The sequence below is a fragment of the Notolabrus celidotus genome, chromosome 20 (genome assembly GCF_009762535.1).
Source record: "Notolabrus celidotus isolate fNotCel1 chromosome 20, fNotCel1.pri, whole genome shotgun sequence".
Lineage (NCBI taxonomy): Eukaryota > Metazoa > Chordata > Actinopteri > Labriformes > Labridae > Notolabrus > Notolabrus celidotus.
In genome coordinates this window covers 21,783,920-21,856,008 of record NC_048291.1, presented here as the reverse complement: position 1 = coordinate 21,856,008, position 72,089 = coordinate 21,783,920, and the positions used below count along the sequence as shown (strand labels likewise).

General features: G+C 40.6%; 3 protein-coding genes and 1 non-coding gene across 8 annotated transcripts in view; 2 read left to right on the top strand and 2 right to left on the bottom strand.

Moving 5' to 3' along the window:
* Positions 1–939, top strand: part of galr2b (galanin receptor 2b) — a 28,623-nt gene extending 27,684 nt beyond the window's left edge. For 2 of the 3 annotated variants that reach the window (XM_034711814.1, XM_034711813.1), the window contains exon 3: positions 1–824. This exon is cut by the window's left edge and continues 1,315 nt beyond it. The gene's annotated coding sequence lies outside the window, so the exon portion shown is untranslated. The other variant, XM_034711815.1, reaches the window with a different exon arrangement.
* Positions 940–11,758: 10,819 nt separating this feature from the next.
* axin1 (axin 1) lies at positions 11,759–53,699 on the bottom strand. Of its 2 annotated transcripts, XM_034712301.1 has the most exons (15): positions 53,535–53,699; positions 51,127–51,165; positions 48,527–48,666; positions 48,119–48,177; positions 44,315–44,500; positions 36,192–37,160; positions 27,481–27,621; positions 26,661–26,757; positions 25,638–25,775; positions 21,326–21,855; positions 21,059–21,223; positions 20,722–20,970; positions 20,453–20,560; positions 17,804–17,953; positions 16,763–17,684 (listed from the first exon to the last, which is right to left on the bottom strand). In XM_034712301.1, the coding sequence occupies exons 6-15, from the start codon at positions 37,067–37,069 to the stop codon at positions 17,558–17,560; spliced, it is 2,583 nt and encodes an 860-aa protein (XP_034568192.1). In that variant the 5' UTR covers positions 37,070–37,160; positions 44,315–44,500; positions 48,119–48,177; positions 48,527–48,666; positions 51,127–51,165; positions 53,535–53,699; the 3' UTR covers positions 16,763–17,557. The 2 variants fall into 2 exon arrangements, with proteins under 2 accessions (XP_034568191.1, XP_034568192.1); XM_034712300.1 differs by lacking the exons at positions 44,315–44,500; positions 48,119–48,177; positions 48,527–48,666; positions 51,127–51,165; positions 53,535–53,699 and adding an exon at positions 40,269–40,443 and having other exon boundaries at positions 11,759–17,684.
* Positions 53,700–53,835: 136 nt separating this feature from the next.
* Positions 53,836–53,907, top strand: trnat-cgu. Its single transcript has one exon. It is a non-coding gene; the product is annotated as a tRNA-Thr (tRNA).
* Positions 53,908–58,738: 4,831 nt separating this feature from the next.
* LOC117832770 (phospholipase A2-like) lies at positions 58,739–61,901 on the bottom strand. 2 transcript variants are annotated; one of them, XM_034712030.1, is made up of 4 exons: positions 61,368–61,901; positions 60,652–60,820; positions 59,919–60,025; positions 58,739–59,007 (listed from the first exon to the last, which is right to left on the bottom strand). In XM_034712030.1, the coding sequence occupies exons 1-4, from the start codon at positions 61,402–61,404 to the stop codon at positions 58,856–58,858; spliced, it is 465 nt and encodes a 154-aa protein (XP_034567921.1). In that variant the 5' UTR covers positions 61,405–61,901; the 3' UTR covers positions 58,739–58,855. The 2 variants fall into 2 exon arrangements, with proteins under 2 accessions (XP_034567921.1, XP_034567922.1); XM_034712031.1 differs by having other exon boundaries at positions 60,652–60,817.
* Between the last annotated feature and the right edge of the window lie 10,188 nt (positions 61,902–72,089).

Genomic DNA, 72,089 nt, shown 5'->3' with positions numbered 1-72,089 from the left:
CGCTATTAACCACTACTCTGCAGCATTACACCACCATTATGTCGCCCTCATATAAAGTCAATTATAATCTCATTAGACCGTTTTTACTTTTTGAAAGTGGGAGTCCATCATTAAAGTTGTTATTTTTCTATTTTGAGCAGCTTGTTATTTGGCTTCGTTTCTTTTGTATCGTGCATGCAGATGCTGTTCAGTCTTGTCAAGATCTTAGTTTAATTCAAACTGTAACATGAGCTGTTTGTGTTATGACGCAAAAATTTCGAAAACATGATGACCTGTTATGTTTCAATTTCAGCTGCATTAAGAATCTCAAACCTTGCACCAAGTACTGAAAAAAGGTCAAGAATCAGGGGTCAAAGGGCAAATAGTTAGTATTTGATAGATATTTCAAACAAGTTTTTGGACCCAGGTACATAAAAAAAAGTGCTTAACTTGTATTTTGCAAAGATTGTATTCATGGCATGTTTCTCTTAAGTGTGAAATCTTCTATATTTAAATGAATATGTTTACCTCTGCAGTTGAAGTAGTGTATTTTAAAACGTGTGTATTTTGTGTAATTTTTCCAATGCAAGCAGATCTTTAGTATCTCTTTCTCTCTGTTTCACCGTAAGCTTGTGTCCTACCTCAAAGCTATAAAAAAACATGTTTCTTGTCTCTTAACTGTTGTTCTGTTCAGGTTGTGTAAGATACAATTTTCCCTTTCAGACAGTGTTTCAAGTTGGAACATCCTGCTCTGAGCAATTTATGTCCTGTGTATTTGTGATTTTTTGCCCTTTTCGTCTCGAGCATAAAGTGTCTGTTCGTTCCCTTTCATAATGCTGGGTTTTCAACAGCCTGTATAATTTGAGTACACATATATATTTAAATAGATATTTACAGAGAGGGATTGAAATCATGATGTAACACATTATTTATTGAGAAAATAAACTATTTTCTGCTGTGATCCTGAAGCAAAGCTTTATTTATCTCAAAAGGGAATAAATTAAAGAAATAAAGATATTAAGATACTGCGACAGAAAAAAAGTGTCTCTGGAGACAATCTCACACTGATCAGGAAGCCCTTTCATTAATGCTCTGTTTAAGATGAGGGGAAATAACTACTGGCTTCTAATAAAGATGTAATGTGTCTTCGTGCTATAGCTCTGCTCCCTGCAGTGTTTCGTTAATTGTTTGCTCTGCAGGAGAGTCACAGCAGCAGGAGACGCATAGATTGAGATGGCATCTTCTTACACTTGATAAAGTCATATCATTTGTTCTCTCAGGCAAACATGAAAGTTATTACACCAGGGACTATTTCTATCTGGTTATACTATAGTATTTACCTTACAGGTATAAGAATGATGAATATTATAGCATGAAACATCTATCTATCTATCTATCTATCTATCTATCTATCTATCTATCTATCTATCTATCTATCTATCTATCTATCTATCTATCTATCTATCTATCTATCTATCTATCTATCTATCTATCTATCTATCTATCCATCCATCCATCCATCCATCCATCCATCCATCCATCCATCCATCCATCCATCCATCCATCCATCCATCCATCGGCCGAACCATTAGGGACTGTAATTAAACTGTATTCAAATACATATACTTTAATATGGACTTGGTTCCCCTTTTGCAGCTTCCACTCTTCTTGAAATGCTTTCCACAGACAAAGTGGAATTTGTTCCCATTCATTCTGTAGAGCATTCATGAGGTCAGGCACTGATGTTGGATGAGAAGGCCTGACTCACAATCTCTGTTCCAGTTCATCCTAAAGGTCCTTGAGGCCAGGGCTCTGTGCGTGCCAGTTAAGTTCTTCCCCACTGAACTCATCAAACGATGTCTTCATAGTCTTCATAGGAACTCTCTGGGAAGACGAGAGGAGGCGGAATCTGTTTCTACATAAACGAAGGTTGGTGTACAGATACCACAGTGTTGAAAAAGTCATGCAGTCCAAATCTGGAGACTCATTTCATAAACTGTAAACCCTTCTATTCGCCGCAGGAGTTCTCCTCCTTTATTCTGTTCGGCGTCTACATCCCACCTCAGGCCTGCGTAACGGAGGCGTTACAGCACCTGGCTGACCAGATTACAGACGCGGAGAAAAAACATCCCGACTCTCTGCTCATCATTCTCGGGATTTTAACAGAGCAAATTTAACCCACGAACTACCTAAATACAGACAGCATATTAAGTGTCCCACCAGGGAGTCTAACACTCTGGACCACTGCTACACAGTAATAAAGGACTCATATCGCTCTGTCCCCCGTGCAGCTTTAGGACTATCTGATCACTGTCTGATTCATCTCATCCCGACCTACAGGCAGAAGTTAAAAACGGCTAAGCCTGTAGTTAGGACTGTGAAGAAGTGGACGGAGGAGTCAAAGCAGGAGTTACAAGCCTGCTTTGATTGCACTGATTGGAGTGTTTTTGAAGCTGCATCAGGAAACCTCAATGAACGCACTGACACTGTGACTTCATACATCAGCTTCTGTGAGGACATGTGTGTGCAGACCAGGACCTTCCGCACATACAACAACAACAAGCCCTGGTTCACACCTCAACTGAGGAAGCTGCGTCAGGCCAAAGAAGAGGCCTACAGGAGTGGGGACCGGGACCTGTTCAAGCAGGCCAGAAACAAACTGACGAGGGAAATCAAGGTAGCTAAGAGGAGCTACACTGAGAAGTTAAAACACAGCTTCTCTGCCAACGACCCCTCAGAAGTTTGGAGAGGCCTGCGTGAAGTTACAAGCTACAGGAGACCCTCCCCCCACCCTGAAGGTAACAAAAGATTAGCTGACGACCTGAACAGCTTCTACTGCAGGTTTTCACACCCCACACCCGAACACTCTGATTTACCTGGCCCCCCCACAAGCCCCTCCCCACCCCCCTCTGACCCCCCACCTGCGCTGACGATCTGTGAAGATGAGGTAATCCAGCTCTTCCAGAGACAAAAGACCAAGAAGGCTCCAGGACTAGACGGCGTGTCCCCCTCCTGCCTGAGAGTCTGTGCTGAGCAGCTGGCCCCCATCTTCACAAAGATCTTCAACACATCGCTGGAGCTGTGTGAAGTGCCCTCATGCTTCAAAAGCTCCACCATCATCCCAGTCCCAAAGAAACCCACCATCACAGGACTCAATGACTACAGGCCCGTCGCCCTGACGTCTGTGGTCATGAAGTCCTTCGAGAGACTAGTGTTGAGCCACCTGAAAGACATCACAGGCCCCCTGCTGGACCCCCTGCAGTTTGCCTATCGGGCAAACAGGTCGGTGGAGGATGCAGTCAATATGGGTCTGAACTACATCCTGCATCACCTGGACTCCCCCAGGACCTACGCTAGGATCCTGTTTGTGGACTTCAGCTCTGCGTTCAACACCATCATACCAGACATCCTGCACCAGAAACTCACCCAGCTCACAGTGCCGGCCTCCATCTGTCAGTGGATCACCAACTTCCTGACGGACAGGAGACAGCAGGTGAGGCTGGGGAGCATCAAATCCAGCACCTGGACCATCAGCACTGGCGCCCCACAGGGATGTGTTCTCTCCCCACTGCTCTTCTCCCTCTACACCAATGACTGCACCTCAGGAGACCCCTCGGTGAAACTCCTGAAGTTTGCAGACGACACCACCGTCATCGGTCTCATCCAGGACGGAGACGAGTCTGCTTACAGACAGGAGGTGGAACAGCTGGCTCTCTGGTGTAGTCAGAACCATCTGGAGCTGAACCCGCTCAAGACGGTAGAGATGACAGTGGACTTCAGGAGAAGCCCCCCCCCACTCCCCCCCCTCACCATCCTGAACAGCACTGTGTCTACTGTGGACTCTTTCAGGTTCCTGGGATCCACTATTTCCCGGGACCTGAGGTGGACCTCCCACATAGACACAATCAGAAAAAAGGCCCAGCAGAGGATGTACTTCCTGCGTCAGCTCAGGAAGTTCAACCTGCCCCAGGAGCTGCTGATCATGTTCTACACCTCCATCATCCAGTCTGTTCTGTGTACCTCCATCACTGTCTGGTTTGGCTCTGCAACCAAACTAGACAAACACAGACTGCAACGGACTATAAGGACTGCAGAAAAAATCATCGGTGTCGACCTGCCCCCCATCCAGGACTTGTACCGGTCCCGGGCCAGGAAACGGGCAGGGAGCATTACCGCTGACCCCTCACACCCTGGACACAAATTCTTCAAACTCCTCCCCTCCGGCAGGCGCTACAGATCACTGTGCGCCAAAACAAGCCGCCATAAGAACAGTTTCTTCCCCCAGGCTGTCACTCTGATGAACACTAAACCATAACAGTGTCATACCTGTTGGATCAATACTCTCTGTAAATATACATGTAGATATACAATGCAACAATGCTCCAAGCAGAATTCCATATTTCTATTTTTTGTATTATTTAACTTCTATTTTTATAATGTAAAACTACCTCTGCAACTCACCACTGCACTTTATCATATTTTTTTAGCCTGTACATATTAGTCATGCCTATTTGTTGTATCTTTGTATTTATAGCTAAGGTTATTGTTATTATATTTTCATTTTATTTTTTATTGTAGTTCTTATTCTTATTCCTATTCTTATGCCTTGTACAAAGAGAGCACAGTTTACTAAAGTCAAATTCCTTGTGTGTTCAAGCATACTTGGCGAATAAAGCTGATTCTGATTCTGATTCTGATTCTGATTCTTGCTTAGTGCACTGTTGCACTGTCATGTTGGAATAGAGAAGAGCTTTACCCAAACTGTTGCCACAAAGTCGGACGCATAGCCTTGTCCAAAAAGTCTTGGTTTGCTGAAGAATTAAGATTGTCCTTCACTGGAGATAAGGGGACTGATTGAAACACCTGATTTCAATAATTAAAAGGAGTGGCCTAACTTAACACAGGAACTGCATTTCTTCATGTTTCCTATCAGCAATAGGCTTAAAGCATCACAACTTTCCCTGACTGATAACCAAGAGATAACTCAAACCACATCTGAAGCTTCACTTACATTATAGAGTACCTCAAACTTTAAACTGAGCATTTCTTTGTTTTTGATGTGATGTGATTTTCCAGCAGTGGTTTTTATCTGTTTTGAAGAGCACATAATGATGTTGTCCTGCAGATAGAGACGTCAGAACACAAGATATTTCTGCGTGTTTATCAAGAAGCAACAGAATAAATCCCTTGTTTTGTTGCTAACTAACTGGGGAAATGTCTCCAGGACAGAATAATGTTATCTCCTTCAAAGCTATCACACATGCCAGAACACAGGAAACTGCACATATAAAATGTTATTGGTAATGGGTTTTTGGGGACATTCTGCTCTGAAAAAACAAGATAATGATCTATATCTATTCCAAACCCAGAACATATCCGGGGCTATCACTTTTTCCACACGTCTGTAAGTATTTTTCATCTGCAGGAGTCAAAGATGATATTAAAATTCACAAGAGAGCAGATCCTCAGAGAGAACAGCTTCTCTGTGAGGTGGGAACAGAACCAGAGACATCTGAGTCCACACTGCACTTTATTGAATATTTATCAAGAGCTCGTTATAATAAGAAAAAAGAAACTATGAGCTGACGTTATGGAACAAAGGTCAAACTTTTGAACAAAATCGTCCTTTGATATTACGTTTCTGTGGGTACAGCAGAGCAAAACAAAGATGGGTGGAAATGTTGTTCTAACTATTATAATGTAATTTCCAGGATTGGTAGAGCCATTTGTAAGATGAGTCAGGCTCTTATGTCATTAGCAGCGAACATCAGAGGCGGAAGGCTGGCGGTAACTGTAAGAACATCTCTTATAGAAAGTGTATAGTCCATAGAGGAGATCAGGGAGAAGGATACTGTACTGCAGAAATCTACAGATGTCGTCAACATCACAAGCTGTGTATGAGTGAGTATAAAAGATATCTTGTCCCTGGAGTTGGGACTATGCCACAAGAACTATCAAGTGATGTTTCGTTATGAATGTATTAAAGTAAAGACATTTGATTAAGAATTGCTGAGGTTCCAAAATGATAAAGACCATCCAATCCCCACATCCTGTTGTTTCATACTGTCACATTCAGCGTTCTTATGAGCACTGTTCATAATACTAAAACTTTTAAATCACACAAAAGACCCGTTGTGATCCAACAAAAAACTGTGTTGAGATTTTAATTATTCATTTAATCTCTTTTCATTTCCTTTTCCACTTTCATTCATTCTTACATTGCTCTCTTATCTGTTATCAAGAAGCACTTATAAGAGTCTCTGATACAGATATTTTATTAACACACTTGTGAATGTCTTCCTGTGATCGTTGACTGAAAAAAAGAGTCACACACTTTGATGCTAAGTTTAGCTTGATGACTCATCGTGCACACAAACCCCTTAAGAGTAGGAGAATTATGCGGGGCTAGATAAGGCTGCACACAGAAAAGATAAGATCAAACTTGTCCCTGTATGAACTAGGATATTGGAAGAAGAGTAAACACAATCTGGAGTGGTGTAACACATTCAAATGAACAGTCAGGGAAGTGCTGACACTTTTTTTGGTCTCATGATCAGAAGAACATTTGATCTGAATCACCTCTATTAATCATTCAGACAAAAAAGTAGACAGTTTTAAAAAGCACTCCTAATTGAAAACACAAAGGCATTAAAATTATTAACCACAACTAATTAATGCAATTAAATCCAGATTGAGCTTGATAAAGTTGATGTATTTTTCCCTATAATCGTCCTGTAGAGGCTAGTTGAGTGTGTCTGTGTATGCCTCACATGAAAAAGTTCTGCAAAGTTTGTTATGTTATGACAGATAGAAGTGGGTTTCAGTTTTGTACAGTGTTCTGTTGTCAGACAGGTGCTTCTCTTATTCACAGCACACCTGTGCGTGTATGCGAGAGAAAGAAGCAAGCTTAAGAGCTATCTGCATTGTCTTCAGCCAGTCTGTCTTATACACCAGGGGATCCCAAACTTTTTAGCCTGTGACCCCCAAAATATAGGTGCCAAAGACTCGCGACCCCCACTGTCCCTCAAAGAGATTTACAGTTTTTCTCAGTCGCTTTGGTACATTTCTCGAATCATCCTCAACATTTGCAAAACAGTAAGTGCATTTCTCTAAACAATTCGTACAAATTTCAAAACACCATGGATTACCTGCAAAAGCCAGTATCTTGCTCAAAATTCTTAGTTCATCTTCTTCTCTCTGGCTGTTGACCCAGTCCAATTACTTGTCCTTCCATTGTCAGGCATTGTAACATTGTGTTGTGGTCCGGCTATATACTGTATATACTTGCCAGTTGATGGTTCATGAGATGCACCTTTGAGCTATGTAAGAAAACTGGTTTATCATTGGTTGATCTAATGCTTCACACATTTCCTTTCGTTAGAGAAAGACAATATTTACCTGGGAGCAATTTACCAATTCAGGACAGATTTGAAAAAAGTCTAATGGAAATGTAAAGAAATATGACTGACATATTCTGACAACATGTTCAACCATTTTGCATGTGAAGACTTATGTGATGAACTAATGTCTAAATGTTGTGGATGGTGAGACTATTCAACAGAGACCCATTATAATACATTTTGATGAATATGACATAAGCAATTGATAATGTAGGAAACAGCAGAGAATTGTACATTTGCATGGATGTACCAAAGCAATTGCAACTTGTTCAAAGAAATGAGAAACTGCTTTTTTGATGTGCACAAGTGACGCAATGATGTGAAGATTGAACAAGTAGTTTTGAGAATTTCAAATCTGATCTGAGAAATACACCAAAGTGACTGAGAAAAACTGTAATGTGGCTTCATTTCGCTGGTCTGCTACCTATATGAGCATGTGGCTGTGTTCCCTGTGCCATTATGAATTAACCTGCTGCTACTCATGCTTTTGATAATTAACTGTTCACTAACCCTAAACTCAGGAGTCATCTGGCAACAAAGAAAGGCAGAAAACTCATTACATTTTTTATTTTCAAGGTTTTATTTAAAATGTAGCTACTATTTCTGTCTATTTTTTTTTACTATAATGGGTAAAATGTACTATTTTTAGATAACTTTAACAAAAAAAATAAACATTCTGGAAGACATCTCACGACCCCCCATTTGTGTCTCACGTCCCTCCAGGGGGCCCAGATCCACACTTTGGGAACCATTGTTATTCACAACCTTGCATGGGCTTGTTCTGAAAAAAAAAAAGAGTGTATACAAGTATGTAAATATGTGTAGAATATACAAATGCCAGACTTGGGAGTGGGAATTGAATATTATGTGTTCGGCAATCCAGTGCCTACATTCAGGTCTTCATAAATGTAATGCAGCTGTGTAGCCTTTGGCCTTAGGTAGGGCAGTACATTTCATAGGAAGGTACATGAACCATAATAACAGCCATTATCAAGGAAATTAGATGCAAAGCCACTGAGGGAACAAAACTTTTACTTGAACATGTACAGTACACTGAGATAATGTCATATGTATCTGCAAAGTGGGGTTATTGTGTGTGCAGAAATGATGCCTGTTAGCCTAGAAGACATTTTATGTATTATGTAATGCTATTTTTTGTTCTATTCATGGTGAGGGGTGTTTTTCTCTATTGGAATGAAAGACAGTAATGTCTACAGTAACTCTGCTCTGATTGGTGAGGTATAGAATGGACAGCGTCACTTCATTTCAACCTGTGGTGAGATTTGAAGTGAAAAGACTGGCTCCACAGGTGATGACATGTTGCAATGTTGCAGCCCGTGCATGTGCAAAAGCGACGTGGCTGGTTAGCATTGGGGGACTGATGTCACACCCGCGATACCGAACAAACACCCATAAAACACTGATCCACAGCATAACAGATTCTTCTGTTGATTTGGAGCAGACATTGGAGGCTTTGTTCAATTACTTTTGTGATAGCTTATAGTGTTTTTTACATTTTTTCCCAACATTACCGTACTTTGAAGAAGCAGATCTGTTGATCATGATGTCACAGCCCCTCTTTTTAGAATCAAATAACTAATTAAAACTAAACTTCTCAGAAAAAAATTACATAAAAATATATCAGCTTATTACCCGGCTTTCTTACTGATCTTCTGGTTGTGTAAGATGCCTGATTCTGATTGGTCTAAACCAAGCGGCAACCTCCAGTCTAAAAATACGAGTCCAATGCGGAAGTGCTAAAAACTGCAGTTCATCAAGGATCCGCTTGAGGCTGGCTCCGGAAGTACCGGAAACCACATACACACTAATTGAAAACAGACGATCTTTACAGCAGAAATAAACATGTTTACAGCCTGGTACAAAAGACAAGTGTAGTCTGAATAGCTCATTTCTCAATCGGCACACACTGTATGGGGGAGTGAATTTTATTCTAACGCGGCAATTTCGAAGATATTGAGATTACGAGTCTTCCAATGAGAGGCACAGCTGACTTGATTGACAGGCGGGAACACTGTAGCTGTTGGCTAGGAGGCTCAAAGCCCGCCTCTTTATGTCAAAATCGCTTGACAGCAGCACTAATGGCTGCCGCCGATGATTGGCTTCTAAACAGCGCTTCAGAAACAGATGGGTGACGTCACGGATAGTACGTCCATATTTTATACAGTCTATGGTCAAACCACTTGACAACCCCTTGACAACAGTTGTTAACTTCCACTAATATAAGCAACACCTGAGGCAAACTGATCACACGTCATGCCAAATCAATCGGTAGAAAAGTGTTCTAGCACATTTTGCTTCTGCTTGTTGACACTAGAGACCGTATGGTAGGGTAAAACCGTTAGCTTCCGTTAGCATCAAAACAATGTCGGTAAAACATTAGTTTCAGGTAAGCATGCTAATGCAGCTCAGTAAACAACACAGATATTTATATCTTGGATCCTGTCCAGCATTCCTGGCAACGGAGCAGGTAAGAGCAAGTTTGAGTTACTGATCGCTACAAACAAACTTAAATCCTGAGCAGTGGAGATGACAGTAGCGGAGTTAAAAGTCATGACATTTGCCTCTTTTATTTTATAAGGTGTGTTTACTGCAGAGCTCAGAAAAGAAGGAGAGCTGAATGAGGACCATTTCATGTTAAATTGGCCGCAAAAGGCAGATAGGGTGGACAATACTCGGACTAAAAGCTGAGGGGTCTTGTCTCACCCTGTCAGGATTCTATTTCCCATGACTACAGCTGTTTTCGAAACCGCCTACTATACAAGCAGTACGTACTGATTTGGCCAAAATTCAGTATGTAGTAAGCAGTAAGTGAACAAGAGCAAAATCTGCAGTATGCCAAAACTCCCCGGATGTCTACTGATTCGGGAACATTTCACAGTATGCATCGGCCCAGTCTGCCTCATGTACCCATTTTTTCCCATAATGCACAGCGCTCATTACTCTTTTTCTTTCCTCTTCTTTTTTGACGGGGGGAACTCCGTTTGTATGTGCTGTGAAAATTATTAAATTACATATAAACAACTTCTTTACCTATTAAATAATTAGTGGATGCTAAAGAAGCAGTTTCTCTATCAGCTTGGCCGATTTTTACTTCCGCTTTCCGAAACCGGAAATCCAGTGACGTCTGGCCCAGCGTACTGCAGACCAGATCAAACAGAACAGTCATACTAAATTCAAACACAGTAGGTAGTATGTAGCAGGCCGTTTCGAAAACAGCCTACCTGTTAACCATAACTGACAGGAACCATGTTTGAGAAAAAAAAACTTTGACGTGTATTCTTATTTTATAGCTTGGCCTCTGTTCCCTCTGTTAACATTAAGGAGGATCTTTTGGCTTCATAGTTCGTGAAAGCTAATATCTTCAATTTTTCATATACAGTCTTTGATCCTCTCCTAGAGCAGACATTCTCTCCATCATGCAGATCACAGCAACTTGAGAGATGATGACTGTTCTTGTATGTGGTTTGTTCTGCACTGAGATGGCCACTTGATCATGTCAGATGAAGACCTCTGTTTGACTGAAGTACAGCTCTATTAAATCAAATTGCTGGAAGCCTCTCTCATCACCTGTTTCCTTATTAAATTGAGGTCACCAACCTCAACTATAACAATAGTCTAAATTCATCATATGAACTATAATAAACTAAATGCATGTCTATAAATTGTGTTCCTTCATTTGATTTCCCCAAGTGCCTCAAGGTAGTCTTAACAGCTTCTTTACAGGTTGTTTTGTTTGCTGACATGAGCTGGCAAAGGAGAGCCATCAGCTAACTAACACACAGCAGCAGCAGCAGAGGAGCTTTACCTGCTTCAAACATCCTCTTCATTTAATCCGCTCTCCCTGGTTTGAAGTGGTGTCTAGTTTGCAGCTGAAGTCAAGGTAAAAGCAGCACAGATCCTGGTGAGCTTATCCCTGCAGGAAATTGATTTTTGTTATTTTATTCATGATCAACGTGCTAACAGGCAGAGAAAAGAGGGTAGTGTGTGTAGTGCTGTATTTCTCTGCTCAAGTATGAGGTCGATGGAGGTTAATGAGTTGGGTTTTAAAATAGGAATTTGTTTCTAAAGGAGAATCTGACCTTCTCTTTGTAATTCTTTATACATTTATTTATAATACATTCCCTGTGTTTGTCCTATTAGAAGAGTCTCTGTGAGAGGGACGAAGCAAACACTGGTAAACTTAGAGCGCCCTCTGCAGCCTGTGACATAATGCTGTAGTCCTCTTCTTGCCACCGTTTATGTGAAACACTGTGATTTCACCTCATCACAGGAAGCTTTTAAATCATTAAGTCTGCCACATCACACAGCTCTTATGTGGGCTGTGGATTTATTTTAATGATCATGAAGTCAATCAACAGTCAGAATTCATGTGCTGGTTTATTGCATGTATTTATTGTCCGGGTACCTTAAAACGGTAACCATGCTAGTTCGTGAGCAGAAACAGGTCCAGGGTACTGAATGTGCTGCTGGCTGATGACAATTTAACTTGTACATATTTACATAGAAAAGGTGTAATAGTGACAAATATTAAAACAAGAAAGACTTTTCAAAACAATGATGATGATACAAAAATAAAAACTAAACAAAAACATACACAAAGTGAATCCCTGGTGATTCTGTCCCCTTATTTGTCAGGAAGTCACACTGCAGACTTGATTAGCTTAGTAATAAAGGCACTCTGATATTTAGTATACATTTCATTGACCTTAAATAAGGGAACTTTCGGGGCCTTCACAGTAAGAACTGATTTGATACTCTATTTCAGCAGAAATAAACAAGATAACACAAAGTACTTAAATCAAAAAATATAATTTAACAGTAACAGGACCACAGGAGACTAATGCACTAAATATATTAAACTGGTTTAAGTTAGGAATCTACAAAAAAAGGCAGCATTAAAAACAGCATTCCAAAAACAGGAGATATTCCTTACTCTTGGTTTCTCGTATGCGATACAGCACTCTGGTTTCAAGGTTGGCTCATCATACTTCCTATTATCCTGCAACAAAACAGGCTTTTACTGTGGCACATTCCTCGCTGTGGACTCCTTCACAATGAGATGATACAGAGAGAAAAAACACACACAGTGCCCTTGAATACTAATGTCATGTGGCTTCTTCAGCTGAATGTGTTCCATGCTTCATTTCAGTTTCAGTCCAGTGCAAAAGAGTCATTCACATTTCGCGACAGAGCTGATTGAAATATAAACGGGCTGAGACGTTTTTCATAGCTGTTGCAACAAGAAGACAAAAACTATTTCCAAAGCTTCAATATTTGAAAATAAATATTTATATATAACAATGACGACAAATAATAAGTGCTGCCACGAAATGAGAGGAATACTAATGTGCCCGGGGATCTCAAGAGTGTGCCTACATCTACCTTTTTTTGTCTTTGGTGTATCGTGATCTATTTAAAGTAGATCATTTGCACTAAACAATTATCTTCTGCCAGGCACAGGATGTTGCTGTGATAAGCTGGAGACGGCTACACTCTAGCTAATTTTTGACTGATTGCTTAATTAAGCAGTGATGGTAAATTTGGGGGATTACAGACATTTGAATGTACGGATTTGTGCTAAAATAATACAAACAAATAAACATATTCTTCACTTGATTTCAACATTTCAGTGTCTGTTAGCCCTCAGCTCCCATAAATGTTATCTATACTTATTACTCCTTTAAATTAACTACAAACAGTAGAGCACTTGCAGTATATTTTAAAATGAGTGTGTGACTTTCATAACTCAAGCGCATCAACTTCTGATAGCATTGTGACAACATTCAGCGGCCTACTCATTCAAACGCTGTGATATGACCTCTCTACACTGCGAGCACGAAGCCTGCAGCTGTTTTTCTGTCTCACACACCGACCTCTGATGCTGTTAGGAGTATTTAACCATAGAAATTAACCCTGACACATTTTGATTTAGCGTTAGACGGGAAATGAGTGAAAGCAAATTGGCAAAGTGACACAGTTATGGTTTTCCATATTTTCGGTGGCACTGACCACTTAAAAAAAAAAGGTCATTTATCATAAAGATTAATTATCAAAGTTAAAAACACTTTTAGAAATGTATTTAATAGCGTGCCTGTTCTCACGTAGCCTGTCTAAAGCTGAGTGAGTTCATTAAAATGAATGCACAGTTGTATTTCATTTGGGTAACAACACCATGAACCAATTTGCATAGATTTTCACCTTCAATTTTAAATCATCTCTTTTACACTTTTATTGCTTCTACTGTGTGTGTGGATTTACATTTTTTTAAACTTCAACTGGGGTCAAAATAAATACAGTAGAAGACTGCGCATGAACATAACCATTGGCTACATGATCCGGAGCCCCTGAAGTCCCACGAGGTGATCAGTTTATAACTCATGCCCACAAGTTAATGTCCTGTCCTGCTTGCCATCAATTGTAATCACGTGTCATTAAATACATCATGTGCTAGTAGGGTTGCAAAATTCCGGGAATTTTCAAAGTTGGAAATTGTCCATGGGAATTAACTGGGATTTATGGGAATAAACCAGGAATTTACTGAATTGAAGGTTGGCTCTTAATAGGGAACTTAAATATAGTTGGGTAAAATATATTTTAGCATAATCCTGACTAAAACAACCAGATTTCATTCAAGTACAGTTGAATATCTATGCTATTCCTCAATCACATGCACAAAGCACACTGCTTACTGCAGGGCTATTGAGACCACGCCCCCTACATGCACTGTGCATTCCTCCATCCCATGCACAGATGATTTCTAGAATCCTGCAGAGGCTAGGCTTGAGAAGCTTGAGGGAAGATGCTTTTTTTATTTGCATGTTGAATGGGACTTTTTTGGAGAGAGAGTGGCTCTTTTTATTTAACATTTGGAATGGGACTTTGTTGGGATTGCATTTTTGTTCATTTTTGAATGGGTTGGGTCGGGGGGATGAGTAATATTTAACTCAACATTCATGTTTTTGTTCTTCAATAAAATAATTGATTGTTCAATATCATAGAGTTCAATATTTAACACTTGATAAAGTTCTACTTACAAATAAATCTGTTTTAATTGTATTATTTTTTTAATGGTATTATTTGATGGATGTCTGCTTATAACAAAACAAATATTTATGCTTGGATATGATACCTTTACATTAAATTACCCTCAAATCCCAGTTCATTCCCATAAATTCCCATAATTCCAATGGAAATTTACCAGAAACTTTCCGGAGATTTATCGGAAATTTTCGAAACCCCTTTGCAACCCTATGTGCTAATCATTGCTTTGGGTGGGTGAATACAGTTTGTAATGTACTTTTATTAACGTTACACTGAAACTTGTTCTTTGTGTCACTTTGTGTTAATTTGCAATACTGCTGTTGCAATAACTGGTACCTACAATAAACGTCTTTTAAAAAAATGTAATGTTGATATTGTGCTAAAATTAAGCATACTGTAATGCTGTTTAACCAGTCTGGTAATGTTGGGTTGTGGGGATGGTTCCTCACACTGGTTGCTGTGTTAGTGTGCTATTGTGGTTTCTACTGCAGCGCAAATCATGACAGAGGAGATGACAGGTGAAGGCAAAGTACTCCACCTGCACCCCAAAAAAGTTTCCTTGCAGTTCGGCAGTTGTTTTTTTGGGTTTGTTAAAAAAAGACAGGGTGTTTGAGGACACTCCAGTCTACAGGAAATGCTGAAAAACAGTAATTGCTTGTGTGAGAAAATGAAAAATGGACAGAGAAAAAAAAGCCAAAGACACAATCAGTGGAGATATTAAAGTGGTAAGTTGGCTGTGGTCGCACACACAAGCTCTCTGACCCTGAGCCAGTCAAGGATTTTGACTTGTTGTCAGATGTTAGGCCTTGCGGATGTTTAACCAGTTGCCTTTTCACTATTCATTATTAGGGTGCTTGTTCTTTATTGTACATTTTTTTGTAAAATATGTTTACAGACTCTCTGTATGAGAGTATTTTGTCAAAGAAGAGATGAGCAGTAAAGTTCATCAAACTGATTCCAAGTTTTCAATAAACATCACATCATTATTGCAAATTATCTTTTAATCGCGAGATGAGATTCAGATTTAACATTTTTATTTTTTTAAGTCAAAATTACGTCAGTTTTCAGTGCTTTTAACCATGTGATATGTTTAGAGAGGACCTCATAATTCACTACCAATCACTTGATGTAGAGCTGTAGAGCAAGTGCACCTCACTTTGATATATAGTGCTATATCACACTACAACATTATCTCTGTAGTGTAGCAATACTATCCCACAGTTAGCTTAATTATTGCTTTCTGTGCTTCAGCATTTAGCAGGGGGGGCCATGAGAGACTTAATATGCTTCTATTGCTATCAGACTAAGTGGCATGCTGGAGCTTAAGCACACTAGACTACTGTAACAGTGTCTTAACAGGACTCGCTAAAAAGTCCATCAGACGACTGCAGCTCATACAGAATGCTGCTGCTCGAGTCCTAACAAGGACCAAAAAAGTAGATCACATCAATCCAGCTCTTAGATCTGTACACTGGCTTCCTGTCTGTCAGAGAATAGACTTTAAAATCCTGCTGATGGTTTATAAAAGCACTGAATGGTTTAGGCCCAAAATACATTGCTGTTCTGCTGCTACTTTATGAACCATCTCGACCTCTAAGGTCATCAGGTACTGGTCTGCTTTCAGTCCCCAGAGTCAGAATGAAACATGGTGAAGCAGCATTTAGTCGTTATGCACCACATATCTGGAACAAACTCCCTGAAAGCTGTAGGTCTGCTCCAACTCTCACCTCTTTTAATCAAAGATTAAGTATTTTTTTATTTGCCACTGCCTTCCTATCTTAGCTCATTTTAACTAACTTTAAATGCAAATTTTAAATTTACTTTAAATGTATTTCTAATTATATTCTTCTTTTCTGCTTTATTATATTTGTCATTTTAATTCTGCTCTTTTATGCTCGTCTGAATGTTTCCAATGCTTTTAATGTTTTAATGTAAAGCACATTGAGTTGCCCTCGTGTATGAAATGCGCTATACAAATAAAGTTGCCTTGCCTGCCTTGCCTGCCTTGCCTTAAAGTTAATGTTAAAGCCTCGTCCATCACCCATGAACAAAGGAAGCGTTCACAATCGCTTCCACCTATAACCTTGTGAGCACAAGATACAAATGTTCCCTTTTGCAGGACTCCAGGGGCTCCAAATGATTCAATGACCAGGAAAAAAATGGATGATTAGCAGTGATACCACAGCCTTACATGGTAAATCATTGTAAAACTTGTGATTGGTTTAGAGTAAGCGTCAGGCAGGAAACAGCTCAAACAGCTTCCTTTTTTTAAGGCTGATTTTTTTTTTGCTGATGTAAAAGATTGTCTCCTATACTGTGTCGTGAATTAATCCAACAAACTTTATACCTTTAAATTACTTTATCAAAAGTGACCTAACCCTCCCTTTAGAGTCTTACAGTAACGACACCAGGCTGTTGAACCGGGCTACGGTCGACTGTACTAGTTTTCACTGCTCTGGTCAGCTGGGTTTGTTGCTCTAGACAAAGTCAGTGGTGTAAAATACAAAGAAAGTGCAGCCTGACTGATCAGAGTACTGGCAAGTTAAGGTAACAACACAAATAACAGCACATACATTAGAGTCCAAAGGGCTCCTGAATTGTTTAAAAGAAAACTCAGCCCTATCAGGAGTTTGATCGTCTTCGTTAGGGGGGCACTCCTGCGTCCACAGGATTAAAAACGAGCATTTTAAATACTTAAATAGATATAAAATTTTGTTATCTTTTAGCACAAACTGTACACTTCTGGTACCAATAGGTATAAAAATTACGTGTGGTTACTTAGAGAGGAGAGCCTCTGTTAAATCATATCAAAAATATGTAGCTTTAGTAGCATTTTGTTCTTCATTAATCTAGTTAGCTTTACAATGCTACATTACGTTCCCAAGAAGTGATTGAGGTCTTTTTTTTTTCTTCTAGTCCACATCACCGACAGCGGTGCTACTGAGCCTCAAGCCTCACGAGTCATCCGCTGTGACCTTTCCACTCTTCAACTTCACATCACCTCCTCCTCAGCTCCTCTGGTTTCCATCCTGAAACACTTCCTCTCGACCTTCCCATCACTCCTCTGCCAATCATTCGCTGACTTTTCCCAAACCTTCCTCTTCGACATGCGCGCTTCAATCGATTCGTTCCACTTTCCCGATTATCTTTTCTTCAAAGATGGGCAGGATAGCATCATCTTCTCGTATTTCTTCGAACACCACCCCACAGTCAAACTCATCGCTTACCTTCTTGAAATAATACCTGAGAAATGAACAAGGTTAAAGTCTCCAGGTTAATCCAGCAGACAATTATAGCTCTTACAGCATTTAAAGGCTTACTTATCTCTTCGAATAGACGTGAAAGAGCACTTTCATTTGTACCTGTAATTTCCTTTCTTTGTTAGCAGTTCTTTGAACTGTCCCAGTGTGACAACCCTCCCTTTGACTGACGTCCTGTACGGTATCAGCTCCTCGCAGAAGTAATACGCCACAGTGATGTTCTCACATGGTAGCTTTTTACTTGCTTTATGTCTGGAGACAGAAACAAAAATACAAAAGATTAAAAACCTTGCAACACCCTTCAAAGCTGTGTTCAATATTTTTTCACATTTGAAAAAATCTACAGAGAATAAGAATAAATCATGCTTGTATGTTTAGGATGAGAATGCTGATGTTGCTGATGGATAACAAGTGTTTTCAGTTTACACACTACATTACAGAAAAGATCAAAGTAATGTAATACATACAAGAATGAAATGAATGGCACTGACATCAATCGGTGTCTCTTTGGTATGAGCAACCTCAGACTTACAATACATAAAAGCAATACATGTGGAGTGGAACTAAGACCTCTGTCTGCAATGAGAGTGAATGCAACACTTTACACTCAATAGGGAAACATCCTGAAGGGTGAACTTTTGTTGCAGAAGTGCAAAGATTCATGATAAACCCTGGAAGGCTTTTCTAAAGACAGCTTGTGTTTGAAGAGGACTTATTTTTGAGAAGTGCACAAACGGACTGAAGGGGAAAACTCCAGAAAAATATTCCATCCATTTTGTACTAAAGGAGAAACTAGATCAAGATAAAGTCCCCACAGTGAAGACTGTTAATGAAAGACATCGATGAACCTCAGATTATATGTGTAAACTCAAACATATCTGCAGAGGACAGCCACTTGAACCTGGGCATAGTTTGGCTCTTGAAGATGATGTACAGTTAGCCAGCTAGCAGTTCATGCCATGATACACAATGAGATTATATTATCCTAAGAGTTTTCAATATCCTTTGCCCTGACATCTTTGCGCAGATTTGAACTAAATCTGTTTTATGACTGGAAACAAATGACATCTTTACAGGGTGGTATGAGAGAGATCAAATTAGAACATCTTCAGTTATTTGTGGATTTTTTCAGTTTCATATGTTCAACTCCACTAATAGCAAATGGCTGCAAATCTAAAATGTAAAATAATGATGTCCCATAAATCAGCTAAAAAAAACACAGATTTCTGGTGCTGATTTAGCCTAATAGTTAAGTTGTGCACCCATATAGCGGGCCTTGTTTCCAAAACATTGCAATTCAATTGTCAATGTGCAGGATTCTTTTAATTCTAATTTCTTGAGCTTCTTCTCACTCCTCCAGTACGCACCTGTCCTATGAAGTAGATTTATGAACCCTTTCTTACACGTTAGCAAATCTTATAACCAAAAATAATTATTTCCCATAAATGAGCTAAAAAAAACCCACAGATTTTGGACGCATTTAGCCTAATGGTTAGGTTACAAAACCATATAGGGGGTGGCCCAGGTTCGAAATACAGTCTACAGTCCCCTTTCCTGCATATCACTCCCGGTTTCCTACCCTATTCACTGTCATCAAATAAGGTGTAAAAACCTAAAAATATGACATCCTTCAAAATGTCCACAAGTTGCCGGTGAAACATCAACATTTCAAGTTTTCGTAACTTTCAGTGTAATTAGTTCAAAGCTATCAGTACATCAGTGGATGGATGGTAAACACGTGCCCATCTGCCAATCATGAAATAGTGTCAATTTGCTAACATGTGACATATATGAGCTAACAGTTACATCTTTTGACTTTGTTGTCGGGTTTTGCTGCACAAATTAAAATCAATTTTTGGATTTTTGGGGAGTGAATGACCAAATTAAAAAGAAAAGAAACAAATCATAAAAAAAGTCGTCTGCTACATTTCAGTCTCTCTTGTTTCCTTCTGGCATTTTCAAGCTCGGACACACAAGGAACTGAAAGGTTCAGTGAGTCGTGATCTTTGGAGCCAGAAAGCCCTGATCCCCAGTCCTCACAGGTCTGACCTGAGGCTCTGCCCTCTGGCAGTGAACCGTAATCTGCTTATCATCTGCCTCTTACACTCGTCCCCTATTCCCCTCCATCTGTTAAGTGCCCACATGAGAGGGAAGCGAAACATCAAACAGAACATGAAACTGAAGGAAAATCAAAACCCCTTTCCTCAGTGCTCCTGAAAAAAACACAGGAAACATACACTGCATGTATGAAAAATCTGAAAACAATATTTTCTGACGGGGTCCATTCAGCGGTTGAACCACTTTCTCTTTATAAATGGGCAAAGAATGGGTCGATAATGCACCCTGAAGAGTCCTGATCCTGCAAATGATAGGGTAAACATGCTGCTTTTTTCACAACATATTAATCATGTCAATTAGTTTTGTTTTTTTTACATCTCTGTGTCCATTATTTCTTACTCAACACACTCCACATGCAACATGCGCTACATCTTTAGCTGCTAAAGAGTTGGCAGTGGAAAAACTGTAAGAGATACTCAAGGATGGAGTGTGGGATGCAACGTGACATCACAAACAGCACAAAGAGAGGAGGGAATCATGGAAGAGAAACTGCTCATCACTGCTCTTTCACATGGCTCTTTATGGGACACTACACAACATCAGGGGGATGGGGAGTGAGGTGGGCTGCCTACGTATGAGGAATATGAGGACTCTTGGGGTGATGTGAAAGTAACTAGGACACAGTGGACATACTCAAGCTCGGAGAACTCGCTGTCAGAGACGGCGGGCACCACGCTGAGTGGAGGGAAGAGTGCAGGCCTGACTGCGGTGCGACCCCTCTGGATTACCTCCATCACATACCTGAGGGACCGGACAACCCCAGCAGTTAGACAGAGACCTAAACTAAGGAGCTACAAAGGCTCTACAACAAAAGGGTAGCTGTTTGATTTGACTACACAAAAAGTATCCATCTTTCTCCCTCTCATTTGGATCAAGTTAGACGGATTGCCCACCCCTCTTACCTCTGCTTAGGTTGTAAAGTTCCAGTCTTAATCTTCTCTTCCTCAAGCCGCCTGCGCACCTCCTCCAGCTGAATGAGAGGGCTGGGAGCTGGGTTGGGGGGCATGGTGGGATCCTGGATGAAAGGGTGAGATGGCTGCACATTGTTTCGTAATGTGGAGTTGACGCACGGGTGAACAGACCCTGTTCGCTCCACGGAGCCGAGACGGGATCCCTCGTGGCCTGTTGTCCTCTTGGACCCAGTGGTACTCCTAAAAATAATGTCATTCCATTTAAATACTCAAACAAAATAAAGCAAGAGTATGCTAAGCATGTGTGGAACTAAAAGTGATCACTGACCCATAGGGGCTCCTCTTATGTTGAACCATTTCTTTCTGTCCTTCCATCAGCCACAGGAGGATCTTCTGGTTTTTCTCCATCTCCTCTGCAGGTGCTGTCGTGTCATATGGCCGCACCTCCTCGCTTTTCTTCGTTGCTCTTTTGCACTGAGTGCTTCCTTTGCTACTGTGTAAAGAAAAAGACAGAAAAAAAATGTTATGTAGCAAAGCAAAAGGAAACTTGAGTGATTTGGTGACAAGATGGGAACTACTGTTTTTTAGGACGTACCTGTACCCTGCACACTCCACAGGATTTGATCCCATGCCGTCAGCGTAGCTGCGGGACTTTGATCCACAGTGACTCGCCTCCATGCTCCAGGGATTAATGCCATGCACACGCATTGCTGCCTCAGCCTCCACCTGCTCTTTGGGCTTCCCGTTGCCTGCGTGATGGACGTGGTGGATGTGCTTGTGGTGGTGCAGGTGGCCGCTCTCTCCCTTGGGGCCGTGCCTGGGCAGATGTTTACCCTGGCTTGAGGACAGTCCCGTCGCTTTGCCTCCTGGGAAACCGTCTGGTGAGCGTGACTTGGGAGAGTGACGACCCGTGCCCGGTGACTGGCAGCCGGGCGTCTTCATCACCCGCTGGACGTGGTCATCAAGGATGCTCTCAGGGTTCTCCTCGTGGGAGTCTCCCATCAAAGGAGCAGCATAGGTGAAGTCAGCATAACGAGAGTTGTAGTTCTGGGAATAAGCACCAGGGGGGAACCTAGGACTGGGTAAGGCTGCGGCTGTGGACATGAATTCATCACCTTCCTCTTCCTGTAGAGCAAAAGACAACATACACATTTTAAACTACAAAAAAAACTTTGGGGAAATAAAGGGATGAATGCATGATATGTAGAACCCCTAAAACAAATCCATGTCAAATGTATCCATTATCTTTTTATTTATAGCTCATTTCCTCACACAGGATTTCTCGATATTATTAGTGCAGAGGAGATATTTAGTTCAACCTGCAGATGGCAGATTTTCTCCACGGTTCTTCTCATTCATACTGCAGAGCTTTGTGTAAAAAACATGAATGTGATTATATCTGTGAGATTAATGGGGGCTGTTTGCATGCATACAACTCTTTTCTCACATATGCTGCTGATACGGTCTCATCTCTGAGCGACTGAGGACATCTTGAGTGTGGATGCAGCAGTCATTCATAATATCCTGTGATAGGCAGCTGCTGTGGGTAATGCAGCAATGAAAAAAAAAGATGCTTGAGATGTCAGGTAGAGCAGATTCTCATGCAGTTCTCTTCTGCAGCTCAAAGCCTGCGATGCAATAAAGATGTTTTAATAAGCTGCTGTGTGTTTAGTTTTCAGTATGCTCAGCTTCTAACTGAATCTGCGTGGTATGCTGTTTTATTTCACTCCTCTGCATACCTGTTTGTTTTAAGACATCTGCTTTATTTTACTGTTTACATTGAGTACTCAGTTACTTTACATTGCAACTATTGAAAAAGTGCCATTTCCTGATTTGGCTGTAATACAGGTATCTTAATAACATCATAAATGGGGATTTTTAATGTGAAGAACCTGTCAAAAATTGAACGCATTCATCGAATAGACTGAGCTTGGGTGGAGCTACATTTATCAGTGATGTTATATGACACTGTACAGGTGCTCCATTGACCACAAGTTACAGCCAAAAGCTGCATCCTTACTAATCTCTGACAAGCTGGTTGTAGCATCTCAAGCTAGGTCACAGTTGAACTCTTCTCAGATGTATTTTCCAAAGCATTTATTTTCTTTCAAGTAGTGCAGTTAATTCACAAAACACACCTGTCTAAAGTTTAACCGTTGATCAAGCTGTGGAGGCTAAGAGCTTGTTCCCATTCTAGCCAGACGCTTTGTTGAACCGTTGGATGCACGTTCCTTATTACCATGAACACCATCCTACACAACTACCTACTAGAGCGTCTGAAGTCTGGTTTATACATCTACGTTGACTCTAAGCAGCAGTGTAATTTAGCCTATATCTGGTGTTTGGCAGGTGTGTTGCAAATCCGCCTTCAAAATAAAAGCCCAAGAAGAAATAGAAATCCAAACCCTGCATCAAATTAAAAAGATAAACGTATTTATAGATTTCTGTCCTCTTTAAGGGGTCATTTACAAAGGTCTTCAGCTGAAACAAGACTTCATGCAAGTAGATCTGTCATTATGGAGATATAAGTCCCTGCTGTGCTAGACTCAGGTCAAACCAACTCAAGCCCTTAAGCACATAACCAAAGTTAAAGCCCCGGACAAACTGAAAGCAACGCACTGCAAGGAAGCACGCCTACCAAACGGTGCTCTTATTTGCTGAAATCAAACATGGTGAGGTCTACAGTAATGGTATTAAAACTGGTATACCTCCCACACCTACATCTCAATTTTGGTTACTCTCAAATTCAATATGCATTCTCTGCTATATTTAGTTTAAGACTTGGAAAACTATCACCAAACACTGTGAGGAACTGTTTTTAGAGCAGCTGTAGAAGTTAGCAGCATTCTGCAAAGCTCTTCCCCGTCGTGTGTTCTGCATAAAGTTAGAAAAACTTTGGCAGAGGGAGAAAGGAGGCGAGAGAATAAAGAGATGCAGTGGAAAGACAACAGTAGAAAGTGGTTTTACTTTTATCTTTTTTAGCCAGCTCATGCCCACACGTTTATGTCCGTGCTGTAAATAATGAAATAAACCTTCAATGAGCATCACTGACAACGCCATACCAACTGAGCTGCCCCATGCTCAGCATCCCTTTGCTATAAATGTATCAAAGAAGACCGAAAAGAGTCTCTCAACCTGCAGTGCCCACTGCTTTCTTCAATTTATCGATTCTGTAAAGGGTGCTGTATGCAGCCAAATATTTTTTGGCGTGTTTTTTACATTTTTATAATTCTCTATCTCTGTTCAAGATCCAAAAATCTGTGCTAGCTGAGCCCACTGGAAGCTATTTATGGAACCGTGACATCTTAATTTGAGCACCGTTTAACACCGGATCCCTCGTTTTCATTTGAAAATCCCAGCAGATATTTGACTTCCTGAAAGTACACTTAAGTGGAAAATAAGGGTGTAGTGATGAGTGTTCTTGTCGGTAGTGATAGACTAAACGGTAGCATGCTTTGTTTTCTTTCAAACACCAAATAAAAGAACAATTCCGACAACAATGCTCTCCAGTCTCTGCCATTGATTTACTTTTGTGAGCAGCATGCAGCCACAATTTTTTTTTAAGTGATTCATCCACTACACAGCTCAAACACAAGGTCCATTGTTTCGAAAATTATCCTAAGTGAAGCTTTTATTTCATCTTTTCAGAAGTGATAAAAAGCTCAAGTTTAAGTTAACACTTCCTTTTCTAGATGCACACAGTGTCACCAGATAAAGGCAGTCTTTTAATGCTCCCCTCCAGGTTTAATAAAGCAAACCTCCAGCCGTGTGATGGCAGCTTCTCTCCTTCTGGGTCCAAACCACGTAAATTGTCTGCCTTGAGACTTAATACTTGGCTCGGTGTACTGAGGGAGATTTCGTTTGTGGTAGCAGCAACCATTTCATCGTCGTTCAAGTGACATCAAACAGGCGGCACGCTGTTCCAGGCTTACAAGTAGCTGAGTGTGCAGGTGCTCCATGCGATTCATGGACAAAGCCAGATCGCTGACAGGCCAACGGTGGAATTCTCCAAATGATTCATAATGTTTTTTTGTTCTCCGTTCAAATGGCTAGCCTCATTAATTTTATTAAGGCCAGACGGTTTTAAGTCTCCTTTGTTCCTGAAAACTTTTAGCCCGACGGCCAGACTCACATCTCCCCTCCAGGCTTTAGAAGTGAACCGTGGAGGTATCTCATATCTCATACACATTACTGATACTGATACTGTCTGCTGCTCAGTACACTACCTAGGGTCATCATTTATTGAACAATCCTATTTTAAATGAATCAGATATTCAGACTTCAGGTGAGAGAACCTTAAAAGCTTACAGTGGGGGCCTTTCACATATTTTAGTCAGGCAAGGGAAAAAAAACGGGTTATAAATTTAATATGGAGGAAAAATGATTCCAAAAGTAAACAAGCTGCTTCAGCAAACACAGGGAATTTAGAAAGTACACATTTCTGCATCATTGTTGATGTGAAATAAGGAATTTGAGATTGTACGGTGGCCTCTGAGGGATTTTAAAAGCCGTTTTTCCCTCTTTTCTGTTATTTTCCTCATTTATCTGAAACATAACAAGCAGATTAAACCCACAATAGAAATAAATGTTAGCAGCAGCCCTTAAGTGCCCCTTCTTTAGGGATCCTCACTTCACTTTTATCCCCCCCTGGCCACTAATGTTATTCCCTTACTCAGTAAAAGCAGCAGAGAATGTCTCTGAGTCAAAACATTCTTGTTCCTGTCCTTTCGCTGAACTCCCTCAAGAACTCATTTAGTCCACAGACAGCACTCTGCAACATGAACCTCTGCATTAGCTCCTGAAAGATAGATGCTCATTCACACACGTTAACCCCAAATTAACGAAACAGTGCATCTGCTTGTGCTTCCAAACAGTCAACAACAGCTCGGGCAATAAAACCAACATACCAATCGGACTCTCTTCAGCCGCTCCTCCAGCTTCTCCTGAGCCTCTCTCTCCCTCAGCACGCCCTCCAGCCTGCGGATCAGCTCTGCAGCAAACCTTTCCGGCTCCATATGGATATCCTTTAGAATCCGGTTTGTGCGCTGGGGGAAGAAATGTCAAGCTGTGAGCGCGCTCTGTAAATTTTAGCCACTGCAACATTACTGGGGACACAATACGGGCAGTTTAACCACCCTGACCGCTTACATCCTCTGAGTGACCACATGAAGGGACAAGAACATGAGCAGGAAACATTTGAGCAGACATTGTCAAGTGTTAGACATCTACAGGGATCATGCATTGACATCACAGCTGAATACTGCTTGTGTGTTTATGCTCCCTCTGCTTTGTGTCCTTAATGAATGAATCCCCTATCTGCATGAAAAGTATCCAAACCTGACGTGCTTTCATAATAAGGACTTATATTTCCTTTTTCTGGGGCACAAAAATAAGAAATCTGTTAACTCCTCAACTGACACAAGAAAAGAAAGGTTGGAAAACAAAGTGACATTCAAAACAATAACCTAAGCGCCCTGTCAATTCTTTTGTTGCCAATGATCATGATTCATTTGTTGGGGCAGGAAGACGTGACAGTTATGCTTATCCAGTCAATTCATGCATCTTAATAGCACGCTACGTGTGGAGTTTTAATTTGACTCCTTACTCTGAGGCCTAATTAGGGCCGGGTTTTCCTACCAAGAGACAGCGCACGCTGCAGAGGGAGGCATCAGGCTGTCACAGGGGAGGAATCATGTCTGCTAGGCTTCAGCACATACAGCTTAGGAAAGCATCAAGCTGCATTTAGACAGCCCTCTCTTTCACCATCAGCTATTCTTATACTCCATCACAGGCCCTGAGACACAGCAGAGCTTAAATATGCACATCTCAAGTGTTGGGAGTGGAGAAAAATACGGCAGACACAGACAGTTAGAGAAAGGGTGCAGAGGCAGAAAGTCAGAGGAAAGGGAAGTAAGCCGTGAATAACTCACTGGAATATGAGGTAGTGACACTCGCCCATTTACTTTGGCACTTTCGTGCATCTCCCGGCGATCCGGTTTGCGGTATCTGCAGGGTGGTACTCCATCTCTGGAATTAACAACAAAGACATTTTCATAAAACATCCTCATGAATAAACAACACAGGCAGCTTTGAAGTGTAAAGCTTTCCACTGCATTTTTGCCTAAAACAGAGAAGTCCTGATTAATCAGTACAGGCATCCTCGCAGGTTTATTGTGTCTCTCCTGCACCACAAGTGGTCTGGCAGATTACAGTCAGAGTTAACACATCCATTAGTCTCCACGTGGTGTTGGTCATGCTGGGTTTTACACTCTCCTGTGCTTAAATCTCTGGACCAATTATCTGAAATAAACCTCTCATGCGTTCAGCTTCAAACACATTTGTGTCCAGTTGTGCGAGCTCTGAAGTTTCTGTGGGATAATAATACCCCTGTGCCGTCTCTCCACCTACGGAGCATTATTTTTTAAATCATCTTTTACCAGCACACTCAACCAAAATACAAGTCCTGTATGTGTGCGAGCGATCCCAGGTGGATAACAGTGCCTTTGGTCTCATCCCTGTGCCAAAACAAGAGGACACATTCTGCTTTGTTCAATCCAAAAAGAGCTGCGACTATAAAGACTCACATTGGATACATTCAGAATCAGAATTTTGTTACAGTTATAGAAATGGTAAGTAGGTTAGTATCTATGTTCCTGTTTTCACCACACATGTTAGAACTAGTAATGCAGCCAGGTCCAGCCTTTATGCAGTATTTTAGTATGTGGGTGTGAGTGATGAGAGAACACTCACACGCTGACGTCCGTGAGAGAAACCGTGTCTGGGTCACTCGACATACTCTGCTGCTCACTGTCGACGGCGCTGGTTGCAGGAGCCATATCATAAACAAATTTGATGGGGTGTGGGTTGATGGGCTCGTGACACGGTGCAAGCCTGAGAAAAAGTGAAGAAATAGAGGAAATGCTGAGAAAAAGAACAGCGGCTGACAGAAACTGTGACATGATGGATGGCAAGAAGGAAATCAGTGAATAAAGACAGCTTCATAGAACTTTGGTGTATTATTGAATCAGTCACAGATGGTATTGTTTTATCAGACTGGTTCCCAATGACAATGAGCTACACGCTAAAGCTCCCACTGATCCAGTCCATCAGCAAACAATGACATCGCATTTCTTCAGCCTATTGTCTTTGTTCCTAAAACTAAACTGAACACCTTTCCAGAAACAACCACCTGACAAAAACTTACAGCACTCAACACAGTTTAGCTACATCAGCAGACTTCAAATTTAGCATCTGCTAGCTAAAGCTAATCAAACTACTCGATTACTGTGGTGTGCTGATGCAAGCGTTCATGTGCTAGCCTTAGCTTGCACCACCTATAGCTAGGGTTGCAAAATTCTGGGAATTTTCAAAATTGGAAACTGTCCATGGGAATTAACGGGAATTTATGGGAATACACGGGAATAAACCAGGAATTTACTAAATTGATGGTTGGCTCTTTATAGGGAACTTAAATATAGTTGGGGAAAATATTTTTTAGCATAATCCTGACTAAAACAACCAGATTTCATGCAAGAAGATGCGCTTTAATTTGTATTTTGAATAGGACTTTTTTGGAGGGAGAGGGGCTCTTTCCATTTAACATTTTGAATGTTATGAATGAATGAGCATTCACTCAATACATCACACATGAACGCTTCCTTTATACATTATAAGTTGCCAGAGTGTATTTATGGGGAAAGACTCTGAGGTTGTATATTTGACTGTATTGCTCAAGTAGTGTATTGGCGAGAGGAAGAGAGGGAGCTGGTGTGCGAGTGATCAAAACTGAAGCTGGTCTGTCTTGTACAAAACCACGGAGCTAGCTAGCCGTGTTTTATACAGTGCAGTTGTAATCATTAATGAAAATTTGTGCAAGGTGTCGCCAAACTTGTGGGATTTGCATAAATTGTGTGCAAATACTGTGTGATGGACATCCTGCGATACTCTAAATCAGTCAAAATGATGTCTTCAGATTTTTCTGCCATTATCAAAAAATGACTGTCAAAGGTGAAATATTTGGCTAACATGACTTCAGATCAGTTATGCACTTTTACCTAAAGATTACTATACCAAAAGACAACTGACGTAGTATATTCCATTTATTTTGGCTCAGCTAAAGGGCTACATGGAGTTGATGCTTTAGGCACAGATAATTCTTGGCAACACTTGGTTCAGCTATGAAACCATCGTATCAAGCATGTGTTATTTATAGTGTTTGACATGCATGTGGCATGTATGCTCAATTAAGAAACATGCATGGAAGAGTCTGCCACACTACTGACAATCCTAGTAGAATAAAACTGCCAATTAACTTTGTTAAAGGATCCTGAATGAACCAGAATCCTGGTTCCAAAAAAATAGAAAAAAAGGAGGAAGGATCTGAATCAAGCTTGATTGTAAAATACATCTTCATGGCATTTTTCAAAGTCACAACATCTTCTGGGTTATACAGAGGTAGCTTGGCAAGCTTACCATTTCAAACCTGCAAACAGTTATTTCCTCCTGGCTCTGATATTTCATTACTAAGATTTGCCAGACTTTCGAAATCTGCCACCTTCTTCAACTCCACTTTGAAGACATTCCAGCAAATGTACATCCAGAGTAAGTAACCAAGCGTTTTCTGGTTACACACTGTTTAATTGTATTTTCACATCCTGTGCCAGGACGCCTCATTTGGCAGCCCACTATTGCACTTTGTAGTTTAACAGCAGCTTTTTATCTGATGCAAACTCTTCAAGAACCTCTAAGGATATATGGAGAGGCTTCATTTGACACCATTTACATTCCCAGTCACTGACTTTGCTGAGCACACCTCTTACACATGAATTAAAGATGTTGGGCATCATCTTTTTTATTCAAATGAGAATTCCCTGAAGTGCAAATCTAGAGCTTTCTCCCTGTGTGGAATGCAGAAGAACCCAGGCTGAGTTCAAAATGAAACCTTTGTGAGCGACTGATTTTCATTAGCATCTTCATTCAACAACAGTGAATAATTCAAGCTCCAGGTTGGGGAAGGGTTGGGACAAATGAAAAAGTGCAGAGTTTTAAGCCGTTATTAGACGTGGCAATATTTAAGATGATGAGAAATAAGAGGAGATGGCGAGCAAAGAAACTGAACATTTATCGGATTTGCTTTTTTCTAAATTACAGTAACCACAATGAGACAATAAGAATAAAGACTGAATCTTCTATTCCTCCAGATAACAACAATATTAATGTGAATTATTCTCTTTCTATGTTTCCACCATGCAGACTATAATAAGCGTCAGGAAAAAAAGCACTTCAAAAGGAACAAAACTTCCATTAAAATTTCATAAACAATAAAGTCTTGCCTTTGAGGTGCATAACTAACACAGTGAGAACAAAGTGGAGCTGTTCACACTCCAAAAATCTCACCAATCATTTATGAGCGTATAGGTCCGTCTGTAAAATCATTTCACCCTTTTAAGCTGATCTAAAAGTCGATTTAACGTCCTTTGTTGTCCGTCTCTGAAGAGATCAGGCCCGACTGATGTACAATGTACTGTCAAAAACCCAACGGGCGCTGCAAAAAGGCGGACTCAAAATGAAGCATGCCTGTTTAGAACTCCAGCCAAATGCTTGATTGCTAAAGTAATGATGTGAAAATGTGCTGAAACCTCGTTTCCACTCTCTAATTTGAGCTCCTGTATTTACAGCTTTTAGATACCATCCACATCTTCTCTTCTGCATGGCTGGAGAGCCCGAGGTACTTCTTCGGGTTGACTTTTTCTGTTGCTCACATTTGAGAGACTTCAAGCAAACATCAACCTCCAAAAAAAAAAAAAAAGATATTGCCTTTGGATATAAGAAGTCTTTTTCGTACAAACAAGCATTTGGTTCATCTTAGGTTCTGCGGATATCAAGCAGAGAAGCTGAGTGCCAGCAGAATGTAATAACTAAAACAGGACGAGCCCTGCAGAAAGAAAGAGAGTAGAAGTCTGAAGCTGGCTGGCTGATGGTTTTAGAAGAGTCTTCATGTTTGAGCTGTAGTCCAAGTTTGTTTTGTCTTTACTGCCTGAACTGCTCTGTGTTCAGGAGCTGACAGCCCTTTGTAGCACTGTGGCTACTATCAGTTATCAGAAAAATCCTGAACCACAGAAAAATATCTTGAATAAGGCCTCATGCCATCACCCCTGCTTATTGGCACCATAATCACTGGATGATTGATATTTTGATTCATTACTGTCGAAGCTGGAGTGACCAGATGCATCCCCTTCTAAAGCTATACCGGTTTTCAAGTTTGAGAAGTAACCCTATTGACTGGCGACTTTCAGCAGAATGGGTCTGTGGTTGTCATAGTTACAACTGCTGTTGAAAACCAAAAAATCCTCATCAATAATAATATAAAAGTTTCTAATCAGCAATATCCTTATTGAATAACTAAACTAAGAATCATCTGTATAACGAAGGCAACCCCAGACGCACTAGCTGAAAGTCGCCAGTTAACAGGGTCACTCGTTTAACTGAAACACCGGCGTGCACGTCCTGATAGTTAACCTTTTTGATACTACAAAAGAAGAGTCCTTTTTAATAATAATCAAAAATTACTAATCAGTTATGTCCTAATTGAATAACTTAACAAAGAAACAGCTGTTGGAATGATGGCAACCACAGGCACATTGGCTGAAAGTCACCAGTTAACAGGGTCACTCGTTGAACTGAAACACCGACGTGCACGTCCCTATCTTTAACCTTTTTGATATTACCAGTCCACAACAGCTCCTTGAAACAGCTTTGTTGTCGTCATCCCACTTTCTTACTTTCATATTGATTCCCTAGACCATGTGTTATTGGTTATTGGTGATTTCTCATTGCGTTATGGCACAGCGATGTTTTGTCCTGCCTGCTCTGCTGGCTCACAATGATCCGATCCAGATCCTTCCTCTGGACATCATAATTTAAGGCGACACATTACAGATGCATACATATTGCACTTTTATATAAAATTAGTTTGTCTGGCTGATACATATGTGCCAGGCTGAAAGTTTTTTCTTACTTGCTGGACTTACAGCTAATAGTCTGAGATCTCGACTTTCACCAGAACATGATAACAGGTCAAATTCCTTGAAAAGTCAAGTAAAAAACACACATATGTAGCCCACTTTGTGTGTGAGCCTTGGCTTTTTTGAGTTGACTAACCAAAGGACACCATTGTCCCCCAACTTTTTTTTGATAACTCAGTTTGTTTTGTGCATTTGTGTGTGTGTTTTAAATGAAATGTGTTGACTTGTATTAACTTCTTAGCAGTCATGCTTTTTGGGAGAATTTGTGCCATGTTCATGATGCACATTTGGAAAAAAGTCCCACAATTAGTTGCATTTAGAACAGCCACCAAATCTGTTATAAAATAATGTGATGAAGTGTTCAAATTGCAAATAGGCTACACGCATTATGGACAGTGAGTCTCTTAGGAACATCCCTTCTTATCGTCCTTCATATTTAAATACTCAATGAAAGCAATAAAAGTGTGTTTTGAGACTGTGCTCTAGAAAGAGATTGCATTATGAGATTTTTCTTCCCTTTTGGTTTGAAATTCTTTCCCATGATCACGGTCGCTCAACTGTGTGACCCACCCTGAGATCACTACTAGAGACAGAGGCTGCTTTCCAGGAACTCATGTCACAGAAAGCTGATAGGGATCAGGTTGTTGAGACTTTCCCACGTATAAATTTGGTGTCTTTCTCCAACATACACTGCCAGGGACCTTAACACCTCTTGTCAAATGTGCAGCAATGACAGTATATTTTGTTCTTTGTGAGTTTTTTCTCAGCTGTTGACTCAATCCTCTTGTGATGATTTAACTGTATTGAATGAAAAGCTTTGTAGCAGCAGTGTTAGTTGTATTTCACCTTTCATTTTTTACACACTTATCTCCAAAGACACTTTACACCAAAGTGTAAGACAAATGCTAATACACTTTCAATTTTTGTAATGAGATTACGCTTTCTTAAGCAGGAGGATCAGAGTTATGTAAACAATCATTCACAGTCTCATTAATCTGAGCCTTTCAAACAGTATCTGCTGTCATTTCTCTGTCTTATGTATTTTAAGCTGAGACGCTGATTGATTGAAATCTATTTGTCGCCTCAAACTGGTTTTGAACCCCCAGTTTGGTTTGGTGTCAATGTTGGTTTTCTGGAGTCACAAATGGCAGCACTGGAGAGGAGCGGGGGGTTAGCTAACAGCAAGTGATCAAAGCTGTATGGTCTGCATCTGTGGCTAGTTGATTAGCTTGCAAACTAATGAACTATCTTGCTCTTTCTTAATCTCCTCTATCTCTCTTTCCAACCCCAACTCGGTCGAGGCAGATGGCTGTCTAACATGAGTCTGGTTCTGCTCAAGGTTTCTGCCTGTTAAAAGGAAGTTTTTCCTGGCTGCTGTAACTAGCTAAATACTGCGAGGTGCAATGCTCATGGTGGATTAAGGTGAGATAAGACTGAGTCTTATCCTGTCTGGGTGTTGGGTCTCTGTTAATAATTTAACATATATGGTCTAGACCTGCTCTGTTTCTAAAAGTGTCTTGAGATAATGTTTGTTGTGATTTGGCGCTAAACACATAAAGATTGATTGATTGATAGCAATCTAACTATTGAGTTTCCTACAGAATGAGATTCTTTCTGTAGAGGTAGTGGATCAGAGTTGAGTATTTCTTATACATACAAAAGCCAAGACTGTTTGCTCCCAACAAAATAAACCAGTTAACGTCAATGTTCCCATCACAACACCCTGTCAGCTCCTCTGTAGGGAAAACCCTCATATGATGCTGATTCCTACCTGCCGCCATAATCAATATATGACAAACAAACTGACAAGCCAGGTGAGTGCAGACTCTGATCAGGGCCGTCGTAGTAGGGGTAAAAGTGGGACTGACTACCCAGGGCCCAAGTGGGGAGGGAGGGCCTTAATCGGCTTGAAATAAAATGTTTTTTCTGCTACGCTTTTCTTTTGTTTTGTTATAACTGCAATAAGATTACTAAAACTGTCTGAATAAATAAACAAACATTCAGAATTCCATGGCTCCGTGAGATGCGCATCTCATGCCTGAAGTGGGGAACTGTCATATTTTCATTGCATCAAGTGTGGCTGAATCTGAGTGAAAGTAAGCTGTAGGTTTTTAGAGTTTTATTTTACTTCATGAGGTTACATTATACCAAATAATGCCCCCTTTTTGTTATTCAACAAGTCACTTTGCTTCAAAAAATCTTGTTTAAAGAGGTGGACAGTCTGAAGGTCAATTTTGTGCAGTTACATTTGGAGAAATTGTAAAAAAAAAAATATTGATATGTAGCTTAGATTTGAGTCAGTTAATCAGGATAGTTTTAAGCATATATTTTTGTTTAATGCAAATAAACCAGTATTACAGCAGCAATGTTGTAGTTTGTAGGGTTGTAGTCTGTGGTGATGGGGCCCACTGAGATATCTTTTCAGGGGGCCCAGAATTCCTTCGCGACGCCCCTGACTTTGATACCTGCATATCTGTGCAAACATGCACAAAATTAACTTTAGAATTTAACACAGGGCTAAGCTGTGTTTTAGTTTCAAGTGCAACAATGTGAATCATACAGCATCTTTCCAGAGAGTTACAAATGTATACGCACTATGACAGATACAGCCCAGCCTGTATTGTTACACAGGGTGCTGTGTCGCTGTTCCAGGCTACCAATCATACACTAGACAGAGTGGGACTTGTCACCCAAGATGACCAGCACAATAGATGCTTGTCAGAGGACAATAGCAGAGACAGAAAAGATCATTGAAAGAACAGACCAACTTCAGGTTCCTGAGTGAGAGTTGTGATAGACAGCAGGAAAAACAGCCAATCAAATAGAACCGTGGAGCAGTTTGTTTGCAGTGAGATAGCGATCAGCCCACTAATCTGAACAAACAGCTGCTTGACTCATCACACCTGTAGAAGTAGATTACTTATAACAGATGCTGTAGGCTAATACAGCTAGTAGTCAATTTTGGTTACAATCAATAGCATAAGAGCAATAATTAGCTAATGTTATTATTGTCTCCATCTAATCAAAGATCAGCAGGACAGCTAAGCTAGCAGTGGCTTTGTAAGTGGTGTCCAACCTTTGGATTTTAGTTAGCATCTAACTAGTACTCATGCCATTCGTTTACCTACACTGTGTGAAAATGAGTCTGTAACTTAATTACTTAAGGACAGCGCTGAGGTGGTGTGTGCTTTGGCCATCTTTACAATGTTGCAGTGTGAACACAAAACAACAGGGGGAAAATGCAACAATGTAAAAAAAAAAAAAAAAAAAAAAAAGGTTTCGTCTGAATTAGAACAAAGCAAACAAGCCATTGGTGTGAAAACATATTCAACTCATTTACAAGAATCATAAACAACAAAATAGCTTCATCAAAGGAAATTGCAGGGAGTGAGGTAAATGCTAGTTATTCAGATAATTAGCTGCAATTAACACACAGTTGATAGAAAAACAACTGTATCCATGTGGTTTGATGCAAGCGCATGAATCCAATAGTTTCTAATCATTCAGCACATCGATAGTAGACTAAATATTGCAATGGTTATACAATCTGGGCTAATACTTGTAGAAATTTCATTTTTAAGGATAAAAAGAGCTTCTCAAGGCAAAGAGGGAATTATCTAAACCATGCAGTTGCACACACACAATCTTATCTGACCTGCAACGTCACCCCCTGCATGAACCAACAGTGTCCAAAGACATCTTAAGCTGGTAAGGGCTCCTACTTGTAATGACCTTGTTGTCAAGTAGAGATCAATATCAGGAAACATAAAGCATTACAGAAATAGAAGAGTAGTGAGATATGTTTTCACCTTTTAGTCTTGATGTCAGTACAATGAACGTTAATACAAGAGGATATAAAAGAAGATGCTATTTGCCTTAATATATATTTGCAGCTTAAATATTCAAATTCAGAGTAATAGCTGTTAAGGAACTCAATCTCTGTGGCTGTCACAATGCAACATTGTAAAACAAGAGTGGGATCTCTACATTTAATCACAGAAAACAACATCTATTGCCTTTCAGTGCAGACCTCACAGTCAAAAAGCGACTGAAGGTCAACGCTACGGTTTCAAAATGTCAAGTTTAAGCTCCCTTCTGGAAGATAAAGATCACAGAACTCTTTTAATGCAGAACCCTGTCAAAAGGGAACATGATTCCCACACTGCCTGCACCAGAAAAAAAAAACTACCTCCGCCTTCAAACACGCGTTAACTTCTGCAGCCTCTGACATTTCCTCTCCACCAGGTGTCAATACACCACTTTCCTCTTATCTCAGCTGTCTCTCGTGCTACCCTCACACTCTGTTCTCACATCAAGCTTGATGCCGCGTTCTTGGCATTGTAGCGTTTCAGGTTTATTTTTAATTCAGCAGTCTGCAGAGAAATGCGTGCTCTTAAGAGAAGGAGGAGAGTTTTCTACATCGCTGAGAGGATTTACCTGTACTCAGGACTGTCCTGGAATCTCGGGGTGTTGGGGACATGATGTGGTGCCGCCTCCTTCAGCAGCCTCTGGGTAGGTCGGTTGCTCATTGAGGGTTCACACTTGGGCTGCTCTTCTGGCTCGTCCTCATAGCTCAACTCCTTTTTTTCTTTTAAAGGTGGTAAATAACCCGACAGCCCTTTTCTGTTTCCTGAGTCAGGGCTCTGATTACTGTACAGTTTGGGGCTTTCTCCTCCTGTCCGTGTATATTCCAAATAAATGTCAGACTTTAAAAATGAGGGATAGGTGGTTTCCTCCAAGATTGTCTGTATCTCTGTCTGGGCCTGATCAAACATTGCAGGATCAATTTGGAGCTTCAGGACGCAGTCTTTGATGAAGGATTTTGTCGCTGGTTTGATCTGTCTGGAAACAATCCCATTGTTGTCAAGGATGTATTTCCTATAGATAGCTTTAGCCAGTTTTAGCTTCATCTCCTCATTATTCTCATTGGCTTCAAGTTTGCGAAAGCCACTGCACGCAAACCAGAAGTCCAACATATCTGCGCACTCCTCCTGCTTTAGGAACGTCCTAAACAGAAGGATACCATCTTGGTCATCCAGGAGCGAGTGAAGAGATTCTGCCCATTTTAGGTAGGGTGGTGTCGGGGAGGCGCTCCCTTCTGGCTCATACCCCAGGTCTAAGTCAGGTCGCCTGGGTGTAGCCACAGACGCCTCACATTTAAGGCTCTCTGTCTTTGAGGAGAAGCCAGGGTTGCTGTACTGGCGTCCACCACCGCGTACCAGCTCACCTTCCTCCCCTGGCACTGGAGGCCTGGGCGCATCCTCAGTAAAGCTGCCTCCTTCTTCTAAATAGTCCCTTTTGTCGCTTATGCTCATAGTCGCAGCATCCACAAACCACGTCCCGGTAGAGCCCACACTGCAACGCTATGAGATCCAGACCTCTACTTACTCCGCTGCAAAAAAACTCCTGCAAGGAGGGAAAATAGATAATGAGACGCAGCTTCATCACATCACTGAGTAGGGCTAAGCTTTGATAAAGCACTACTATGAGAATTGTTTGTTCTGAAAAAAATGGCAAAATATGCAGCAATACATTTGAAAAACTGAGGTAAAATCATAAGCACAGATGATGCTGGCAGAAGGGAGATTGGTTTTGTGCCATATATCCCATACGCTCAGTTACAACAGAACTGCAGCCTCTGGGGAGATTATCAGACTTTAGCACAGTTTGCATTTGATCAGAATTTCATGAAAAACTTACGACTTTGCCAGTTTCCAGCGGAACATTAAAATTAATGCAAATTATGTGGGAATACAGAGGGTTTGAGAATATGATCCAAGCTACTAGAAAGCGTTGAAATTAGAAAGTGGATTCTTGTTCACTCTTATATGCAACACGTTCTACACTGTTGGTTAATTATGTGGCTGTTTACACTCTGATGCGAGGAATACACTCTTTAGAAACTGCAGTACAATGCTGCTGAACTTATGGTAGATTAAGTGTTTTAATGCAATTTAAAAAGGAATCACCCAGAAATAAATGACACAAAAATACACTGAGATAAATTCCATGCATTTAACAGCATGTGACTGCATTTTCTGCAGAACATCTGACAAGCCCTGCAAAAATTGAAAACTAAAGTCATTAGGCATGTAAAGCAGTTTTATAGTTTATAATTGTGCAGCACTGAGTCACATTCACAGTTATGTGGGTGTGCTGTGGTAATCCAGGCCAAGAGTCGTGGCTTCAGTGCAGTCTGGCTGTGAAGCTGCTCTCCATCAGGCAATAATATGAATATGTCTCCTTTGTATGCATCGGCATATCATTACTTTACACAGCTACTCCAGATTCATCCAAATGAGCGTGAGTGTTTCATCACAGTGGTGAATTCACATGAGGTTTACAATATGAACTCATTAGTAATGCAGCCTTAGTTCCCCCTATTAATAGCTGATATTAGCATTACTGCGAATGATACGCAATCAATCCCTGTTTCATATTCTCTCCTCCATCCATTTCCCTGCCTTCATGCTGCATGGTCAGCTGCAGAACAGCATGCTGAATGATTTCAGGGATTGAATGTCTAGTTCAAGGACACAACCTGGTCCTTATGAAATGTTGCTGAGCAAAGACACAGTGGTGCCAGTATATCCACCTCTACGCCTGCACACAAAGCTTATGATTAAGCTCCCAGATACAGAGTGAGTTACCATTTTAGTGCTGATTTCCTCTTGGAACAGCAAAAAAAAAAAACAGCTTTTCTCAAATTGCACTTCCATGACAGCTGTGGGCAGGACAGCATGGTGCCAAGTAATGGCATTAACCAATCAAAACAATGAGTGATTTCAGATTACATTCTGACTCTAAATCCTCTTAATATCTACAGAAGTGGGCATTTGTGAACAGTTTTTGCATAACATTTTCTCAAATAAATTGTTTAAAGCTGCTGTTGGTCGTCACAGAGTAAACTCTGTTCAGAGAGAGGGACTTCAAATGTGAACACTATCTCTCCCAACCAGATTTCCTCTTAGCCCCCCAACACAGATCGGCGTGTGCAGTCATGGTAGTGCCGGACTCATAACCAATCAGGAAAGAGGATTGGAGATTAGCTATGATTGGTCCGTCATAACGGGAACAAGGGTAATAATAACATTACTTGATACTAGTGTTGTAGTACGAGGAGGCTGCTTTTATCAGGTCTCGGCCTCGTCCTGGAATCGAAAGCATTCTTACTCGGTCTTGTCTCGGTCTCGGACTGGGCGGACTCCGTATTTTATATTATGACCGGCCGAGAACACCACTGTTGCACTCTGTGTCCCTGTCATTACTGTGATAGGAGAAAAAACGAAACTTAAGGAGTCAAAATAAAGGCAACAAAGACAAAACAAAACCTTGTTTGTTGCTGTCAATAGTATTCAAAGCAAACTTAAATGAAATAAACAGAAGTCTTTTATTTAGTTAACTCTCATGATTATTTTTCATTGATATATATGGTCTTGGTCTTGTCTCAGTCTTTCCCTGTCTTGGTCTTGGTCTTGACTCGGTCTCGATCCCTAAATTTCTTGGACATGTCTTGGTCTCGGTTAATGTGATTTTGACTACAACACTACTTCATACAAAAGCATTGGAAAACGCAGAGATTTCGCAATAGTCTCAAATTACACCACTTACTGATGAGTGTTATGACCTTTTCTCCAAACCCAGCAGAAAAAAAGCAACGTTGTTTAACACCATTCCTACCAACAGCAGCTTTAATGTTGTCATCACGTTCACGAGAAGGTTGGCAACACATTTCTCTGCCTAATCCTTAGGTGTGGGCAGCACGTGCACTTTACATGAGGGCGAGGTGTGCTGGACTAATAGACTATGATAAACACATCATGTGTGATATTATAATATAAGCCTCTTTAATGGCTGGTGAATCAATGTCCTAATGAAAATGTTATTTAATTCATATCTCGATTAAACGAGCAACCATAATGCTTCACTAATGTCGGCACGAGAGTCGTTTGGTTAGCGCGTGCATATTTCAATTAACGCTCACAGGTGTGTGAGCAGGTTTCACAGAATATTCTGGAGGCTTAGGCGTCAATTATGTCCGGTCACGTTCAGGTTCAGCAGAGGTCCTTTTTGTCCTTAAACTACATCCGTTTGTTCCTCTGAAGTGAGCCTCTCATCACATTCATGTCTTGGCCTCTCCAGAATGAGCAGAACAGCAGCGGCGAGTGGGGGAGGGGAGCCAGAAAGAAACTCCGTACACACACACACACTCACACACACTCTCACACACACTCTCACACTCACAGCCAGGCCTTTCAGCAGCCGACCGACAAGTGCACAACTTTGTCACACTCCTCACCTATTAATATCTTTTCTATCCCCGCTAACAGCCGTTCAGACAAACCCATAACATAACCACCGCAAACATTTCCCCTCCCGTCAGAGGACACAGAGGGAATCCCACATCAATATCCAGAGAAGATTTACAACCAGCAAAAGCGATGGCACCTATCTCCCGACTACCGCAATCCCAATCTGAGCTGGGAGAGGAAAAAAAAGTGACATATACTTAACCGGTGGAAATCTTCTTGCTGCTTTCGGCTGCATCGGACATGTGGACCCGGACAAGTCACCGTGGACAGTGACATAGTTGCGAATTGCATGACTTTAAAAATAACAAAGAAAACAGTCCGCTCTCCACCTCTCCATGGCTGTCTCTGGCTGTCTGTGCGGAGCCAGCCGAGGCTACACAGACAGCAGATGATGCACAGCGCCTCGCCCGTTCACTACACACATTACTAGTGTTAAGAGTTGGTACATGTGATACACTGATTTCTTTTTTCTCTCCCGCTCTTTAACAATTCTCCAAGCAGAATTCCATATTTCTATTTATTTTATTATTTAAAGACCCTGTGAGGAGTTTTGAACTGGCTGAGAAACAGACAAAAAATGATACTGATGCCTCTTTATAACCTTCAATAGCAAACAAGTCCATCAGCAGCAACACTGACACCTCCTCTGTTGTAATTTTTAATGCCGGAAACCGCCCTGGGGGGGTAGGTGCCAGACCAGATGATGGACATCTTGCTTCAGAAATAGCCTTTATTTGACTGTTTTCATGGAAAATAATCACATTGCCTGATAATGTTGACTGTTGAACACAACAGGATGAGGCTTTTGTTGAAAACACTACTTTTGCATTTACAGGACAAGAGATAAGAGTTATCACTTTGTCCACAAGGGGGGCGCCAGAATCGACACAAAACAAAAGTTCCTCACAGCAGCTTTAACTACTATTTTTTAAATGTAAAAACTACCTCTGCTCAGTGGCGGAGCCAGACAGTTTTGACCTGGGTGGCAAAACTGCGGCACTGACTGTTAAGGGGTGGCCAGGCGTGGAAAACATTAGGGGCTTACCGAAACCTAGTAGGGTTACCTCCAGTAATCACATCTACTTTAACTTCTTTTCATAGAATAATTTAACAAATGTTACAAATTTGTAGATTTCTAATGTTAAGATTAATAATGTAACTCGACAGAGTGTCAACATTTAAATCTGCTGAACTCTTTAAGGACTCAAAATGAAGATGATTGACCAAAATCAAAGCATCAACAAAAATAATATTCAAATGCAAAGAAACTACTGTCTCTGCAGCTTGAAACACAACAACACAATGACTGATTTAAATATAAGTAATGCCTCTGAAATGGCAAATGGCCAATCATGTTTAAGAATTTCAGGGTGGCCACTGGGGTGGCCAATCAGTTTTCAGAGGTGTCCATGGTCACCCCTGGTCACCCCCTGGCTCCGCCACTGGCTCTGCTACTCACCACTGCACTATTATCATATTATTTTAGCCTGTACATATTAGTCATGCCTATTTGTTGTTCTTTTGTATTTATAGCTGATGTTATTGTTATTATATTTTTATTTTTATTTGTATGTCTTATTCTTATGCCTTGTACAAAGAGAGCACAGTTTACCAAAGTCAAATTCCTTGTGTGTTCAAGCATACCTGGCCAATAAAGCTGATACTTATTCTGATTCTGATTCTGAAATATTAAAATTATACCCTGAAGAATAAATCAAAAATAGGGTTGAATTATCCTCTTTCTAGCTTCAATGATGACAATCCCCCATGAGATACTTTTGATTTATGTAAAAGGTATACTGACTTATTCGTTTTTGTATTAAACTGCTATCAATCAAATTCTAAACATTCAATCTTTTTTGTTTACTCTTTTAAGCACTGTATTTTGAATATTAAAAAAACTACATGTGCCTTTTGGGATTGTATCTTATTGTTTATCAGGGGTTTATTTAACATTTTTTGTACTAGAGCAAACTGACCTTACGATGACTTAATCCCCCATGAGATACTTTTGATTTATGTAAAAGGTATACTGACTTATTCGTTTTTGTATTAAACTGCTATCAATCAAATTCTAAACATTCAATCTTTTTTGTTTACTCTTTTAAGCACTGTATTTTGAATATTAAAAAAACTACATGTGCCTTTTGGGATTGTATCTTATTGTTTATCAGGGGTTTATTTAACATTTTTTGTACTAGAGCAAACTGAACCAATGACCATGTCTGATTATCCCACTAACAGGTCCGGATCTAAAAAAAAAAAAAATGTGGCTTCAGAGCCAAGACAGGGTACAGACTCTGACATGGGTCATGCATTTGAATTACATTCAAAAAGCAAACCAATGAGAATTACACTCCAGGATTTAAGTGCAGGATTTAACACGCTACCACTCTACTGCCAAGTTCAAGAGGCAACACTCTGCAGTTAAATTTACAGCACAATAATAGTGGAATAATAACACTATTCATTAGAATAAGAGTAGCCTAATGATAATAACAGTAGTACATAAAAGCTATTGGCAGGACCATCTTCTGTCTGGCAGAGCATTCTAGTGTGTTTTTTTCTGGTTGATTATATGATAGAAAGTCCAGCAGACATGGTGAGATTCACTTTTTCAAAATGACACAAAACTTGTTACTTTCCATATTGATCACTAAATCGCAATTGTCTTACCTATGTCTTCAATCTCCTTTCCTGCACCAGCAAAATCATCTGAATAAAGTTGAAGTTAAACCAATCTCATTCCGCCTTTCAACATTTGGTGCACTCCCTCTCTTGCTCATCTGTCAACTTATCACTGGTGCAGTTTTGCCAAAGTTACGCTGCATTATGTTCACACAACCAAAACAACCAGAGGCAAACCACTCATGCTGGATCTATGGAATGTAAACAATTTCTTCTTTTGGCTGAGAGATTGAGAACAATGTCTGCTGATGAGCCTGACAGCAAATCGTGTTATCAAACCACACCTTACACCCTTCAGATAACAGCCTTACCCCCTTGTTTGGGGCCCCTTTGGGTCAGACATGTGAGGTATAAAAGCAGATTTGAGGTTTTTAGTTATTAATACAACAAGGTTTAAAGTGAAAGAGTTAACCTGGCTGGTTGGGTGCGTTGGAGACAGAGAGTCAGCAGATTTTGTTCCAGACAGCTTGCCACTGATGACTGATAATGTTTTAAAGGTTGTAAAGTGCTTTCATCAGTTTGATCAGCATGCCAAGCACACGTTTTATCTCTCCTTCAGATGTGTTTACCACCAGGAAGTTTCACAAGAAAAGCTGATAAGTTGTAAAACACTTGTGGTAAGGTAAAGGAAACTCCATCAAACCTGAATTTATTACCTTTTTTATGACTTACTACTGCAGATACCACCACACGTACGATCATTCCAAACATATTTAATTGATAATTGTTTTCCATATTCCTCTGATGAAAACACGCATCAAGGAAGTATTCAAATTGTGCAGGAATTTGCGCCACCTGCTACAGTCCTCTGCATAGCTTATAATGTAACATTTTTTAACAGCCTTAAATATATACTTGTTCTCCTTTTGAAGTTGTTAGCATGAGGGTAAGTCATAAATCAGGCACACAAAGTCACAATACTTAACATTTATATGTCTTGAAACAAGACATTGAATGCAGCAGTGTCTCAACTCAGAAGTAGCTTAAGCTGTCTTGATGAATACACTTGACTCTGTCACTTCTTTAAGTGGCGACAGTAAAAGCACTGACGGACAGCACAAATGAGGCAATAAAGCTTGTTTTCAGTTTCAGTGCTTGCATTTTAGGCAGTCACACAGTTTTACTGAGTCCCAAATGAAAGGCTAGTGAAACCATAAAAAGATGTGATTATACCTACTTAGATCAAACTATTTGGGAGTGAGAGAAAAAGCAGGAGCACAGATTTCACACTTTGTCTGCTCATGTTGACTTCATTTCCAAGAGACCTGCTGAAGTGTGCAGCTCACTCACTGCTGATTACATTCATGCCAGCAAGGTTAAACATCAACCATAAGACTGTTTGAAATATTGTTTTAATCAAATCTAAACGTTCCATTATCATCAACCACTTTCCTTTCAATCAGCATGTCTGCACATTAGTTCAGCTCATTTAATCAAAGCCAGTCCTTCTATACCAAAGAAACACTGCACACAAGACTGTTTCAACTAAACAGCCTATCACATGGTCATATGAAGATAGTGGAGAAAAGGCAGACTTTCGTACAAATCAGTGAGTCTTACCTTGAGTTTGATTGTCAACCTTGCACGTCCTCCTTTAGCGAATCCATTTATTGCAGAGTCCATTGTGCGGTTATTTAACAAAGCAAGCTTCATTGATGGTAAGGTCCTTCTCATCAACGTGATATGAGCCGGCTTGGCCAAAGCAGAACATCGCCATGATAGTTTGTCTCTGCCATCCATTTGATCCTGAAGGAGAGGGCACATTTGTTATACATAACTGAAAAGAACAAACCGTATGTTCATTTTCTACTCATATAGATAATATTAACACAGGTAAATCTAGACAGAATCAAACCAGGAACAACACACAGCATCATGTACTTGCATGACACCTATGCTAGCTGTGAGAGCACTGATTGTTCCCATCATACAAGGTGTCTCTATGAAGCCAAAACATGGCAGTTGCCATATTGGAAATGCTGACTCCAACTAACTTAAGACTTCTCTAGAAACCAGCAAAGAGGTGGGGTAATGGCCATAGCATGTAGCATGCTATGTTGTAGCAAAAAATGGTAAAATCAGCCCTGCCTGTTATAATGCCTAATTATCCATAACTCTTAGCCTCTGTCAAAGTGGGTGTTTAAACACAAGGTCTCCTTAGCCTTAGTCCATCAAGGACACTCAAGAAACTGCAGTTTTTTGGACCACAATGGCTTCCTTTTTCAACACCAGAGGTTGATGCTTAGGTCAGACCTGAGTCCCCTGTTTACCACTTAGAGCGTTACAATCATCTGTTCTCATCGTGAAACCACAGCAGCCAAACTTAGTTTGGTACAGCTAATCTCGGAGCTGTGTTTATCATCATTCATGTGAAAATGTTTGCAAGGTACAGTACATCCACCAACAACCCTTGCAATCTATAATTGTAGAAGTTGACTTTAAAGCAAATAAAATTGAAGAAATAGGTAGAAAGCCCCAAAAACATCTGCAACTCAGGAGGAATGATGCAACAACACAAGAGTTATCCCAGATCAGCCAAAACAGAGGTTATCACACAAGAACAGAGTGTGATGTTGGCAGACTTCTAACATTCTGAGGTTTAAGGCTACGTCACTCATGATGCATGTGCTCAAGTACTGCAAGTGAACTTTGGTTGGAAGTTAAAAGTTGGGAAACTTAATGTTGAAGCACTTCATACCCATAAAAACAGAATTTAATTGTTCTTCACCAAGATAACTATTCAAAGTATCTCTATGGATGCAAACAAGAAGTTATAGCTTGGATTGGAAAAAAATGAAAAATAAGGCATTTTAGCTTGTATTGGCCACCCAGTAGGTACATTTTTTACGGTAAATGGCAGTAAAGAAATAGTTTAGAAAAGCAATTAATAGAACTTGTATGACCAGAGGGTTGGTACATTGAATCTCTTGCACAGCTGCAAACCTCTGGGTGAGGAGGGTAAAAGAAAAACACTGCTCCATTCCTGGGCAACTACAAACAAGAAGCCCTTAAGCGAGTGGCCGAGTGGAGCTGCTCAGCACGCAGTGGAACAATGAAAGACGTTTTAGCTGTTCAGCTTTGAGGTGAGATTCAGAGAGTAAGTCCTGGTTATTTATGGAATCAGTGAAGCTCAAGGAAAAGTGCAAGAATCTTGTGATGATGATAGTTGTGAAAAGGCTATAATAAAGGCTATTAAGAGTTTTGTCATTTGTTTGTGATGTCTTTACAATGATATAGAAAATGGAAATCCTGTCGCTTGGATTCATACTTGTGTAAAGGTTTCATAGTCTCTTTGGGAACCAAACTATTGTTTCTCAAATATTTTGCAGTTGTTAAATGTCAGGCTGTAGTTAAGTAGTACTAGAGGACAACTTCATGTCCCCAAACTTAGTCCTTTCACTTGTCCTTTGTTCCATCTGTCAGTGTGGATTTAGACCTGCTAGTAGGCCTTGGCTGAAAAAGGCTTATCTCTTTTGAAGACTTACTGATGAACAAAAAGAATACTCCCATACTGAGTCTGACAATAAGTACCTCTGTGTTTCAAATAGTTGGTGTTCAAAGAATTCAACAAAAGTTAAATAAACAAAGAAAAAGAAGAAACATGACAAGGCATTTTTCAGAATACTTTCTAAAATTGGAGAAAAAAAAATACATCAAGCCTACAGAGTGAATTGAGACACTGTTTTTGGGAGTGATTAAACAAGTTATTAACATAAAATAAGTTTCAATCAAAGGGTGTCAGGAATATCAAAGCTATTTTATGAAAATGATTGAAAGAGTAACATCAAAGACTGTCAGAAAATGTAGTCTGGAGTCCTGCTGATTTTCTTTGTCCTGGCTGAATATGTCATGGCTAACAAGCCTTGGAGTGGATTAGGCACAGAGGATTGAGCAATTTGCAGACTTGAGTTTATTTTGCAGGATATTCAAGCTCTCAGAACACCATATTCTCGCAAGAGGGAAAATCTTATTAAAACAGCCCATGTTTCCTATGGTGATATAATACCAAAGACATACATCCGTAGCCATGTACCAAGTGGCGAAAGTACATTGTCAGACATCTGCTGGCTTGAAAAAATTCAAATTAATCTAAGCGTTCAGTCTGTCGCGGTCTTCAGTCGTCTGGTCATGGGATGCACATTCACTGGTCAAATCAAATGATGTGCTTCAGTTTTGATGCGAGGGAGGACACAACAAAACCAGTATGGCACTGTCATGAAAAACGATAACAGACATAATAGACTGATAAACAACACAATGGAAAGTTACAGGTAATCCTAGTTTTCATCCTCAGAGATTGAAAAGCAGACATCATACCTGCTGATTTACCTTACTGTGTTGTTCTTGATTTTGTTGTGTTGAATCGCAGGCTACTCCCACTGCTTTTCTATGGATCGAGTATAGTCCTTCGTAGTCTGCAGTGAAGACTGCCGCCATCTTTAATCACAACAGAGTCCATCTGTCGATGGTTCTTCCCTTTCTACCCTCTCTTTCTCTGTTCCAGTCCCTCTGTTCCAGCCCTCTCTGTTTGTTGTGGGGGGTTCTTATTTTCTATCCAACATCAAACCACCATATCGACAGGCTCATGGGCCGCCCAGTAGGGGAGCAGCTTGAACAAGCTGCATTGGCTGTTGTCCTTTTCAAAGCCGCAGAATATCTGAGCATATTTATTGCTCTAAAAATGATACACATAGCCCACAAAAATACGATTTCGGCTCCCAGGCCTTTGATTTCCACAATCCTGGCCTCAGAGCTTTTCCATGATCGTCCCTGAATGCATCTTTTTCCTTAAATGCTCAAATAATTGGATTTAGAGCTCTCTTTGATTGAGGCCACATCTGTGTAACTACTTACAAATTCATCAACGAGTCGATTCTGGTTATTTTAACCAAACAAAGAAGTTAGACATTGTTTTGATGATTTCTAAATGTTTCATCACACAAAAAGTTAAAAAAAAAATCATCTTCTTTTCAAACAAAGCTCAGCACCATTTTTTTAAACTCAGCAAGTGAACTCAATCTTAAGACCACATTTGTGAAGTACTGCATTGTCATTTGGCAAACTCTCTCCAGTTATGCATTTTATTTAAAGTGACACCTCTGTTTTGTCCCTTCTGCTCTCTTTTTGCATTCAAAGCCTGAATGCAAAGGCGAATCTTGTTTATTGTCACTGTTTTGTTACGCCAAACTCTTTCAGTGAACAATAAGAGGAGTTGAATTTCAAAATGGTAGATGCTCTCACCTTCCTCTCCTGCTGTGTGGCTCGCTGGATCTTGTTTCTGTGGTCCGCCATGACTGGGCGCAGTCCCCTGCCTGCCACTGTGTAATACTTTCTCATACTCATAAACCTGTTTCTGATTCTTACTTGTGTGTTGCTGAAAGATGAGCATCTTTACTTTATATTGCAGCTCCAGCCGTGCGACCCTATTGGAGGAAAGAAGGACCAGATGATTGTCTGCACAATCGTATTGTAGCTATGGTAACAGACCCAACAGGCATAAGTGATGTGCCCCTAATTACTTCACGCATGAGGCCAACAAAAAAAGAAATATAAACTAAGCTGTTTGGAGCCGAATAAAATTGGTGTATTAAATATGAAATATTGTATCCCTCAGGGCTTTGTGTAAAGTGATCATTTATTTAACTTAAATACGTCTGTCTCATTGAACGCTGTGAAAGAGGAGATGTTAGGAGAAAGATGGATGAGAAAAACTGTTGAAGAAAGGGGGAGAGATGATATTGCTTTTGTTGTGTAGCTATATCAGCTGCTTACCTTTCAGATGGATTTCACACTTGCATGTCTGGCTGTGGCCGGGGTCAGATCCAGCATAGCCCTCACACAATGGCCAATTTTCTCGTCACACTGCACCAGCAAGGTCCCACTGTGTTGGCTGCCACTTGCATTTGCCTGGACTGTAGAAATATATTAACACACTTTTTTCAGGTTCTGACTTGTAAGTTATTTGTACGAACATGTATTTATGTTAATTTCAAAACTCATTCTAAAAAAAATATTACAGCAGAAATTGAAACTTCAGCACTGAGCCATCAGTAAAACATTTCCACGTTGATTAAGTCAGCTATAACACAAGAACACAAGGAATATCAGGTACGTTTCAATGATTAAAAAATGCCCTAAGAAGGCAAAGGTCTAAACAGGCAACTCAGGCTGAACGTTATGAATAAACTGTTCAAATAATAAACTGAAAGTAATAAATATAAGTTGTACCAGAATTTTTAGAAATCAATAGTTAGCATAAAGTAATGGACACATGTTATAGTTGTTTGCTAACGATTAAAATGATACCTTGTGTAAGCGGCTATGTATTTGAAAGTTCATAGAAATAACTTAGGTAATTGGCTGAAAGTTATCCAACTGTTGAAATAGTTAGCTTAGCTGAACAACTGCAATGATTAGCTAACAGATTAATTAGCTACTTGGTCTATGATTGTAAAATTAGGAAACAGAAGAATGGTTAGCTATGGTTTTGGTTTCTCATCCATCTTTGAAAAAGGAAGCTAACACTTTAGTTTGCTAATGTAAACGATTAAGATAGTTAACTTTTGGTTAAAGCTGCTGTTGGTCGTCACAGAGTAAATCTGTCCAGAGAGAGGGACTTCGAATGTGAACACTATCCCTCCCAACCAGATTTCCTCGTAGGCCCCCAACACAGATTGCCGTGTGCAGTCATGGTAGTGCCGGACTCATAACCAATCGGAGCCATAGTAGGGGCCGCCCCATAACCAATCAGGACAGAGAATTGGAGATTAGCTATGATTGGTCCGTCATAAGGGGAACGAGGGGAATAATAACATTGCTTGATACAAAGGCATTGGAAAATGCAGAGATTTTGCAATAGTCTCAAATTACCCCACTTACTGATGAGTACCGATGGGCATTATGACCTTTTCTCCAAACCCAGCTGAGAAAAAAGCAACGTTTTTTTACACCATTCCTACCAACAGCAGCTTTAACTGGCTAATAGGCTTGGGTCATTCATTCTCATTCTCAGGTCATTCATGCTATTGAGCATGAATGACCTGAGCCTATTAGCCGGTTAAAGCTGCTGTTGGTAGGAATGGGGTATAAAAGGTTGCTTTTTTCAAATTACTCCACTTACCCATGAGTACCGATGGGCATTATGACCCTTTCTCCAAACCCAGCCGAAAAAAGTAACCTTTTATACCCCATTCCTACCAACAGCAGCTTTAACTGGCTAATAGGCTCGGGTCATTCATGCTCAATAGCATGAATGACCCGAGAATGAGAATGAATGACCCAAGCCTATTAGCCAGTTAAAGCTGCTGTTGGTAGGAATGGTGTAAAAAACGTTGCTTTTTTTCAGCTGGGTTTGGAGAAAAGGTCATAATGCCCATCAGTAATCATTCTCAATAGCAGAAACAACGCCAGGGACAACCTGATCACACACGTCAAATCAATCTGCAGGAAGAGTGTTGCACACTAACTCAACACTCTGCCTCTTGACACTGTGGCAAAACTTTACTTTCTGTCTCAGGCTGGAAATAGTCTTGAGAGTCAGGAAATAGTGACAGCTACAGGCACAGATGTGAGAGCAGCCTGAGGAGTTACTGGACCCCAACCATCTCTGATAGGTAAAGTGGAGCAAGATTCTGTCCCGCAATCCAGGTGACAGCAGCAGAGCTGGTGAGTATATCAATATGCTGCCAAATGCTGATCACTAAAAAGGAAACAGTAGTGATACTAGCAGCAACGTTAAAAGTTGTGCTATTCGCTGTATTCCTGTTTAGAGGTCTGTCAGCTGCAAAGCCACGAGTATAAAGAGAGCTGAATGAGGACTGATGTTGACATTAATATTTTTGCAGAAGTCCCACTTACCTTTTTTAACATTACCTTCAATAGAAATGTAGTTTGATGCAAGTCATAAGGACCTGCTCACTCTGATGGGGTTCTTGTTTGCATAACCCCCCATTCACTGTACATTATCACTTACATACATAGGTCTCCTTTACATTACAACTGTCCATTTTGAACTGAATATTTTTTATTTTGGGTGAAAATCAATAGATTTATTTAAACTGAAGTATAGAACCCATGACTGAATAGAATGATGTATTTATTTATTTATGGATCATGTGTGTTTGTGGGAGTATGTCTTACCTATAGAATCTATCTGAACTTGTATTTTTATGACAAACATCTTGACCTGGCATCACCTTTCTGAGTTCTAGAGACTACACGAAATGAAGGCATCTAAAAAAACATCAAAGCACTTCAAGATAAAAATCAAAGCAGCCAAAGATTAAGATAAAGCAGCCAGAGAAATCCTGCAAGACTAGTGCAGCGCGTCATTTTGCTAGTTAGTTATCCGAATTCTAAAAGAGAAAATGTACCTCAGTTGGATTCTTCTTTCCATAACAAAAGGGCGAGCTCTACAGAGAGAGAAAAAAAATCATGTCTGTTATACAAAAAAATTTCTCACAGAATCAGGACACAGGGGTATTCTTGCACAAGCAGAGCAAAAATAAGATGATTTTTCAAAGCAATACTCCAATAAATTATTAAATAGATTGGTGCAGTGATACTTGTTATTCTCTCAGGGAGTGAGCTGCTTGGTGTTTCCCACATGAACAAGAATGCCCCAGATCCATGCGATCTCTGACTGAAACATATTATATATCAGGTTATGATATTGCTGGGGTTTATGACAGAAAGGCAGGATGCTAAAAAAATCTATTCCATGTAGCATCATGAAATAAGCCCCTCCCTCCCAGCAATCTTTTGTTTCTCAGATTCACTCCAGGAAGTGCACTGTGTTTATTGTCAGTGCTGCATAAACCTGCTTTAAGACATCTTATCTTAAGAGACAAGAAGAACATAAATCCTGAGAAAAAACATCATCTTTTGCGAAGAAAAAGCAGATCATGTTCACACTGAAACCTTGGAACATGTGGATTTGGTGTGTTCTGCAAATGATGCTGCTTACGTAAGGTTGCAATATACCTTAAGCTTCATATGTAAACATTAGCAGTATTGGTAACAGTGAACAATGTGTTACAATAATGCAATATGTTGTCAAAAATGTGCTCTGAATCTAATTTACCTATGTGGTGTATTCAAGAGAACCACCCTTTCAGTCTGTCCTATTTGCTATAAGCAGGTCAAGGTGAATGCTCCACATCTTTGACTTTCTCTGCTAACTAATTCCCAATGGAAATGAGTCTTATTCATTTTTCACACAGCCTCTAGGATATCTGATCCAAAAAGGGGGAAAAGCACCCTGCAGGAGAGCATTCATCTTTGATGTTTTTGAAAAGACAGACAGAGAATAGTTGCAGTCGAGCCTCATGCATATTGTATTACTTGGAAAAGGAATTACAAGAAGCCTATACTAGTTCTCAGAGTTATCAGCTATGCAAGCTCAATCTCATTCTGCTCAATACTGATTAAATAATCTCATTGGTTATGCCCAGATCAGCTTAAATATAATGTGAACGGTAACTTCCCCCAGTCTATTTCCTGGGATACTGTGACCTTTTGACCTTTTCTCTTGCAACATTATAGGACAATTTTCCCCCAAGAGAAATCTGACAACATAACTTGTGTTATTTCTTGCACAATTTAACATTTCCATTGGTATCACTGCAGTGCCTAATCCTGATAACACAGTCTGACCCTAACCTACATGAGCAGACATTGAGACATCTGTGGTGAGGGAGTTCATGCTCCCCAGAAGATGACCCTGTTTCAACCAAGTAGCAACCTCCGGTCTAAAAATATGAGTCCAGTGCGGAAGTGCTAAAAACTGCAGTCCATCGAGGATCCGCTGGAGGCTGGCTCCGGAAGTACCGGAAACCACATACACACCAATTCAAAAATGATGATATTTACAGCAGAAATAAATGTATTTACAGCCTTGTTCAAAAGACGAGTGTAGTCTGGATAGCTAATTTCTCGATCGGCACCATAGAATGTATAAAATATGGACGTAGTATCCGTGATGTCACCCATCTGTTTCTGAAGTGCTGTTTTGAGGCCAATCGTCGTGGGCAGCCATAGTGCTGCTGTCGTGCGATTGTGACGTAAAGAGGCGGGCTTTGAGCCTCCTAGCCAACGGCTACAGTGTTCCCGCCTGTCAATCAAGTCAGCTGTGCCTCTCATTGGAAGACTCGTAATCTCAATATCTTCGAAATTGCAGTGTTAGAAAAAAATTCACCCCCCGTACAGTGTGTCGATTGAGAAATGAGCTATCCAGACTCCACTCTTCTTTTGTACCAAGCTGTAAACGTGTTTATTTCTGCTGTAAAGATTGCCTTTTTTTAAATTGGAGTATGGTTTCCTGTACTTCCGGAGCCAGCCTCAAGCAGATCTTCAATGAATTGCAGCTTTAAGCACTTCCCCATTGGACTCATATTTTTAGACCAGAGGTTGCTGCTTGGTTTCAAAATGGGCCCTGTTGGCCTAAGCTTGTTATGTATTTTTTAATTTTAAGATTGGCTGCGATGCATTTTTTTTAGAGTTTGCTTAAAGGCCTTTAAATTTGAATGACAGAGTAGCTTGTATTTATTTAAACCAACTTCAGGAAAAAGTACTTATCAGAAATAAAGGACAGCATAATGATGTGATGCACCACATCTCACACACCTATAGTTATAACCACTTCAACCTAGGGGTAGGGAAACCACGTGTTATTTGATGCAGTTTGACCTTTACTCAACCCAATATTACCAAAATATCGACATTTTAACGAACAAGGATGAAGTGTAAAGACTGCAAAGAACGAACTCTCCCAGTATCTCACCTTTTGTTAGCTCTACCGGAAGTGGGTGAGCAGAGACCTCTGCTTTCTAAACTCTGCAATAGACAGAAACAGACATGGAAGACAACAGCTCCCCCTTGTGGTCAAACGTACACAATACATTTACGCTTGTCTAAGCTGCTCATATAAGTCGCAGTGGGTGGAAGGAGATACTCGAGCCTCTCCAGCAAATACAAAAAATCATTTGGCATTCTACAACCCCCGGTTCAAAACACACTGAACGTAAATTCACACGAGATGGAAATTGTTCTATTTAAAGTGTCATGACGTCGAAATTGGCGCAGGCGCGGTGGCCAAGTGGTAAGGCGTCGGTCTCGTAAACCGAAGATCGCGGGTTCGAACCCCGTCCGTGCCTTTTGAGCATGCACCTACATAGTAAACAGGATCCTCTTGATTCAACACAGTGCTTTAAACCTGGTCTCGTTTCAAATACAAATATCAACTACAATGGGTTGGATATCAAAAGTATGACTCCTTTCACTGAGCATTGTGCAGCCAATTAATGTCAGCCTGAAATGACAATGTGCCATTTGTCTTGAAATAGTTTATGCATTGCTGTTTTGATGTGTCTGTTGGGGACCCAAGACCATCATTACTCAGAAGTTTTCCCAGCTGATACCCTTTCAACAGTTTGTTTTAAATCAGGTTTTAATTTTCCAACATTTAAGTTTGTTAAAAGAAGAATATGCATTTCTTGTCTGGGGTCTTGATGTTACTTTAACCCTCATTTCAAAAGTGCTCATAAATATATAGATAATAAAAATAAATGAGGTTAAATACTGAGTGCAACAAAGATTGTTTTTTTCAATAACAAATTAAGTATCGTATAAATTAAAAAACTGCCATTTATGTCTGTACATTTAAATGTGCATGAGACATGTGCACATGGGAAGTAACAAAACATCAAACATCTGTAGAACCAGGCAGAAATAGACCCTGAAACAGAAGAGTATACCTGTGCTTCTTCAGCATATGTGTCTGTTTAACCCTAACCCCCTTTTGTTTACATTGAGCTGACACTGATCTGTCAGGCTTCCTGGGAAACGCTGCTTGTGTTGTAACAATAATAATTTAAATCTGGTTCATTCTTCAGCAGTACCATCATGCTCCATCTGTTGAAGTGGCTCTTATCAAGATGTAACCTGATGCTGTAAAGGAAACAACATGAAGCTGCAGTAGTGAGCAACATGCGAAGCACATCCCTTGTGGATAACCTCAAACTGCCATCCCTGTTGAGGGGATCGAAATCAAAATCCAGATGGTAAAATATCTGCCTCTGAATGTTATTTATGATGGTGCAAAATGGTTTTGACACTATGAGAAGACTAACCATGCAAACAAACAAAACACTTCAAGGTTTGATGAACAATCAGAGCTCTAATTAGATTTTCTAAGATGACAATGTCAGCACTTAAAAATGGCCTGCGTGCATTGTGCTGTCAAGGCCACTGAGACTGACATCTTTTAGTGTGCTCATACTGCAGTGCCAGCAGCTTGTTTCCATGGTAACTTGCATGTTTTTTTCCTGTGACAAGTGTCATAAGAATAACTGGAACCTGAAAAGAATGCTAATAATAAAGGTGTTTATTCACCTACTAAAGGATATAATGTGTGTCACACTGCTGGAAAAGCAATTGATAATTCCAATGGTTCGCCCTTCACAGCAGCGATTTAAATTCCAGTCAGCATCAGAATAAGTTTCTGCAGTCCTTATGTTTTAATGATCAGACTTTTACTGGCTTTTCCCAGGATTACTGCTGGGAGGGGGGAACACTTAATATGTATCCCCTATTGAGACTGTCAGAACTGCCCTTCCAATTAGGGAACAAAACAATGCAGTAAAAATGCAGTCATAGGCACAAAAAAAGCACATTCCCTGAGAAAGTGTAGCTAATTGGCCAGATGCAAGCTTCTTCACCTCTGTTTTTATTCTGAAATATCTGACACCACATTTCTTATATTTCTCACACTGTCCCAAAACCCCTCAGGGCACTTTCTGAAGGTCTGCTGCTTTATAAAGTAATACTAACCTGCCCCCTGGTGGAAACCATGGGTTTCTCTATTGTAAGTGGTTTAATAAGTACAAGCTAACATATGTAGGAAAATGCTGTAGGTAATTATATCATGTCAGGGAACAATGCCAAACATGTTTTAGTGATCAGAAAATGTATTATTTATCTGCCTATTATGATCATGACACACATTTAACCTTGTCAAAATGGTTTAATTTGGTTTCCATTTTTTTTCATCTTCTACCTGCAACAGAAAAGGGCCTTCAAACACACATACACACACAAAAAGATAAATAGAATAGGAGGAGGACAAAGGGAGATTTGTTATAGTATATTGGCGGCAGGTTTGGCTGCACACTCATTGATTTCCTCATTTGTGTGGGTGAATAGTATCCTGAACTCTGTTGAGATTTTTACACAACAAATGCAAAGGATGCAGCCCATTGACTGACTTTAAGTTAAGTTTATAGCACAGATAGTTGAGAAAATCTTGTGTAGTTGAGTTGGAAAGTACCGGTCACACATAAAAACAAAGCCCTCTGTAGTTTTTTTTTTTTTTTTTTTTTACATCTATACACATGCTGTCTGAGCAGAGCAGATCTCGTTCTGGTAAGAAGTCATACTTTGTTTCACACATGGTTGTCATTGTTTATGATTCAAGCAGTTCAAGCCAAGAATTCATGGCGCGCCATCTGGCTCCCAACCGTGGAGCCAAACAGTTGATTAAAGAACGCAATTAGTGTGGAGCAGGTTCTGTCGGCTCAGCCAGCCAGGATGAAAGAATGCGCTCATTCACCGTGACACCCATGCTGTCATGCATACGTAGCATTTCCTCAATCACAGGATTTCTTCAAGAGCACCATGCAGCTCAACACATGTCAGTATGCGGTCCGCTGAGATGTTAGGAGCTGGGATTAGAATATAAATCTCATAATGCAGGATAATTATATGGTGGATAAATAAGATGTCCAACTGCAACTGAGCTGACAGTTACATGTGATGCAAGACTGATGGATATCTTTATTTCAACATGTAAACAAAATAAAAGTAAGGACTAGATTGCTACAAAGATTGCAATCAGTCATATCAAACATGCACAGAATGTCTCATTTTGAAAGTTCAGATCAGGCAGAGTTGAAAAGGTTATCAACTATTCTGAAGTCCAAAGAAGCAGAGGTGTGACCAGGGCGTGTTCTAAGGTGGCATAGGCCCAAGTAATTGGCCTGCCCAATGCACCAGCGCCAAATCCTGTGCTGAAATAAAAGTTTGTTGCAACACGGCTCAGGTAGAGTGTCATTACACAATGCAATAGCTCAGCAGCCACTTGGTTAATCTGGATTCATGACCCTACGTTGGAAAGGTCATGGTCCACATAATCTATATTCCATAAATCTGTGTCAGTTTAATGGTTCCAACCAATAAATGTGCACAGATATTATATATTTTAATACAGCTTAAAGAGCATTATGCTACTTCCCACATCCAATAGTACCCATTGCCATGAAAATGAACGCAGAACGACATACCAGTAAATTTTCTCAAACTGACTCATACCATCTGTTTGATTCTTATTGCCACATAAAGAAAGTACGAGGAATCAGAAGAAATAGAAATGTTAAATTTACACTAGCGTAAATAAGTTGGGGAACTCCTGTTAAAAAGTCTGGACAGGCCCCTGCAAAGGAATGTAAATAAGTTCTCTAAGGAATTAATCAGGTACTTACTGTACGGTGCTTGCATCAACAGCCAATTCAAACTGTTTTATCACATGTTCAGATTAGAGGTAGGAAAACATACTAAAATAGGGAAAGAGGGACTTTGAGTCACTCTGTTGGTATCGGGTGAAACGTACGACTTTTATAACTTCAGAGCTCACTCCCGCTGAAGGTTGCACACAATCGGGCAAGTGTTTGTGGGCCATGACCCAGATTCTTATTTCCAGTCCTGGACTTAGGACACTACACCCCGGCATCATCTCCCATTTCAGTCCACACTCACGAGCGGTGCACTCGTTTAAACAAAGACACTGTGTTTTCCTGTGTGCACTCAGACCAGGATCACAGGACAAGCTGGAGTGTGGAGAAACATCTGGGAGGACATTATGTACAGTTACACTGTTTACTGGGTGAGAGGGGGGGAAATGAAGGCTTTGGTTTGACTGTGGCACTTAAACCAAAATGATCTGAAGGAGGTTCCCCGAGCAAAACCCCAGACCAACTGTGGTCGACCAAAATAGAGTCATATACTGCAAGAAAAACACCCACATCCAATAACAGGCACCTTGTTTTAAGAAACTTCAAAATATACAAACTTTTTTTAATCACACCTAAATAATGATGACATCAATTATCCTTACAGAGCTTAAACCCTCTTTTTTGTGAGTGTGTGCAAATAAATAAGTGGATTCTGTTCTTTAAGTGTGTTTCAAGTTCATAATGTGTGATCAAGGCACCAGCAACTCCCACTTAGACTTCCATACATTTCCCCCCAGGTGATGTCTAACTTGCATTCTGACATTATTAGCTTTTACGTTTTTTTCTTGCTTGAGTGCTGAAAGGAAAGAGGAAATTGCCTGCAAACTATGTGAATAATATTAAGGGTATATGACATCACGTGTTAGCTATTTTGAGACTGCAATATTTTCTGTAGCCCTTTCTGAAAAGCTGCTTTTAGCACAACTATGTCTCACTATGGTGTGATTTTGTCAGAAACCATACATGGACATTTAAATGTGTGAGTTTCCACATGTATGTCACAGGACCATTTCAGCTTCAAGTACCTGAATCACTTGGAAAAAATGAATGAACGCTTTCACAGCAGCTTTAAAATAGAAACACAGGTAAACCTCAGCCTGCACATTAACTCTCTAAAGTTTCTTGTGCCTTTTTTTTCCAAAGCAGTGAATGAGGCATAGGCACACACACTCCCAAAGCTGCACAGGGAGTCAACTGTAGAGTTGGAGGAAGGTAGTCCCCCGCACAGTGTAAGCAGCCACCTGATTGTCCCCCCGTTGCACTTCAGGCTGAGCCTGGATCCAGTTGCAGTGGACAAATGCTCGGGTTGCTTTTTAATTAAGTGAAGAAAATGGTGCTGAAATGCTCCATTAATCCGGCAGAACTTTTAATAAAGTCCTTTAATAGATACAAAAACACAACAATGTCTTTTTCAATTTCACTAAAAGACACAGTACAAGTGTCTTTGACTATAAACAGTAATAGTATTACCATCATCACTGTATCATGTGATATATAAAGGAGGCACAGAAACATCATTGCAGTTTTGTTTCCCTTTTTAAGAGAAAATATTACACATTGGTTGTTCATAACCACAGAGAAAATCCGGCCACACGGAGTACTTTGAGATGAAAGGTGCTTTCCTCAAACATTTGGCGGCGTTTCTGTCGCACTTACACAGCAGCTTTTCACATTTGTCCTCCAGATCATCTGCAAAATACACAAAAATGTAAGTGTAAATTTAAGTTTCAATACATTTGCATACTTTTGAACAGTTTCCTCATTTAAAGTGTGACATTTTCTGTGATTACAATTGTTGCAAAAGTCTTGGTTATGTCTGGAAAATTGTTTTAATTTGGCAATTTACAAGACATGATTAACAAAGACTACAGTCTTAACCTGCTCTTAATGACAAGTGTCCTGCAATTTTGTTTGTTATGAATTGGATGTACAGAATAAAAGGTCAATTGATTGTTTGGGAATCGAAAGTTAAATTGAGGTTGTTGTTTTTTTTAACAAGTATCAAGTTCAACACATTATTTTTGGCACTGGGTGTGCAAACATTGTTAAACTGTTGCTATTCGTAGGCAGAAAAAACAGTGCATTATGGCGGCTTTATAACTCGGCAGTGTAAAATACTTGGTTCTGATTGGTCAAAACAATTAAACAGCGGTGATTAGTTTTCAATAGCACAAGTAATGATCGCAAATCAAATCAAATCAATCTACAGGCGGGCAGATTACACCACTACTTGTTGACACTGTGACAAAAACACTTGCCTAATTTTTCCTTCAATGGAGATGTTCAGTTTAATCTAATTTACTAAACAAGCAGGCCAATGTTCGAACCTGATTGGTGAATTTTAATTTGTACCACCATGAGGCTGAACATCACTGAAATTTGAAAATGGGAGGGTTGGTTTATAGTTATATAAATGAGGATCATGGTCTTGCTCACCATGTCAGGATTCTGATTTGCGTAACCCCCTTTTCACGATACTTTAACTCTTTAAATCTGCTTCAACATCATAAAATATGCATCATAAACATTGTTTTTTGCATCAGATTTACTTAAAAAAGGCTCTTGCAACCTTACAAATATCAAAAACCTAAAGGCCTTACCACACTCAGCTGTCCTGTCCTCACATGTCCAGTGATACTGGTCTGTTTTGGTTTGACATCCCAGACGCTCTGCTTCTCCATAACAGCAATCATGTTTGAAGCAACACCTACAGACAGACAGACAGATTAATAACAACTTAAGTTAAAGGCTCAACTATGACAACACAGAGTGAAGCAGAGGCTGAGGATGAATGGTCCCAACGCTGGGGTTTACATCCCACCAGGGCTATTTTGAAGGCGGATCACCACACGACTTTCACAACTGATAGTTAACCAGTTTGAATGGCTTCGGTGTCTTGCGGTGAGAAAGGAAAAGCAGCAGACTCCAATTAAGACCTGGGTGTGGAATTCTGGGGCCTGTTTTAGAGTAGCCATTGGACCGTGTGAATGTGCTGAATTTGGATATGATTCCCTCCTTCCATCCCATCACACAGCATTTGTGGTTCAGGCTGAACGGAAACAGTGTGTACTCAAGCGGGATGGGGGATGACTGAGGGGAACCAAAAGCATCCCAGAGGCAGGAATCATGGGGGCACAGAGGGCACAAAGTGGGGGCTTAAACATCACCATTGCATGCTGAATTATATCTTTCCATGACATAATAATATATAGGTGGGTTGTATATATAGTGTCAAGTAAGTGTTAACTTTTTGGTGTAGACTATCATCAGGTGTCCATGTGTGATTCCCTCAGAAAGAATCAGGCCTGACAGTGTTGTATTTTTGTGCCTCACCAGTCTGCTCTGTCTTTGGGCCAGCCTTGACCTCCAAGCCCACAGTAGCATCCGTACATCATGTAAGCCAAAGCAGATTTTCCCGTGCTGCACTTGATAGCCCCCGCCAGCTCCAGTAAACCCCTTTTTGTCCGCTGGGACTTGCGCGCAGCCACAGAGGCCACAGCTACTGCAGAGAGACATAAACAACAGAGGAGGAGGGCAAAACCATGAAGTTTAGTCAACACTTTGATCGTTGGTGATTTTTTTTTTGTAAGAGTAAACAGAGTCTCTGTTTTTATAAGCCTTATTGGGATAAGGGAATGTTTTTGGAGTTATATGAACACATTTTGGTATCATTTAATCCAGTGTAAGTGCAACAGCTTCTAAAAAGTACAGTTAAATCTACACCTCTGAAAGACTTAAAACACTAAATCAACTTTACTTTGATTCCCTGTTGGATTAAAAGTCCTTATTGAGGTAAGGGAAGACAAACTTTGCTTTGCCCTGACTCTTAAAAAAGAAACAATTGAATCAGGTTCAGACTTAAAAAATGTGTAAATTACTTCAGTGTGTTAGCACTTGCTCCCCAAATAACACTTCCACGGTGCATAAGTAAACACAAGCAGTTTCTCTTCAAGACATCAGTAACCTAGGCTGACTTCCTCTGTGTTCTTACAGCTACTCTCTCCCAATACATTAATTCAACCTCAATAAACAGTAAAAAATCATCTTACCTGATAACAGCAGAAGTATCCGGTAAAATGCCGCCATGGCTCACGACAGGCTGCTGAACTCCTGCACAGTGTCTCTCTCACTTTTACTCTCAGAGTGTAGCTTTGAGGGGAGAGCTTTTTTTAGAGGCTGTTTGAGTAATCCTCTGAGCATCACCATTGGACGGAGGTTAATCCAGTGTTTATCAACCCGTACGCCCCCCAGAGGGAAAAGCCTGGAAGTGCTTACAGCTTCTACTGCTTCTACATGAGTTTTCTTTTTGTCCAGATATTTCAAATAAACACAAAGTACTGTAGCTGTAATGAAAAAGACAAGTGTGAAGTGAAGAAACACATCCCATCCAAGCTGTGCTGGTAAGTGGCATTACTTTCCGTATGGCTTCTCATGTCCCCAACACCAAAGCATGAAGATCGATGGGGACAGGGCAGCGACAGTCAGTAGATCAACAGTGTTATCAAGTGGGCAGCTCCCTTCCCTGATGTTTCAATAAGCTAGGCCCACCACACCTTAGCTCTGACATTCTGCAATCGCCACCTCCATGTTAGATCTCACCTTCCAATAAATACACTCACCAAAGATAGAAAGAATAAAAAGTATGTAGAGATGTCTGAAAAAGGTTGGGGAAAGCAGAGCTCAGGCTGTACACTCTACCTCCACCTACATCCCCACTCTAATGAGGAACAGGAGGAAAGAGAAGATGAAACAGAGAGGAGAGTATGTTGATAGTTGTTAGAAAGAGGAGAGAAAGGCAGAGCCAGGGTGGCCAGCCTGTCTGGGTTAGAGTTCACTAACACCAGGTTAGGCTGTATGCTCTACCTACACCTACATCCCCATTCTAATGAGGCAAGAGAGGACAGAGGAGACCAAAAACAGAGATAAGAGTATGCAGAAAGATGCTAGAAAGATGACAGGGAAGGCAAAGCCAGGGTCACAAGCTTGTCTGGGCTAGAACTCACCCTTCACGGGTTAGGCTGTACACTCTACCTCCACCTTCACTCCAACTCTAATGAGGAAGCAAGGACAAAGGAGACCAAAACAGAGAAGAGTATGCAGAGAGATGTTAGAAAGAGTTGAGGGAAGGCAGAGGGTGAAGAGGCTGTCTGTGTGAGATCTCAAGCCCGCCAGGTTAGGCTGTATGTTCTACCTCCCCCTAATCCTTTACTAAATCAGTCAGAAGTGTATGTAGAGAGAAGCTAGAAAGACGGCAGGGAAGGCAGAGCCAGGGTAAGGAGCCTGTATGGACTGAAGCCCTCCCCCACCAGGTTAAGCTGTGTGCTCTAACTCCACCTTCACTCCAACTCTAATAAGGGAAGAGAGGAGACAGGACACAAGAAAACAGAGAAACAAGTATGTAGAGATAAGCTAGAAAGACGACAGGGAAGGCAGAGCCAGGGTGAAGAGCCAGTTTGGGCTGGAGCTGTCCCCCACTAGGTTAGACTGTATGCTCTACCTCCCCTTACTCCCCCACTCTAATGAGACAAGAGAGGAGAGAATAGAGAGAGAAAAAAGGAGAAAAAACATTTTCCTTCATTTTCTTTGGCCCTCACTTGACATTATTCCTCTTTATCCAGATCCACAGACTTGTTTTTACTGCTTCATCTGACAACTCTTTTACCATCTTCCTCAAACTCTGTCCATACACTTGAAATTTTCACAGTAGATAGCTTATCATGCGATGAACTCTCTACAACCCTCTACTGGACAAACCCTGGTTTTCCATCCTTGCTGTTCAGCTTCTTATGCCACCTCTGCATACCTTTCATGTGCCTCCTCCACTGAGTTCTCTCAGGGCACTGTTAGTTCTACAAAACAAACTTTGTGCTGACTTGGTTGACTGGAAATGCTACGTAAGGAATCAGCTGAGTCCTGTGGAACAAGTTTTCCTCCCAAATTTACCTGCACCTTTTAGGTGGCCTGACTTGTGCCTGCTTAAAAACAGTCTCCTCTATATTTCTCCCCTTATGGACGGAATCAAAGGCTGTTCCCTTTTCCCATTTACGCTCTGAGTTCACCTATTGTCTTCATGATGCTGACCCATGGAGTGGAGCCAAGACACCAAGAGATGCACCACCCACTTTGGTTGTTCCACTTGTCTTGAGTTGAACAGTCTGTTCAAGCAAACCAAAATGCACACCATGGTGTATTTGCTTTATAGTAAACCACAGTTTTCTTCAAATGTATCATGCTTAGGTTGCCACACATGAATGGGAGCAATTTCTTAGATTTGCTGCGCAGTGTGCAGTGAGTCTGCACTGTGAGCTCTTAAAACCTTGTTATGTCGCCATGTATACCCATATGTGAAAAATGACTCTGACAGGCTGACAGAATATGCCTTAAGGTTGCAGGTTCTGAACACAATGGGCTCTTCTACAATTTCCCAATTCAACCATTGTCTTTGCTTAGCCTGAGCCACAGCCTTTGTTTACCTGCTACAGCACCTACTTCCCTCTTTCTTTAGAACCTGCTTTTTTCTAGGCTGATATGCCTGAGTGAGGCCCCAAGCCCCCCTCTGGCCTTGTTGCACATCACCTACTATCTCTGTATGTCTGAAAGCTGCCTTTGCTTCCAGTACAGCCGGTCTTGGGCTCCATTTCCTCCTTGTAAGGCAAGGCAAGGCAAGGCAGCTTTATTTGTATAGCGCATTTCATACACGAGGGCAACTCAATGTGCTTTACATTAACACATTAAAAGCATTGGAGACATTCAGACAAGCATAAAAGAACATAATTAAAATGACAAATATGATAAAACAGAAAAGAAAAGGAAAATTAGAAATATATTAAAAATTACATTAAAATGTTAGTTTAAAGTGAGTTAAAATAATCTAAGATAGGAAGGCAGAGGTAAATAAAAAAGTCTTAATCTTTGATTTAAAAGAGGTGAGAGTTTGAGCAGACCTACAGCTTTCAGGGAGTGTGTTCCAGATATGTGGTGCATAATGACTAAACGCTGCTTCACCATGTTTCGTTCTGACTCTAGGAACTGAAAGCAGACCAGTACCTGATGACCTCAGAGGTCGAGGTGGTTCATAAAGTAGTAGCAGATCAGCAATGTATTTTGGGCCTAAACCATTCAGTGCTTTATAAACCATCAGCAGGATTTTAAAGTCTATTCTCTGACAGACAGGAAGCCAGTGTAGAGATCTAAGAACTGGAGTAATGTGGTCTACTTTTTTGGTCCTTGTTAGGACTCGAGCAGCAGCATTCTGTATGAGCTGCAGCCGTCTGATGGACTTTTTAGGGAGTCCTGTAAAGACCCCGTTACAGTAGTCTAGTCTGCTAAAGATAAATGCATGGACGAGTTTTTCTGCATCCTGCTGAGACATAAGTCCTTTAATCCTTGATATATTCTTAAGGTGATAGTAGGCTGACTTTGTAATTGTCTTAATGTGGCTGCTGAAATTAAGGTCTGAGTCTATGACTACACCAAGGTTTCTGGCTTGGTTTGAACATTTCATCATTGCAGATTGGAGCTGAGCAGTAACCTTTAACCTTTCTTCCTTGGCTCCAAAAACAATCATTTCAGTTTTTTCTTTGTTTAACTGAAGAAAGTTCTGGCTCGTCCAGTCATTGATTTGTTCAATGCATTTACTCAGTGTTTGTATGGGACTATAATCCCCTGGTGATATGGTGATGTAAATGTGTGTGTCATCTGCATAGCTATGGTATTTTATTTGGTTGTTTCTTATTATCTGACCTAAGGGGAGCATGTAGATGTTGAATAGTAGAGGCCCCAGAATGGATCCTTGAGGTACTCCACATACGATTTTCATCCGCTCAGATGTGTATTTACCTATAGACACAAAATAGTCCCGGTCATTTAAATAGGACTTAAGCCAATTTAGTACTGCACCAGAGATTCCCACCCAGTTTTCAAGTCTGTCCAGTAGTATCTTGTGGTCAACTGTGTCAAAAGCAGCACTAAGATCAAGTGATACCAAAACTGAGATTTTGCCGTTGTCTGTGTTTAAATGAATATCATTGAGGACCTTGACTAGAGCGGTCTCTGTGCTGTGATGTGATCGGAATCCTGATTGGAAGACATCAAAACAGTCATTTATCATTAGATAATTGTTCAGTTGTTGAAAAACAGCTTTTTCAATAATTTTACTTAAAAAAGGGAGGTTTGATATCGGCCTATAGTTGTTCATTTCTGATGCATCTAAATTGTTCTTCTTCAGGAGGGGTTTAATTACTGCTGTTTTCATGGCCTGGGGGAAGACACCTGTAAGAAGAGACATGTTGACAATTTGAAGCAGATCCGAGGTCATGCAGTCTGAAACCTTTTTGAAAAATGGTGATGGTAGAATGTCAAGGCAGCAGGATGAGGATTTCAAATGCTGTATTATATCTTGTAGGTTTTTGTAATTTATTGGATTAAATTGTGTCATAGTGATTGAGTTGTTTTTTGGTGGACACACAGATAACACATTCCCAGTACCTCGTACAGTAGTGCTGACTGCTTGTCTGATTTTCTGAATTTTGGCAGTGAAGAAGAATGCAAATTCATTGCAGGCCTTGGTAGATAAGTGTTCAGAGGCCACTGGCACAGGGGGGTTTGTTAGCCTGTCGACTGTAGCAAACAGGGCGCGTGCATTATCTTTGTTTTTGGAGATAATGTCTGAGAAGAAGGTCTGCCTTGACTTTTTCAGTTCTAGATTAAACATGTGAAGTCTTTCTTTATAAATGTCATAATGAACCTGAAGCTTTGTTTTACGCCACCTGCGCTCAGCTTTTCGACATTCTTTTTTTTCATGTTTGACCTGCATGGTATTCCTCCAAGGCGATTTTTTCTTATTGGAGACCACTTTTAATTTAGTTGGTGCAATGGAATCAATAATGTTTGTAATTTTTAAAGTGAAATCTTCTACAAGTTCATTTGCAGAGAACCTAGAGAGGGGGGTTATGGAAGAGAAAGCCTGAATAAATATATCACTGGTACTTTCAGTAATGTAACGTTTTGAGATAACCTCAGTTTGAACATTAGTGTTCACAGATAAATCACTTTCAAAGAAAACACAGCAGTGATCAGAGAGAGCAACATCAGATACAAGAACCTTGGAAATGTTTAGACCCTTGGAGATAACCAAGTCTAGGATGTGGCCCCTGTTGTGTGTGGGCTGCGTCACATGCTGAGTGAGTCCAAAGTTGTCAAGGACATAACACAGTTCTTCAGTCACTCTGTCCTCAGGTTTGTCAACATGGATGTTAAAATCACCAACAATTAAAACAGAATCAAAGTCAGTGCAGATAAGAGACAGTAGTTCAACAAGGTTATCAAAGAAATCAGTACAGTATTTAGGTGGTCTGTAAATATTAAGAAATATAGACCGAGAGGATGTATTTAACTGAAGAGCCACATATTCAAAAGAAGTGAAATTTCCATAAAACACCTGCTTGCATTTGAATAACTCATTAAAAATTATACTAACACCTCCTCCTTTTTTATGCGTTCTAGTCTCACTCACAAAAGAGAAGTTTGGAGGGCATGATTCAATGTGTACAGCTGCACTGTTATCTTGGTCTAACCAAGTCTCTGTTAAAAACATAAAATTAAGATTGTGTTTAATAATAAAATCATTTATTAAAAAAGATTTGCCTCCCAGAGACCTGATATTTAATAAAGCTAAGTTTAGTGAGTTAAAACCAGTTGTGTTATTTTTACAGCTGTTTGTGGCTGACGAGGAAGTGGAGCTAAATTTAATAAGTTGGCAGATTTAGTCGAGTATCTTCTGTTTCTTAGCAGATTTACCCTTTTTCTATTTCCTGTCAACAGAGGAATTGAGGAGGCTACCTGAATTCCACAGGGCCCCGGCTTTTCCTGGTTGAAAATATTAATGATATCAGCTTTGAAGCCTGGACCCGGCCCATATCAGTTAGAATTGTTATGATGATGATGATTCTGAGGAGGTGAAGGGGCTTTGTGAAGTTTCTGTGATGGTGGTTTCGGGCACGGTGGTGGGCTGGGGGCTGGGCGATGGGGTAGATTTAGGGGAGAGAATATGGGATTTGGACGGGGTGTAAGCTTGATTCCAACATTGACAAGCTTTTTCATCTCATCCGTAAAATCCAGGAGGGGGGAGGAGGGAGAGAGAGTGACTGGAGAGGGCGGGGAGTTGGCTGGTGTTTGGGGTGGTGAAGAATAGAAATCTCCTCCTGTTGGGAGTGGAGGCCACTCCTCTTGTTGGGGGGTGGAAGATGGCCGCAGTGGAGGCCACTCCTCTTGTTGGGGGGGTGAAGATGGCCGCAGTGGAGGCCACTCCTCTTGTTGGGGGGTGGAAGATGGCCGCAGTGGAGGCCACTCCTCTTGTTGGGGGGGTGAAGATGGCCGCAATCTAGGACGCTCCTCTCGTTGGGGGGTTGAAGTTGGCGGCACTGGAGGACGCTCCTCTTGGGGGGGTGAAGGTGGCGGCGATGAAGACTCCTCCTGGCTCAGCGATCTCAGTCGTTTTCCTCCAGAATGTGGTCTTATCTTCTGTTTTGTTTTGTCTTGTCTCTTGTCCTTGGCCAGGGAAGCTGGTGTGTGATACACAGAGTAAAATAGGTTGGAAGTGAACAATCTTACTCCTGACTTGTTGAGGCAAAATCCATCTGCCTTAAAAAGGTGTCTGCGTTCCCAGAAAATATTAAAATTGTCAATAAAGTTCACTGATTGAGCAGCACATGTAGCTTTGAGCCATTTGTTCAAAATCAACAGCCTGCTGAATCTCTCGTCCCCTCTTCGGACAGTCGGTAGAGGGCCACTGATAAACACCACAGTATCAACAGATCTGACTTTGCGCAGCAGATCAGTAAAATCTTGTTTCAATACCTCAGATTGTTGCTTCACAACATCCAAGGCCCCAGTGTGAAGAATGAGTGATTTCACCGTTGTGTGGTCAGCAACAATGTCCAGAATTTTGTCTGAAATGTCAGAGACCGAATCGTTGGTGAAGCAGAGGACTTTGGTGTTTCTCTTGCCACAGAGGCTACTGACCTCTTTCACGGCACCATCGCCCACGATCAGTGTTTCAGGCCCAGTCGTCAGCTCCCTCTGCGGCCTTTTGCTTATAGATTTGGTCTCGTACCTTCCCTTGGTCTTCGAGGACACAGGGTTTCTCAGGTCCTGGGATGGAGAGTCAGGATCTTGTGAAAGTGGTGCAAATCTGTTCTCTAAATGTATCTTTGTTTCTTCTACAGGTTTGCTCTTACTAGTACTTTTTACTGCTGTCCATGGCTGTTTCCTCCTTGGTAGGGGGGTTGAGGCGGCACTCCTTCTGGATGAGAGTGCAGGCCAGCCAGTCGCATCAGAAATCTCAGGGCGCTTGGCTCTGCCTGTTATCCGTTCTCTCATGTCCGTGGGAAACGTTTTATCTTTAGGCCTAGCGCCAAGAGTGTTCCAGCTGGTCCCAACTGCACAGTCCTCCTGTTTTGGAGTGTCATTGTTTGGGCTAACTAGCCGTGTGTTAGCAGGTACATGTCTGCTGCTCTGACCCCATGGAAGAGTGGTGTCATTCCCGCATAGTCCATTCACTTCCACATTCACTTCTATCCGATGCATCTTTGTTTCCAGCACAGCAATTTTCTGAAGGATCTTCTGAAAATCGTCCACAGTGAAAGGAGGCATTTTGGTTCCAGTTAGCTTAGCTGCTAACAGGCTTTTGCCGATCAGTAGGCCACGTTTGCAGTTTCGATAAAATGTCGAGATAAGGCAGTTGTTTACTTTGTCGACAGTAAATTATAGTCCCAGTGGTTTCTAAGTATCCTGGAGTGACTGCTTGTAGTCTCTCAGTGAAGAAAAAAGAGTTAAAATGAAAAGAATGCAAGCATAAGCAAGAGCAAGCAAAAAAGCGTCTGCACTCCTCAAGAGCAGGAAGTAGAGAGATTTGAGGCCAAATGACCAACTACCATGTCTTTGTTCTCTGGCAGCTGTATCTCGTTCCTGACCTCAGTACAATTGAACTCCTCTGTCTCGTCATTTGTAGCTGGAGTGCCTTTTCCAATATAACTGGAAATACTCTATAAGAAAATTGGTCTCACTGTGCACAAGGACATATATTCAAACATTATTCTCCACTACAAAGACTGCATTTCAACCTGGGGGGACAGGGCCTTCTCTGTCGCTGCCCCCACCCTCTGGAACTCTCTCCCCCAACACCTCAGATTCTCTCCCTCACTCACCAAATTCGAATCCGGACTCAAAACACACCTATTTACAAAGGCTTTTAAACTATAATTGATTGATTTTTTTCTTGTTTTGTTTTATTTTGCTGCCTTGCTTTTCTTTGCTTTTTTTTTTTTGCACTGTTTTCCTTTGCTTTTCTATTGTATAATTTTATTTTCCTGTAAAGCGCTTGCAGAATCTTTTAAAGCGCTTTTATAAATAAAATGTATTATCATTATTATTATTATTATTATTATTATTATTTCTAAAGCCAAATCCATCTACTACTCTGGTCTGATCAGTACAAATGAAGGAAACTCCAAGGCCCTCTTCTCCCTCCTTACAAATATCACAAAGCCACCGGACTCACTTCCTCCTCACCTGTACTCCACTGATTTCTATAACACTATGATATCATTCTTCTCATCAAAAATCGAACTTATCCACTAACAGCTCTTACCCACCTCTGTTCGATATTCACCTGACCCAGTTCCCTCTGCCCCTACCCTTTCACTCTCAGCATTCACCCTACCCTCAGTCAATGAAATATCCAAACTCATTCAACAATCCAAATCCTCAACTTGCCAATTGGACCCACTTCCTACTGTCCTCGTAAGGCCACCTTCTCCTCTCTGTCCCCTCTCATCTCTGACATCATTCACTCCTCCCTTACCACTGGAATTGTTCCTTCTTCCCTCAAAACAACCGCTGTAACTCCGATACTCAAGAAACCTGTTTCAGATCCCACCGACCTCAATAATTTCCGTCCCATTTCATATCTTCCATTCATCTCCAAAATTCTTGAAAAAACAGTTGCCGCTCAACTCCATACCCATCTACTCTGCAATAATTTATATGAACAATTCCAGTCTGGTTTCCGTCCCCTCCACAGCACTGAAACAGCACTTATCAAAATCACCAATGACCTCCTCCTTGCTGCTGACTCTGGTTCACTATCCATTCTCCTCCTGCTTGATTTGAGTGTCCTGGGGCCCCTGCTGTTCATCATCTACCTCCTCCCCCTTGGTCAGATCTTCCGTAAACATCATATTCACTTCCACTGCTACGCGGATGACACCCAGCTCTACCTCTCCACTAAACCTGACTCCTCACTTCCACCTTCTTCCCTAACCGATTGTCTCCTTGAAATAAAATCTTGGTTCACCTCAAACTTCCTCAAATTAAACAGCAATAAAACTGAACTTCTTCTAATTGGCACAAAATCTACATTAAACAAACTCCATAACTTCTCTATTCCACAAAAACCCTCCATTAACTTCAACTGGTTCAAAATTCAGCTGCACGTATCATCACACGCACCGCCTCCATCCACCACATCACACCCATCCTGCAACAGCTCCACTGGCTCCCCATCACACACCGGATCAACTACAAAATACTTCTCCTCACCTTCAAAACCATACACAACCTTGCCCCTCCATATCTCTCTGACCTCCTCCATACTGCCACACCCGCCTGCACCCTCAGGTCCTCCTCCTCCATCCACCTCACTGTCCCCCCTGCTCGCCCTGCAGAGCCTTCAGCTGCTCTGCTCCCCATGGTAACAAGGCAACAGCTCTGGAACTCTCTCCCACCTGACCTCCGTAATACTGACTCACTCCCACATTTTAAATCCAAACTCAAAACCCATCTGTTTAAACTGTCTTACTCCATCTGACCACAACTCCACTGTCCATTCACTTAAAACTTTTTAAATTGTGTTTTATTTACTATTTGTTATTTAAACTCTGTTTGTTTTTAATGTTGTAAGGTGACCTTGAGTGCCAAGAAAGGCATTATTATTATAAATAAAATGCATTATTATTATTATTATTATTATTATTATTATTATTATTATTATTATTATTATTATTATTATTATTATTATCATCATTATTAATAATAATAATACAATGCCACACTAATAAGACACTGGAGCTCTTGACCATTTCCCAATGTACAAATTGACCAACCTCTCTAGCCTTTCTGGTGTTTCAAATACTGACTGCGTCACATCTACCAAGGGAGTAGTCCAAACTACAACCTCAATGATTTCAGTTTGCAGCCTTTGCTTCTCTGCCCTTGCTCTCCCCTCTTAAACAAAATGTTTTTCTATAACATTTCAAAAACTACAACCCATTTGATAACTTTTTAAAAATCAAATACTGCAGAACCTCCCTCATTCTGTGTATCTGATTACTTTCTGCCCAACCTGTTTGTTGTCACAACACAACCAGAAACATTTAGATCATACCAGGCTGAGCACACCTGATTCAAAAATGTACCAACGTCAATGTGAAGCCTAATTGAGCTCTAGATATGCAATGGGCTGAGCTAAAGACCAGATATATGACAGTTCCTGTTGTTTAGTACTGGGCATAACCCCTGAGAAAGATGAGGAAGATTTTGCACAAGTACACAATAAAAGAACACAAGTTGAAAAATAAATACATGTTTTCAGAATAAATTAGTATATGTCTTGGTTTTCGCTGTTTTGTTTTTTTCAATTTGCTTTAACAAGTGTGCTGGAACAAAGACACCTAAAGTCGTCTGGTCTAAACTGTTGGAAAAGAAGCTAAAGA

Bases quoted from the DNA above. Each gene is read 5' to 3' on its own strand.
- axin1 (XM_034712301.1), bottom strand. From the start codon at position 37,069: ATGAGCATAAGCGACAAAAGGGACTATTTAGAAGAAGGAGGCAGCTTT. The intron at 20,561-20,721 runs GTAAGAGGGGTG...CCGGTCCCTCAG, and splicing joins ACTTTACAACCTAAGCAGAG to GTATGTGATGGAGGTAATCC. The intron at 17,685-17,803 runs GTACAAATGAAA...TTCATTTCTCAG, and splicing joins ACAAAGAAAGGAAATTACAG to GTATTATTTCAAGAAGGTAA.
- LOC117832770 (XM_034712030.1), bottom strand. From the start codon at position 61,404: ATGGCGGCATTTTACCGGATACTTCTGCTGTTATCAG. The intron at 60,821-61,367 runs GTAAGATGATTT...GTCTCTCTGCAG, and splicing joins GATACTTCTGCTGTTATCAG to TAGCTGTGGCCTCTGTGGCT. The intron at 60,026-60,651 runs GTGAGGCACAAA...GTCTGTCTGTAG, and splicing joins CCCAAAGACAGAGCAGACTG to GTGTTGCTTCAAACATGATT.